This window comes from Prosopis cineraria, unplaced genomic scaffold (assembly GCF_029017545.1).
Source record: "Prosopis cineraria cultivar Desert tree isolate PC_DT_omini unplaced genomic scaffold, ASM2901754v1 PC3, whole genome shotgun sequence".
NCBI lineage: Eukaryota > Viridiplantae > Streptophyta > Magnoliopsida > Fabales > Fabaceae > Prosopis > Prosopis cineraria.
Window position 1 is genome coordinate 6,084,671 of NW_026555334.1, and position 72,089 is coordinate 6,156,759.

A 72,089-nucleotide genomic window follows, 5' to 3' on the forward strand; every position below is an offset into this window, starting at 1 on the left:
ATATGTCTATTTACACCCTTGATTTGTCTCATGCAACCTATTTTAATTGAGGGTTAAAAAAATTATTGCATACTCCTAGTTTGATACTTGTTTAAGGGGTTTAACATTTCTAAATTTCAACATCCCCAAAATAAATGTTGAGGAGGGATATTTTGCATATGAAGAATCTTGTACGCTTCTACTACAAATAACTCTAAGGATGCTAAAATATACAGTAGTCTTTGATTTAGATTTTGTTTTGAGCACCCCTTGGTAAATACTTGCAAAATCCTTACAAGAAATTATTGAACAATCCTTTTGAAAAATTCTTGTACATTGAAGGGTATGTGACACCTAATGTTAGTTATTAAAATTTGATCCTCTTTTGAACTTGTGACTCTAAGGATTTAGAAGATGCATCCTATGCATTCCATGATACAAAGATAAGCTATCTTGTAAAAGAAGTGTATTGTAGACATTTGTAGCTGCCTCAATTTAGGATGTAGAATATATAATGCTTGTTGTAAAGCCTTTCATTAGGCTATATAGTTGAGGAAAGTATCATTGAACATGCATTTTGTTGTTTCCTCTAACTATTAATGTGATATTTTGTCTATCTTGAGCTTCTTTCAAAGATTTTGTTAGAAAAGATTTTAAACGCTCAGACTTATCTGGTTTACTTTCAGAAAACCGATGTGGTTTCTCTTATTCATGTCGGTTCCTTACAGAACCAATGTGAAGGATTGATATTTTTGTAAATTTTTTATTATTAAATCTTTTAATATTGGTTGACATCAAAAGTCATTAATTTTTTTTATTTTTTAAGTATTATTACACATCAATCATACACATAATTGACGTGAAATCTAAAAAATTTTAACAAAATTTTTTTACATTGTTTTCCATGTCAATGTTTGTAACAACTGATGTAAAATATCTTTCCACAACATTTTTTTTGAAGAACCAACATTAAATGTGTTCACTTTATTTACAAATATGCCGCCACCTTTTTTTTTAACAAGGGTTTTTGTAATAATTGTTAAAAGGCGACGTTAATTACAATTTTTGTAATAGTGGTTGTTCTAATGCCTGAAAGATAAAGTTTCCTAGCCCCTCAGGCAACCTAGCAAGGTTTGCACATAGCAACCTAGCTCCTTAGGCAAGCCACAACCCATCCCTATGTGCAAACCTTTACCAAATGTTGGCAGGGAATATGGCTCTAAAGCACCCAAATGCTTTAAATGCCAATGATTTAGCCACATCACTACAAACCATCCTACTCAAAGGGTTGTCACCATCAAGAAAAGGCAAGTTTATGAAGCGCTTGAAGAAGATGAGAAAGAGACTATGTCTTATGAAAACGAGTTAGTATATGATGAAGAGGATGATGAGGAAGGGAATCTATAAAGTTGAGAGATAAAATTGACTCACAATTAAGTTTCAAGACATTTGTAATCTTTCGTGTATAGTTTAAGGACAAAAATGATCCTTAATTCTTTTAAAAATACCATATGTTTAGTAAAGAGAAATAAATAAATATATTTAAGGAGTAAAATAATTCAGAGTAATTTGGGAATATGCTTCACTGATGAATCATTATATTTTGTCTCCTTTAAAAATTATCAAAATAAAAATGTAAAAAAAATTAAGAGAATTTAATTTTGAATCATGTCAAACATAAGAAAGCGGCATAACTCCTTCCCAGAATTATTTTCCCATTTACAATTATAATTTTTTCCATTAAATAAAGTGTCAGAACTAGGTGGGGCATTTGCCAAGAGCAATAACTCCAAAGTCCTCAACCGAACCAATGAAAGGGACAAAAGTGGACCCCAAATAGTGCCCTGTGAGGTCAGACCCGTGCCTAATTGTCTTTAGTGCGCACCTAGGTTCAGAACGATGTCTATCAGCGTGTCATCAAGGTCAGTGTAATAAAAAAAAAAAAAAAGGTAAGTGCAGTAATTATTAGAAATGGCGTAAAATGACAAGGAGAAATAAATGAAATAAATAAAGTGACCAAACTTTAGTGTCTTTGGATATCAAACTTTCAGCGAACTTTTGGGATGTGAGAATTTGTCTGGATGTTTTTTGATGGGCATAATGTACTTTTTGGATGTACATTACAAGAACCCAAAGTTTTTAGGGGAAAACATCTACAATAATGTATTTTAATATATTTTTATTAATTATGGAACAATCTTAACAAAAGTGAATTGGTGATTTAGTAGCAATGACTTTAGACCATCATATATCGGTCTTAGGTTTGAATCTCTGATGCATAAAGGGGGGAATTTTATTTTTTGCTTCATCCAAGGTCAAATTACTGTATTACCCTAAAAACATCACAGATGAGAAAACGCTTGCACCAGTCTTCATTTTCTTCTTGCTTCTCTTATCTTCAGCTTCAAAGAATCTAGAGCGTTCATTGACAGATCTAGAGCGTTCATCGCCAACGACGACAATGACGATGGCAGATGTCTGTAATATTTTGGTGGGAGGGTTGAAGCCGATGATGTTAATGGTGAGGGCTCAAATAGCGTTCCCGGTCGTCAATGTGCTTTACAAGCTTTTCGTCAATGATGGCATGAACGTGAGAGTCTTTGTTGCCTATTTCTTTCTCTTCTCCATCATTTTCATGCCTCTTCTTGCTTTCATTTTGGAATGGTCAATTTCGTATTATATTTGAAAATAGGTTCAATGATGACGAAAGGTAAATAAATTGCAGGAAGAAGAGACCAAAGATGACTTGGAAGATACTGTTTCAATCATTTCTTTGTGGTTTATTTGTGCAAGTAAATCAAATTTGTGTGTTTAGGCTTTTCTGTTCATATTGGAATAACTAGCTAGCTTAAATATAATATATTTATTTGGTATATTATATGAGATAAATATATTTTTTATAAGATATATAAAATAAAAAAAACTATAAAATGATTCTTTTACCCTTAATCACAAAAAAAAAAAAAAATCTCCAGATCACCCTTCTTTCTTGATGATGGCATTCCAACAACATCACCATTGCGCAAATTGTTTAAATATGTATTTTATAATAACAAATCATGTGTGTGTGTGATGAAAATAAGTGGTATCAATAAATTTTATCAGTTTTACTATTTAAAAATTATACTTCTAAAGATAATTTTCTTATTAATTCTTTATATAATTAATTAATTAATAAATAAAAAGTTGATGCGTGCCCAAAAATATCTTCCAACTGAACCAATCATATATAGTTATTGCCTAAGGAAAAGGAGACCAAAGAGGAATAGTTGCATAATAACTTGACAAAGAATGATATTAAAAGCTATATATATATATATATATATTTAATTAATTGCAACACTAACTTTGAAGGAGTTAAATAATAGAAAATCTTAAATTTGGCAAAGCCCTTTGGCTTCAACACATAGTATAGAAAAAGAAACAGCAGAGAAGAAGAAGAAAATAAAATGGACTTAATACACTATCAAATCTAAACTCATGAGATAGCTAGTAGCTAGTCTATAATTGATAAAAAAAAAATTAGATAAGCATATATGTATAATTTTCTTAAAAATGATTGTTTTATTAAGCTCGACCTTATTTAAATGGTTAAAGGCCAAACCTTTAAGCCCTTGTTATTAACAAAAGTTAAATTTGATCATTTGTTAACCAAAAAAAGACATAAAAGAATGATCCAAATAAAGTTTATAGAAAATGACCACTACAATTTTCTTGGTCCTATTCTGTAATTTTGATATCATTTTTTTATTATTTTTTATCAACTAATGATCAAGGTTAACTTTTATGTTAGTATGAGCAATGATATTGCACTTCTTTCAAAAGTTGAGAGAAAATACTGCACCAAAAATAAGTTTAGATCCTAAACATACCTAGACCTGTAGTTTAGGAGGCCAATATATTTTTCATTTAACCCTTTTGAAAAAATAAAATCTCCTCAAATTTCCCTAATTCTTCTTATTAGTTACATGAATTAAATTTCTATTTATTAATTACACATTCGCTCAAAAAAATTTCAAACTACACCAATTTTTTATTCTATTTTTAGAAAATTTTATTGTCTTTGAAAATAAAATATATTTAAAAGTATGTTTCATGAAAATTTTGTATGACTTACTCATTAATTTCTATTTTAAAAAATATTCATATAATTTCTTATCTTCGAATGTCCAAACTCAAAATCTAATTGCAAATATAATGATAAAAAATTATTAGTTTGAATCTATATGTATGTAACATATTTATCTATCAAAAGAAGTTAGTCTTTCCTCAACAACAATTATTTGCCTTTTTTTAATAATTTTTTTTTTGCTCTAGACATGGTTTGTTTGATATTATTTTGTGACATAAATTAAATAAAGTAAATAATATTGTGATGCATATATAACTTATTATATACCTAGAGGATCATTATCACAAAACTTAAACATGGAAGCATTGGCTTTAACATTAGCAACATTTGCTCCAGTGATGGCCAACATAATTAGTTCCAACCATCACCTTTATAATGACTGTCTGTTTTCCATGAGTTTCCTTGCACTTAGAACTTTCTTTCTTTTTTTTATCACAATTTCTTATATTTCTTAGTCCAATCCTTGGTTTCTCTTTGTTCTTTTTCTCACAAATATATAACTTTGATTAATTAGGTTCTGTGATGCATGATTTATCTTATAAACATTGAACAGTTTTTAAATTTCATCTCCACAAAAGTTTCCCTCTTTTATGGTTCTTCACGTAAACCTTTTTTTCCCTCCAACCAACTCAACTTTTGTTTACAAGAAAATGTAATTTTTGGTTACTAAATGTTTAATTAATTATCAATTTAATCTTTGAACTTTGTAGAACAACTCAGTCCTTCTAGTTTCTTAACTTGAAACAATAGTTTTTTGATTTAGTACAACTCATCCCTTATATTTTCTTAACTCAATAAACTACAAGAACTAAATCAATAATTAAGAGAACATTTAAGGAGTAATTAAATTGCTACACAATAATATCACCATAAATTAACATGTAAAATTTACAAATTATGAATTATAATATGACTTATTCATGGAATTATGATAAAGAGCTTGGAAAATTTGGGTTTAAGAACAGCATCAGGAAAAGCCAAAATCATTAGAACAATAAGAGTAAGTGGGGCTATGACTTTAACATTCTTCAAAGGTTTAGAAATACACACAGTCTACTTCCACGACATGCTTATGCATCATCATAACAAACATGTGGCATCACCACCATCTTTCTCTGGTGGTAACACTGTCTTAGGTGCTCTTTGCACCATAAGAAGCCACTCTAGTTATGCTTTGTGGCTCATCATTCAGGGCTTCTTCTTTATATTTGATTGTTTTATTTCTTTTAATTTTCATTTAATTTGTCATTTTGCTGCGAATTAAACTTATTTTTTCTTGGGTTATTGCATTAATACAGACAAAGATGATTGAGAGTTACCCATGTCATTACTCAAGCACAACTTTGATAAGTGTGGCTGTAGCTATCATGTCTATTGCCTTTACTCTCTATCTCAAAAGGTAAATAACTCAATGGAAGTTGAGTTGGAATATTAGGCTTCTCACTCTAGCTTACTCGATATATATGTTATTGTTGTTCATATTAATATGAGAAGTGTTTTTTTGGATTAATCAATTTTTTAATGAGGTGAATTTTTATAATAATAATGAATATAGGAAATAGTTGTGTCTGGACTAATGGTGGTGGCAGTGGCATGGCGTATGCATATGAGAGGCCCTCTTTATGTCTCTACTTTCAATCCTTTCATGTTTGTCTTTGTGGTCTTGGTTGGTTGTTTCATGTTGGATGAGAAGCTACATCTTGAAGGCACAAACTTCTTCTTCCCAATTTTATAAGATAGTTTTTTAGTAATTTGATGTTATATAATAGAGGATGTTTTAAAAAATAATGATTCATCAATTAATCTTCTTCTAAAATAAAAATTCTTTCTTGCTTTCACTCTAATGAAAAAAAATTAGATTTCAAATTATAGTGAATTGATTTTATTGATATTTATAATTTGTAAAAAGAATCTTATAAAATAGATAGAAAGAATAAATATTTACGCTTGCCCTTCACTTGCAAGCTCACAAATACATGTCCACCACATACATTTTCTTTCTCAAACATTTACTATTGCTATTTGTTTTTAGCTAGTAGCACAAGTACACATTATATTATACAATAACTCACTTTATGATTCATAATTTTTTACTACAAATTTGTAGTGTAATTAGAGGGGCATTGATAATATGTGAATTATATAGAGTTCTATGAGGAAAAAGTAAAGAGATGGAGAAGATGAATCAACTTGTTGCATCTCAAATCCTTTAAGAAATTATAGCGAGATCTCTCACAGAAGATGAATCTATCCCTCATAACAATAACAACAACAACAATAATAGTAACAAGCACATGGGAGATCTCACTATTATTGTTGTTATGAGAAATAGATTCATCTTCTATGAGAGATTCGCTATAATTTCTCGAAGGCTCTGAGATGCAACAAGTTGATTCATCTTCTTCATCTCTTTACTTTTTCCTCATAGAACTTCATATAATCCACATATTATCAATGCCCCTCCTAGTACACTGCAAATTTGTGGTAAAAAATTATAAATCATAAAGTGAGTTATTGTATATAATGTGCTCTTGTGCTATTAGCTAAAACAAATAGCAACAATAAATGTTTGAGAAACAAAATATATGTGGTGTGCATGTGTTTGTGAGCTTGCATGTGAAGGGCAAACGTAATTATTAATTCTCTCTATCTCACGTTATAAGATATCTTTTAAATTATAAATATCAATTAAATACAATTTAAAATATAATTATTTTCATTAGAGTGAAAGCAAGAAAGAGTAATTATTTTAGAATAAGCTTAATTAATGAATCATTATTGTTAAAACATTCTATATTATATGACATCAAATTACTCCAAAAAAATCTATAAAATCAAGTGGAAGAAGTATGCAACTTTCAAGATGTAGCTTCTCATCCAACATGAAACAACCAGTCAAGGCCACAAAGACAAGCATGAAAGGATTAAAAGTAGAGACATAAAGAGGGCCTCTCATCTGTACACCATGCCATCACTACCACCATTACTCCAGTATACAACTATTCTTTATATTCATTATTATTACTAGAATTTACCTTATTAAAAACATTGATTAATCCCAAAAAAAAACTTCTCATATTAATATTAACAATAATAACATACGTTGAGTAAGCCATAATGAGAAGCCTAACATTCTGACCCAACTTCCATTAAGTCATGTCCCTTTCAAGACAGAGAGCGAAAGCAACATATATGATTACTACAAACACACTCATCAAAGCTATGCTGAGTAATGACATGGGTAATTGTCACTTATCTTTGTCTATATTGATGCAATAACCTAAAGAAATAATATGTTTAATTTGCAATAAAATGACAAACAACAAGTAAAAGAAGTAAAACGATCATATACAGAGAAAGTATACCTGAATGATGAGCTACAAATCATAATTAGAGTAGCTTCCTAGAGCGCAGGGAGCACCTAAGAAGGTGTTACCACCAGAGGAGGACTATGGTGATGCCACATGTCCATTACAATGATGCATGAGTGTGATGTGGAAGGGGCCTATGTGTATTTCTGAACCTTTGAAGAATGTTAGAATCATAGCCTCACTTATTCCTATCATTGTTCCAACGGTCTTGGCTTTTCCTAATGTTGTTCTTAAACCCAGACTCTTCAAGTTGTTCTTCATAATTCCAAAAATAACTCATATTATAATTCATAATTTGTAAATTTCATATGTTAATTTGTGGTGATATTATTGTGTAACAATTTAGTTTACTTCTTAAACATTCTCTCAATTATCAATTTAGTCCTTGTAGTTTATTGGTTTAAAAAAAATAGAGAATGAGTTGTACTGAATAAAAAAAAATTATTGTTTCGAGTTAAGAAACTATGAAGATTGAGTTGTTCTGCAAAGTTCAGGGATTGAATTGATAATTAATTAAACATCTAATGACCAAAAATTACATTTCCTCCTAAACAAAGGTTGCAAAAAAGTTGGTTGGAGCAAAAAAAAAAAAGGTTTACACAAAAACCATAAAAGAAGGAAAATTTTGTGGAGATGAAATTGAAAATGTGTTCAATGTTTACAAGACAGATCATGCATTACTGAACCTAATTACTCAAAGTTATATATTTGTGAGAAAAAAAACAAAGAGAAATTAAGGATTAGACTAAGAAATATAAGAAATTGTGATAGAATAAAAAAAGAAGAAAGTCCTAAGTATAAGGAAACTCACAGGAAACAGACAGTCATTGTAAAGGTGATGGCTAGAACAAGGTTTGCAATCACTGTAGCAAATGTTGTTAATGTTAAAGCCAATGTTTCCTCATATAAGTTTTGTGACAATGATCCTTTATGTATATAATATTGTGTATATGCAACACAATATTAATTACTTGGTTTAATTTATTTGTCATAGAATAATATCAAACAAACCATGTCTAGAGAAAAAAACATATAACAAAAAAAGGGTAAACAATTGTTGAGAAAAGATTAACTTCATTTAGTAAATAAATATGTTACATATCTATATAGAGAGAGATTCAAACTGATAATTTTTCATCATTATATTTGCAATTAGATTTTGAGTTTGGAGATTTCAAGGTAAGAAATAATATGAATATATCTAAAATAGAAATTAGTGAGTAAGACATGCAAAATTTTTGTGAAATATACTTTGAATCCATTTTATTTTCAAAGAAAATAAAATTTCCTAAAAAATAGAATAAAATATTGGTGTAGTTTAAAATTTTTGGGCGAATGTGTAATTCATAAATAGAAATTTATTTTATGTAACTAATAAAAAATAAGGGAAATTCAAGGTGATTTTATTATTTTAAAAGGGTTAAATGGATAATATATTAGCCCCCAATTAAACTATAGGTTCAGGTGAGTCCAGGACTCTAAACTTATTTTTAGTACAATGGTTGCTTTCAACTTGTAAAAAATGTGCAATATGGTCGCTGCCCATACGTTAATAGAATTTAACTTTCACTATTAGTTGATTAAAACATGATAGAAAATGAAATCAAAATTATAAAATAGGACCAAGAAAATTTTATTAGTCATTTTCTATAAACTTTGTTTGAATCATTTTCAATAATTTTTAATATTTTTGCCTTTTTTTGATCAAAAAATAGTCAAATATAATCTTTGTTAACAATAGGGGCTAAAAGCCATTTAACTAAAGGTTGAGCTTCATAAAACAATTATTTTTAAGGAAACTGTACATATATGGTTATGATTTTTTTTTTGGTCAATTATAGACTAGTTACTAACTAGCTCATGAGTTTAGACTTGAATTGAGTCCAATTAGAATCTTACAAACTCATGTGCATTGATATTATATTAAGTCTATTTTCTTTTATTTTCCTTCTTCTTCTTTGCTGTTTCTTCTTCTATCAAAGGGCATTGCCAAATTTAACGTTGTCTATTAATTAACTCCTTCATATTTAGCAGTGCAATCAATTATATATATATATATAGCCCTTGATTTCAGTCTTTGTCACGTAATTATGACACTATTCCTCTTTGGTTTCTTTTCCTTACACAATAAATATATAAGATTGGTTTGTATCGACTTTTTATCTATTCAAAAAATTAAAAATTATATGTTTTTAAAAGTATCATTTTTATATAGTAAAACTGATAAATTTTATTGACACGACTTATTTTCATCATGTGTGTGTGGTTAGTTATTATAAAACGCATATTTAAACAATTTTGGCAATGGTGATACTGCTGGAAAGCCATCAAGAAAGGAGGGTGATGTGGGGAGGGGGTTTTTTTGTGATTAAGGGTTAAAATTTTTTTATATATATTTTATAAAGATTATATTTATCTCATATAATATACCAAATAAATATATTATATTTAAGCTAGTTAATTATTCTAATATGAGCAGAAAAGTCGAAAGCACACACAAATTTGATATACTAACCCACATAAACCCCGAAGAGACGATGCTTGAAACAGTTTGTCATCTTTGGTGTCTTCTTCCTGCAGTTTGTTTACCTTTTGTGATTATTTAATGAAAAAAGAGGCACAAGTAAATATTCATTGAAACTATTTTCAGATATAATACGAAACTGACCCTTCCAAAACGATAGCAAGAAGAGCAATGAAAACGGTGGTGAAGAGAAAGCGAACTCTTAGGTTCATGCTGTCGTTGATAGCGAGCTTGTAAAGCACATCGACAGACGCGAATGCTGAACCATCACCATTAACATCACTGGCTTCAACCCCGCCCCTACATTACCGACATCTGCCATCTTCATCGTCGTTGTCAGGCAACTGCTTGCAAGAAGAATTGGTTAGGGTTTACAATGTGTGTGAGAGAGAGAAAGACAGAGAGTGAAGAATGTATGCTGTGTGTGACAAGCGTGAGGGGGAAGTTCAAGAGAGAATGGACATTGCGTGTGATATTGATGCGGAGCAAAACGGAAACAGGATATATAGAAAAGGGAAGTCTATGGCAACGCCAGTAAAAGTACAAAGTAGTCCCTGCTAAACTATTTATAAAGACAAAACTACCCCGTATCAGATAAGGGTTAGGTGGAAGGTTAAGACAACATTTATGAGAAAATAAAGAAGACAAACGCACACTGTCCAGGATTGAAAAATCTGGGATTACCAGCAGGATTCTCGTTGCCATACTCAAAGGATTATCTTTCAAATAACCATGTCAATGCAGAGTAAAATAAAAATTCAGCTTTTTTAAGGATCCTGCAGTCAAAAATGTGCTGGTTCTTTAAAGTTGAAATCGTAGTCATTTGTCCAAGTTCTACAAATGGCTAACAAGTCTCTGAATCAGTTCAAAAACCAGAAATCCTAGCGGTAGAATGAAAACGGGGAAAAAAACCAGCAAGCTGTTCATGGTTCTAATGGGAGGAGGAAAGGAAAAGAAATAGTTACCTCTTACCTGATTTCTCTTCCAGTCGCACGAAATGGGTAGGATTCGCACTCGAAGGAAGGAGACTGGACAGCAGCGGCTTCAGAATGGAAGAGAAGGGGTTTGGAAGGGAGAAGGACGAGGATTTTCGAAAGTCAGACTTTTGAGGGGGAAGTCTTGTATTTATGAGTTAATATGCCCTTGGTGTTTTCCCAAAACCACCAAAATGCCATTGACAAAAAGCAATTTGTTTCGTCTTTTGATGCTTGCGGGTAGCCCAAATTTCGAGCTCTTATGTTTGTCAATTTCATACATCGTACTCTCGGGATAAATTATTCAAAAAAGAAATAATTTATTTTACACAATTACTTACTGTTCCAAATTGGCAATGGCTAAACTAATTTATTATGTATTTATAATCCAATGTAAAAGAGGGTACCTGAGAGGAAAAGTAAGGAGAGAATGATAGTTAAGTTTAAAAAAATAAATTAATAACAGTTAAGTTTTTTATAAATTTTTTTAAAAAATAAGTTAAAAATATTAATTTAATATAAATTCAAAAATTTTAATTATAACTAAATATTTTAATATTAAATATAACTCTTATATTATAATAAAAAATTTATTTATAATTATTTGAATTAATATTTATAATTCTTCTGTTTGTCAGGACTTAATAACTGATAATTCATTCCTCCAGACTTAATTGTTATTCTTGTAAGAGTAAATTGATCTTTGTGGGGCCCCAGAATCTGAACAAGCAACAGCTTTTGGAATTGTGGTAACATAGTCGGTTTAGGTCGTCCATCACAGGCCTGGACAATATTGACCCTATTCCACTGCTGTTTTCCTTATTTGGCAAGCCAGTTTCGGCACGTTCTTTTCTTGAGTAAAGGGGAATTTCATTAACTCAATGGGGAAGTGTACGAAAACGTGATAAAAACATAAGGAAAAATAGCACATCACATCAAAGGCGTAAGAGAGTAGAAAATGATCTTAACAATAATTATGATATGGAAGAGCGTGAGTGTGTTTGATTTTCAATTCGTTAAAAATTCATTTACTGAATTTTCATTTGATAAAATTTAATTATTATAATAAAATTTATATTTAAATAAAATTTTTAAAAAATTATTTTGATATATTAAAAGCTGTTTGAATTTGATATAATTAAAAGTATATTATTACTAAAAAGATATTAATTTTTATTATATAAAACTTGGTTTGTCAAAAAATATATAAATATTATACAATCTGATAATAAACTTTATGTTTTGATAACAAAACATACGCCGATTTTAGGAAAATTTTGCATGCCAGTATAGACAAAAGGACAAATTCACACACACACACACACACACACACACACACACACACACACACACAGAACCAGAAATGTAAGTTAACATTTAATAATTCTTACTCCTTTCATTTAAAAATATAAAATATTTTTTAAAGAATTAAATATTAAAAAATATAAAATATTTTTAGTTTTTTGAAATATAATCATTGCCATTTTTTTTTAAAAATATCCCTTTTAATAGTGATTTTATATTTATTATAAAGTATTTAATAGAGATAAATATAAAAAAATAGGATTAATTTAAAAGTAGATAATTACTTTATTGAAAGATAAGATTCAATTAAAAATATTTTATATTTTTAAACAAAGAGAGCATCTATCTTTCTAACTTACAAGCTAGCCTTGTCAAATATTAATGAGGGAAAAAAGATTTCGTCATTAAATTAAATAATTAGCTTTCCAAACTTTATTATTAATATTGATATAATTTTTATAATTCATCCCGAGTATTTTAGGATGTGTTGTTTTTATATTGTTTAAAAAAAATTCAGGTTTTAAGTTAAAAATTGAAATTGACTAAAGTAATAATAATTTAGAAAAGCTTCTGGCCAATCCAACCAATCCCTGAAGCCATAAGTGCTAGGGACAACCCGAATTTCCTGTTTTGATATGCGCGAGCACTCCAAATTGCGAGCTCGTATGTTTGTCAATTTCATACATCGTACTCTCGAGATAAATTATTGAAAAAAAATAAATTATTTTAAATAATTACTTTATTGTTCCGGACTGGTGGTGGCTGAATTAATTTGTTATGTATCTACTCCGTCTGTACTTATATATAAAATATTTTTTAAAATTTATTTTATTTTTAAATATAAAAAATGATTATAATATTTTTAAATAATTAGATAATATTGTTCTTATTTTAAGAAATAATATATATATATATATATATATTTCCATTATCATGATATTATTAAGAATAAAATTAAAAAATTATTATATTTTTATATGAGTTTAATTAAATAACAAATTTTTATTATATATATAATTAAAAATATTTTATATATATATATATATATATCGGGACAGATCCGAACAAGCAACAGCGTTTGGAATTGGTTGTGGTCACGGGGGCGCCAGTTTCGTCATTTTTTGTTTCGTAAACGTAACTTTTAATCTTTTTACTTTATTCACATATTACTTTTAATTTTTATATTTAACTTTTATGTTTTATATCCTAATATTCTTATTTTTTATTATTTTTAATTTTTTTATGAATAAAGTATAAGAATTTTAAAAAATTTAAAATAATCAAAAATAAAATTTAAAAATTTAAAATATTAAAAAAATTGACATCAAAAGTAAAATACAGAGATTAAAAATTATATTTACTTTTTTTTTTTTGGAGTAAGTGGGGATTTCATTAACTCAATGGGAACTGTATAAAAACGTGATAAAAACATAAGGGAAAGTAGCACATCTGGGAAAGTACATTTCGTCACTTCCCTTATTTCCATTGTTTATTTTTCAGTAAAATTAATTTTGTAATTTTTTAACTTTTAACTTATTTATAACTTAATTTTTTAATTATAACTCATTACAATTCAATCATTCAACTATAACTTATTATGATTCAATCTCTCAATTTTTAAATTACTTATAATTTAATCTTTATTTTTTAAATTTTTTTAAAAATAATTCTTAATAAATAAGAGGGATAAAAAAATACTCACATCTTGCTCTAAAATATTTTTCTCTTACTCCTTAATATGGGATCTAAATTATTATAACAAAATTAATAAAAGTTTAGAGAGTAAATTATAAATGAATTAAAAATTAAGAGATTAAATTATAATAAATTATAATTGAGGAAGTGAATTATAAATAAATTAAAAAATTAATAATTAAGAGCTTAATTTTTAACTATCTTTTATTTCTCTTCTTGTTGTTTTACGCCGTCTCCAATTTATTGCTACACTTGCATTGATAACAAGCCGATACGTCGTCGTTCTGAATCTGGGTGCGCACTAAAGACAATTAGGCAGGCCTCTGAGGCTCTGACCCTACAGGGCTCTGTTTGGTGCCTCTGTTTAGCTGAGGACTTTCGAATTTGGAGTTATTGTTGTTGGCCAAGCCCCACCCCCGCCCAGTTCTCACACTTTATTTAATGGGATAAATTGTAATTGTAAATGGAAAAATAATTCTCAGAAGGAGTTTTTTTTTTTCTTAAAAAGGAGCAAACAAAATAAAAAGAGATTACAATCAATAATAACTACTTAAAAAGTTACTTTTATCATTAACTGTCTCTTGCCCAAGACTAAGGAGTTATGGTGCTGCATATGTCTGACATGATTCAAAAATAAATTCTCTTAATTTTTTTTATTTTGATTTAGATAATTTTCAAAGGAGATGAAAATAATGATTCATGATAATTATTTCACTCCTTAAATATATTTATTTATTTCTCTTCTTTACTAAACATATGATATTTTTAAATATTTATAGAAAAATTAAATGCCAAACGAATTTAATTGATTTCATTTACATTTACATTTTTACCCAAAAAAAATCCTATAAAATAAGACCAAGGGAATACATGATAGTTAAGACATTTTCAAATTTAGTAAATTATAAAACAACTCTTTATTTCTAAAATATGTGTAATCATTACATGAAAGAGAATTATTATAGATTTCTTTTTTAATACAACTAGTTATTCATGAGTCAAGTCAAGTAAGACTACATTAACAACAAAACTTTCTCAATGAGTATTTAATACAACTACATACTCAGGACCTAAACTTGAAACCACTAGTTAAGTTAACATAATCTCTTACTAATTGAGTTACGTGCTTATTTGTTTCATGGCTATTAGAAAGTTTGTCATATGATATTCAAAACTCCAAATTTCAAATTTTTGAGGGAGATAACATATGTAAGGAATGTTCTGATTGTGATTTTTTTTTCTTGAATTTTTAGATAAAAATGTATCTTCACTACTATAAGAAAAGTAACATTAGATGATTCTTTTTGCTTATACGACACCGTCATATATTGGTAAAATAAATATTAAAATATTATTACAAATGTCCAATATTACAATATTAGATAATTTAAAGACATGTCGAATATGTTGTCTAAAGAAGTGGTAAGAGGGAAGAATATATTGGATGGTTATTACCACAACCATCCAATAAATTGTCAAATATTAGACGGTTATAACCACAACTGTCTAATATATGGCTTATATTGGATAGTTCTTATCAATAACTGTCTAATATATTGAATTCTTTTATCATATGGAAGTTGCATATCTTACAGCCTCCCTATAACTGTACAATGCAAAAACAATAACCAGTCTAGTCTAATCCAAAATTATACTGAACTAAAAGTAATTATACTAAACTAACAATTTTGTTAAAAAAAATTGTTTGCTGTACAATTGCTTAATATAATATTAAGTAAAAAAAATTATTCTAAATTAAAATCTAAATGAGAAAAATTAAAATAAAAAATGTTCAGCTCACTTATTTTTGGTCTATAGCTAAAAATGAACTCACACCATTCCTCAATGACTTCGTTGATGTGACAGTCTCCAAATTTTTTATAGTATGAATCGGGATAATACTGCAATAATGTAACATGACAACAAAGTTAATTAATTACTTTAGCAAATTAAACTTCATAATCACATATAATTGAATTTGAATAACATACATACCCTAGCAAGAATTGTAGTCATTCTATGAGGATGATGTCTTTGAGAAACATCACCACATAATATCCACAATCCTCTCGATATACTATTTGTCATGAGCACTGCATAAAAAGATTAATAAACATGTTATTGAATTAATTAAAAAAATTAGAATTGATTGTTAAAGTAAGTAATGATAAGTACTTTTATTATCTTTCAATTAGGGTAGGCTAGATCATATGATTTATACCTTAATGGTGCAAGAAAGTTCTTTTGGGTGTGATAAAGCACCATAACCCTGATAAGAAAAAAATAAGTTAAAGTTAGAAATTCAAAATGATAAAAAATATATAAAAGTTAACTAAAATATAAATGTATATATTAAGTAATTCCATCATGTCAGGTTCATTATTTGGCTACCCACTAGTAAAATCCAAGTAGTAAAACTTTGTAGTTTTAACAACAATTGACATAATGCCCGATTAGTATCCAGTGGCTCCTAAAATAATTTGAAAGCACATGTCATGAAATTTAAAATGAAAAGATAAATTAAATTAATTAGAATACCACTGAACTCATCCTTACACATAAAGTACCAGAAATAACATTCCCACAATAAGGTTCTTTGCCTCAAAGTAATTTGCTAATGCTTAAGCGTGGCCCTGTCGCACCTCAGTGGTGATGTTGTGATGAGTAAAGATATCACGAGAATAGACAAAGTCAAACTTGCATGCAAAATCATTAAGGACAATAAAATTTTCATACAGGTATCTAAATGAAAAAATAAACAAATTATTATATTAAGTTTAAATATAGTAGAATGTCATGTAAATAATATGTTTCTCATATAAAAGTAGACCACATTTTGTCTGACAGAAACACGGTTGAAGACTTCATTGACCATTATGACCCTAATCATATTGTATTGTTCTCTGTTATACATGCTTTAGTCAAAGCTAATAAGCATCGTAGAGTTAGCAAATAATTTTGCATATGCCTCAAGCACACTTTGGTAGGTTTTTGACAATTGATATGGTACAGTTATCTCAACCTTGGATAATTAGCCTAATTGTCTAGTGATATCCTTCCCCTTAGAATGCACACCTATTATATAATTAAAGACTAATATAGGTGACATATACATAAATAGGTAATTGGCATGCACTTGCTCCATTTTGTGCTTTATCTTCTATATAGAAGCAAACCTTGGGCCATGTGACAAAGTTGCCACCTACTTCTCCAACAATGAATACATCTAAGGTAGGAATATGTAGTATAACATCTTAGTTTTTAATCTCCTGACTTACTAAGCTTAATTAGGATAATTGAGTAAATTATAGTGGTGTGGCGCCAGAGAGATCTAATAATCATATTCAATTTTGTTTCAGCCCTAATTATGGGTTCAGTATCAAGTTAGGCTACTAAGGCATCAAAAAGAGAAAAAATGAAGAGTTAATGTTGATGTGCCGTATGTTGTGGCATGGAGTGCATCCACCACGGTGCACAAACACTTCAGATACAAGAACGAGGATTTCTCTATGCCATGCACTGCGGCACATTACGTGCCAGCATTGGCGTACAACCATTTTTTGTAATTTATCAAACGCGAATTGAGAGAAAAATATAAAGGAGAAGAGAGAGAAAATGAAGAGGCATGCCAAGATCTACTAAAGTTTGTTCTTGGATGACATTGGGAGTGTTTTAAAAGCTACAAACACCTAAGGTAAGTATCATGCCTCTTAATCTCCTATTTTCTTCCATATTATGAGATTTATGGTTAGGGTTTGATAGTGAAAATATAATTTTCAATCTACATAGGTTATGGGTCTAAATTTATTGACTCAAATGGAGTTAATAGGAGTAGATTAAAGTATCTAAACCTAGATATAATGAATGTTAGTGTCTTGGGTGGTTGGGCTTCATAAATAGGCAAACATTGCATTAATATGGCTTGTTGAAAGAGTGTGATGCCATTAATGAAAGTTTAATGGCTCATTAATGTTATTGGGGACTAAAGAGAGTTAATAAATCTAATGGGTAGGCCTAAATATAAGCAATGTGGGCATTGGATGAGTTAAAAATGAAATGTGAGTTGACAATATTTTGTGATCAACATTGTTGATGAAATCCAACTTGGTAAATTATAGATTAAGCTCTTGGACATCAATTGAGCTTGAGAATTCAAGCTTGGAGGCTATAAAATTGAGGGGTAAACCTTTGACCTCTCACAGGTTTGAGATAACTAGAGAAAACCTGCTTTGGGTAGTTATATATTAATTGTGATGTAAATTTTGTGTTTATCATGCAAATTTTGACTTGTGAAATTGGGTTACATACATTGAAACTTGGTGTCTATGTAAATTGTGTGATATGCATTAAACAACCGAAAGTGATTGCAAAATGAGTTTTGAACTGATAAATGTGGTGTTTGAAAAAAATTTCTCTTTACAATACATTATGAATGAGTAATAGATGATGAATATGATAAAGAGGAATATAAGATATTCAAAGTGATGTGTTTATGTGTTATAAGTAAAAATGAGAATTTATGTTCACTTAGGTAGCACTCAATCATAAGCCTAATATGTTAACTTGAGCATCGTATATAGTATGATCAACGGGCAAGAGTTCGCTTAAGAATTAGGAGTAGAAAAAAATTCATAGGTATTTAGGCTGCCTTCTGGTGCACGAGAGTATAACTTTATCCTACAGTTTGTCGAAGAACTATCCCATAGTTTGTTGAGGGACTGTCCCATAATTTATTAAAAGACTATAACCTAGCTATCTCTACTAGTTCAACAAGGAGAATAGTTTAGGGTATGTGACACCCCAAAGATTTGAGAGTGAGAGAAGCCGTAGTCTGAAAGTGAGTATTGTGATTTTTGACTGAACCTTATGATTGGTGAGCTTGGATAGTCTAGTCACACGGATGGAGCTCTATTCAATGTTATAGCCCACAATTTCAGTCGAAGGAAATAAGGAGAGTATAAGGCTAGTTGATCATTGCCTATGTAAAACTTATGACGTGTCACATAATTGTGATGTGGCAAGTCGCATGAATAATGAGTCATGGTCACATGTCTAAATGTATTATGATAACGCACCTACTGTATGTAAGATGGAAATAGGTTAAAGGAGTAATAATAAGTTTTGATATGTGGCTAAACATGGTTTAAGAACTTGTTTTCATAGGCATGTGTTTAATTTACAATTGATATATAACAGCATATGGTAGGTTTTACCTTAATTATTGAGTGATTTGACTCACCCCTTTTCTTTAACACTTTTCAAGCTTTAGCTTTGGTGCTGAGAGAGACAAAGCTACTGAGGCCTAGGAATCTGTGTATTCCTTTAATATGCCTCTTGTTTCTACTTTTTTGTGTTATAGAACATGATTGCCAATTCTAAGTTGCATATTATTACACTTGCATTATTTTATTATTGCAAATATCTGAGTTGTATTTTAGGCCTTGAATATTTGTATATGATATATATATATATATATATTGATAAGACCAAAATACTAGTACAAATATAGAAATGATGTTTTGAATATGTTTTGATTGGTTTGGATGCAATGTAATGAAAACTACCTCCCCTTTTTGTTTTTGGTAAAAAAGGGATTGAGGAGTGATTTTGTGTTATGTGGATATTTAAGTGCATGTGATGTATTGTACTGATAGTTCTAGGTCCAATAGACATGGTTTAAGTGTTAAGAAAGGCTTTTGACACTTATTGTAGATTTTAGACAACCTTTTTGTATGAAAGTTATAAAAAGTGGTAAAAATATGTTTAGGTGTTTAACTTCCTATTGTGACTTGTTTTAGAAGTAAAACCTATGCCATTAGTTAGTTTATGAAAAAAAATTTTCGTGGAAACTTAAATCATGTCATTCGAATATCGGACAAAAAATCAGGACGTGTTGAAAGTTTCCTAATTATATTGTCAAATGATAGTAAAATTTGCTGTCATTGTGTGCCACACGCTGCGGCACATGGTGCTTGGGCTATAGCATGTGGCACAGAGAGCAACATGCTGTGGTGATACTTGGGCCACGGCGTGTGACACAGAGAGCAACATGCCGTGGTAACACTTGGGCCACGGCGTGTGGCATAAAGAGTAACATGCCGAGGTGTCCCATTCTTCCGTAACTTATATTTACTCTAATTTAACAGATTATAATTGATTTAAACTCATTTTGATTAAAAAAACTTGGGATCCTTTGATTTTAAGTTAAAACTTGGTAATCGCCTTTATGAGTTAATCCTTTGGTTACCATGAGTTTTATTGATTAATTAAGATTAGTAAAGTGAGATATTACAAGTAGCAGGTAGTTGGCATTAATAGGTTTAAGTATCAATTCTTGCAAATAGTCTATAGATAGATGTAGTAAACTGGCGAGCTTGGCCCATATGGGCTCAGCCCATATAGACTTAAGCTTATAAAAGTTAAGCCCTTAAGCCTGATTTTCCAACAATTGTCTGATTTTTAGAGCCTAACCCTTATTTAAAGGGTTAAGGCCAAGCCCATAAACCCTTGATTATTATTTTTTTATTCTTTGAATTTTTGAAAAATAAAAAAAATTAATTATAACATTTCATATATTTTTAAAATAAAAATTATAATATTAAAAAATTAAAAATAAATAATAGAAAATCAAATATTAAAATATAAACATATATTTTAAAGTTTGAATTTAATTTAAAAATAAAAATATTTTATTTTTTTAAAATTAAAATGAAAAAGGTCTGCCCAAGCTCGAGACCATTTTTCAGGGCCTATTAAGGCTAGGCTTCAAAATTTGGTTTCTTTAAAAAATGACATTTTTTTAAACCCAAACCCCTATAAAAATAAGTTTAAATGGGCAACTCATCAAACCCGACCCTTATTTCTCAACTTTAAAAATAGGTTTAAATACACGGCTTTTGCCACTTTGTATTGGCCAAGGTTGTTTGCTCACATCTTACTCTAAAATATCATACTCTTGCTTTTTGATATGTAATCTAAACTAATATGAAAAAAAAATTAATAAAAAATTTAAAAATTAAATTATAAATGAATTAAAAGTTAAGAGATTAAATTACAGTAAATCATAATTGAGTAAGTGAGTTATGAGTGAATTAAAAAATTAAAAATTAAAAGATTAATCTTTACTATCTTTTATTTCTCTTCTTGTCGCTTTACGCCATCTCCAATTATTATTACACTTGCCTTGATGACAAGCCGATACGTCGTTGTTCTGAATCTGTTTGGTGTCCGACTTTGGAATTTAGAGTTATTGTTGTTGCCCAAGCCCCAACGGCCCCGCCCAGTCCTCACACTTTATTTAATGGCATAAATTGTAATTGTAAATGGGAAAATAATTCTAAGAGGGATTTATGCTGCTGCATATGTTTGACATGATTTAAAAATGAATTCTCTTAATTTTTTTTAATTTTGATTTTGATAGTTTTCAAAGGTGATGAAAAATAATAATTCATGATAATTATTTCACTCCTTAAATATATTTATTTATTTCTCTTCTTTAATAAACATATGGTATTTTTAAATATTTATAGAAAAATTAAATGCCAGACTATTTTTAATTGATTTCATTTATATTTACATTTTTTCCAAAAAAATATCTTATAAAATAAGACCAAGGGAATATACGATGGTTAAGACATGTTCAACTTTAGTAAATTATAAAACAAGCCTTTATTGAAAAGAATTGATGAAAAGGATATTGTTAGAAAAAAAATTGATCCTAAGGACTAAATGCAATTAAAAAATCAATACTAATATTTTATTCATTAAGTAATTTGAACAAATAACTGAAATATCTCTCTGTTTAAACCAATGAAATTAAAAAAAAAATAAAGACAACTTGTTCAACACATGCACCTCAAATCAAAAACTTTAATTTGCACCCAAATCTAGAAGCCTTATATCCAAGTAAAAAATCTTGCTTTCAAGTCAGAAGCCTTGCATCTTAATCAAAAACCTTATACTCAAGCCAAGCTTGATCAATTGCATGGGTGCACCCAAGCAAAATTAGTTATTGTGATTAGTTTTATACAGCAATAGCTAAAAATAGTTGTAGGTTTTTTTTTATTATTATTCTCAGCTTCTTGGAAACCTTAAATTAATTATGCATCATAGGTCAAAGAATTTAAATTAATCTTTTTTGGGGGAAACTATTGGAAGAGATTTTTACTCGCTAATTAACGAGATGAAAGCAACAAAGTTACGTCTATTTAGTTATTTCAAGCTATTTTGGGAAAAAATGGCTTCTGTGCAATGAAAAATAATAAATAAATAACAACATAATATAATATTGCATAAAAAAATTATTGCATACAATAAAAAAATAAATATTTAATAAAAATATAACTAATGACTTAATTAATTGCATCATAATAATTATCTAGTCTTAGAGAATTTATTAATTACAAAAACTTTAAATTAATAACAATATAATATTATTTTTTTATTTATTAAAATAATATTTAACTAATAAAAAGTTAGAAAGGTGGTGTTTTTAAAGATATAAACACCACCATATGAAATAATTATATATATATATATATTAATTATTGCACATAAAAATTATTTAAACTATATTGTAATATTTTTTTAGTACGATAAAATTAAATAAAAGAGAGAGGTTGCGTTTCTTTTACTAAGAAACACCGCCTCACTTCAATATTATTATTTTATTAATTATTATTATTATTAAAATTAAATAAATTTTAAATTAATAATAGCATTATATTATTTTTTGTTAACATAATATTTAAATAATAAAAAATTAGAGAGATCTACTTTATTTATAATATATATATATATATATATTAATTTTTGTACATAAATATATTTAAACTGTATTATAATATTTTTTAATATGATAAAATTAAATAATAAAGAGATAGGTGGCGTTTCTTTGACTAAGAAACGCCACCTCTCTTCATTATATAAATTATAAATAATTTAAAAACATATACTAAAATAGTTAAATCTCTAATAAAATTATAATAAAGGACTTAATAAATTACATCATAATAATTATCTAATCTTACAAAATTTATTAATTACAAACATTAGTTATTAATAAACTTTAAATTTGTAATAATATAATATCATTTTTAATTTATTATTTTAATAATTAAATTAATAAAACATTAGAGAGGTGGCGTTTCTTTTAATTAAAAATGCCATCTATCTGTATGTAATATTATAAACAGAGGGAGAGGTGGCATTTCTTTGATGCAAAAATGCCACCTCTCTTTATTTAAACAAGTAATAATATTTTATTAATTATTAACACAAGTTTAGTAAGTTATAATAAAATAATCTTTTAAATTTATGAGAAGTATTTATTTAATAATATGAAAAATTAATTATTCATTAATTCCTTATAAGAGTTTATATCAATCACTAAAAATAATAAATAATTTTTAAAAATTTAAGATATAGACATGTGGCGTGTCCAAGGTCTGGAAATGTGCCACTTCTCTTATTTTTATTATCGATTAATAATTTATTGTAATTATTTATTTAAAAATTAATAATGTCTAGAATATATAATTTCTAATACCAAATTAATTAGATAGAAAGGTGGCATTTTCCTTGTCTTCAAATGCCACCTCCCTATTTGAAAAATTTAGAAAAGCAGACATTTGGTATTTACAAACTCCTAAAACACCACTTATCTTATTTTAATTAATTAATTAACAATTATTATGTATTATTAATGATAACTAAATAATTATGTCAAAATTATTATGTGATCTAATAAAATAATGCAGTTGGAATTAACAAATTAAATAGGTGACATTTTATTACTGAAATGCCACTAATATGTTATTCAACTGAAAGCTATGGCATTTCATTTAATAAATGTCACATACTATTATTTATTAAAATTGTAAATGAAAAAAGTAATTTAAAAGCGATGGCATTTGATAAAAAAAAAAATACCACAAGAGGTCTTTGAATTTAATATTAATGATATTTTATTTTTATTGCTACAAAAGACATGCTATTAATTTTCATTTCTGTAGTAGTGCAACTACACAAAAAATGATAAAATTCATAAATTTAAAAAAGAGTTCAAAATAAATAAATTATTTCTTTTATATTTTTTAAATGATATAGCTATGTTTTTATTTCAAAATAAATATAAATGTCCTTTCAGTTTCTGTAAAATTATATTAGCATATCTTCTATTTTATGATTATCTCTATTTGATACAAAGGGTAAATTGATAATACTTGGTTGAATTATGTTGAAATTATATAGACCTCTCAAATTTATCGAAATACAAAATATTATTTTGAAATAGAAAAAAATTAGGGAAAGGACAAATAAATTCACTTGAAATAGGAAAATGACAAAATTATCTATCATAATTACTTTGAAATGAGGTAATTACTTTGAAGCTCCTAGTGATTATCTATCATAATTTTTTTATGGGGCATGTTTTTGCAAAATTAAGGCTATGTTAGGGGCATTTTTGGACATTAAGTGATGATTTGGAAGATATTAATCAGATGCAAAGATGATTAATCATGCTAAATGGAAGAAATGCAAAAACTAGAGCAAAATCATGACCAAAGTTGTGACTTTCACTATTGAAAAATTGAATTCAATGAAGGACAAATTCCTCATTAAATGTCATTTTGCCTCACTAAAGTATGTTTTAATGAGGGATTTCATCCCTCACTAGATTCGTTGTAAAAAAAAAAAGCTTGCTAAATTTAATAAGAGTTCCCTCTTTATTTAGCTAGGACTATAATCCCTTGCTAATTTGTAGTGAGGGATGCATCCTTTATTAAATGTGCCAAAAAAGGATACATATGGCAAGGAAATAGTGAGGGATTTATCCTTGGCTTTAAAATAAGAAGAGACTACAGTCCTTGCTAAATTTTTTGATAAAATAGAGAGGGAATATTAGTCTCTCACTAAATTTAGTGAGTCTCTGTCACACCCTAACATTAAGGGTATGATTAGAATGAAATATGAGGTGAACTCATATTCCATAAGCCTTGATTAACCATAATTTAACTAAAATATTAATAGATGTAAGTTATATACATTAATAATAAAATTTGTAAATGTTTAAATGTTTTGTAGAAATTTCGACAGAGTTTTCCCTACAATTTAGACCTCCCAAAATTTTCACATCAACAAACTTGTCAACCCAACCAGTAAGGAGACTAGCTCCTTTTCAACTATTTACATAATAAAAAAATAAAATTAAGAACTAACTGTGGTATACATAAAGCAATAACTTATAATTTATAAAATACATATACAAGATTTCACAAAAAAAAAAAAATAATTACCATGTGCTTCCTCTTTCTAAAAAGTAAGAAAGACCCTCAATGGTCAGTTGGAGGCACATGGTCAATTATAATATTTGAAACCAAAAAAATTACCAGTGAGTAGCATTTAAAATAAAAAAATTAATAAAAATGAAGATAATAAATAATAAATTTACTTCAAATGACTTAGTGAAATAATGAATTATCCATAAACTAGAAATAAATAATGATTTTTTTTAATAATATAATTGTGAAATTAAACAATGCTAGTAGAATCACATGTATGTATTAAAATTTTTATTGCTCATAAAATATAAAAATTTTTAATAATAGTGCAGTTCGATAAAGTATTTTTAGGGAATTACAAAAGAAATGATAGATTTTAATTTAACTTTAAGAGGGCTTTATCAGAATGAATAATAAAAGTGGACACACAATCTACGAGGGTAAATAGTCAATTAAGTATGAACACACAGTCCAGGAGGTAAGTAACCAATCAAGCACGGTTGGAAGCTACAAAACAAGCACAGGCATGAAGCCTAAGAAAACAAATGTAAGTGCAGTGCTCATGAATACCATCGCTCCGATCCACATGAGATGGCCTTCGCACGGGGATAGCACCTCCTATAAACACCCTGCTAGTTAGATGTTCCATGGCATGCCGAGGGCTAACGAAACTATCATTAGCATCCAGCATTCTAAACTCAATTCTCTTAATTAAAATCAAGCGTGCATAGGGTTGAAAAACAATTTTAAAATTTTTATTTCAAAATATGTGATTCTTTTCATTCCCATATTCATTGTCATTTCCTTCATGCACGAGTTGATATATTAAAAGTTTGCATGTCAAACAAAAAGTTAAACAATTAAGTTGTTTTTGAAAAGTAACACCGTTTGTTGTACATTAACTTTAATTATTACTTATCAATAACATAAATCATTAGTAAAATTAAGATATCATCATTAATAAAATAATTATTAAAAAAAAAATTGTCAAGAATGTTTATATAACTAATAAAGAAATAGTATTAAAATTTAAGTAAAGGAGTTTTTATAAACAATTGTTTGAAATTCATTCAAAATGCTACCTATTCACCTGAATGATTTCCAAGGATTCTAAAACTTGTTGCTCTTAATTTTTGACCTCTATTCTAATGATGTCCTTAATATCCTGACAAGTAAGTCAAAATTTTAAAATTGTTCATATGAAAACATCTAAGCATTTAATGGGTATTAATATATATATTTAATCTAATCAAATACTAGCACCATTATAACCAGTTACATTCCAAGTACACTTGAGTTAGTCAAATCATTTAACAGCTCTCAATTTATCTTTGTACTTCCTCATGACCTATACTTATTCACAAATCATTATAAATCATATCAATCATTTTTAAGCTTCCTCTAGACTAAAAATAAGACAAGCATTCCATGTAATTCTTTCTCCTCACTTTGGTAATTTTTAAAATTTTTAATTAATAACTTAAACCAAAGCTTACATTTACTCCTTTAAACTATAATATAGAAGCTTATCAAATCATAATTCACCAAATTCTTTTCTCATACATTTTTACAATTACCTTGAGCTCATACATTTATTATTAAAAAAAATTATGAAATGAATAACCCAAAAATTCCAACAATTTTCAAACTTCTATTTATTTTTATATATATACTTATTTATTTTAATTATATTTCAACTCAACATAATCAAAAGATTTCCAGCCCCAATCAAAAGCAACACTTTAATCAGTAGCACACCAAGAATATAGAACAAGACTTCATCCACCGACTGGAAAAGGAAGAGATTTTTTTTAAATGCTAATATTGCACTTGAAGAGGGAGAGGGAGAAGAGATAATTAATGATGTACTTCAACCCAAAGTTTAGTGGTAGCGGTGACAGCTTAAAACCATTATGTGGTTGACGCTGAAGAAGAAAGAAAGAGATGAAAAAAAAGTACTCTGTTCTGTAGCTCAAATGACAAGGAAGAAGACCATCTATCGTGGCCAAAAAAGGAAAAGATTTAAGTTTACATACACATGTGCAAGATGCTTAGCTCTTGAAAAACAAAAATAAGTGAAACTAAATACACACATATACATGCACACGGAAGTCAAACCTGAACAGAAAACAAGAGATACGGTAAAGAAGAAACAAAGAATAACTTCAAGCTTTCACATGCCAAAGAAGGAAAGAGACCAAAATCCAACCAACACATATAGTTGATCTACCATACACAAACACAAACTTTTCAACAGCTGAGGAAGAAGAAAAAGAGAGAAAAACAATAAGCAAGCGTGCACACAACTTCATTTGCCACAAAAGCAGAGCAGAAATGGGGAAGAAGTTGTCAAAGAATCCAAACAACAAAGATGAACAAATGGCTCAGAACACAGGACAAACAACATCCAATGATAGGAAAAGCGAATCAGCAACTCTGCTTCACTGTGGCTGACAAACGAGAGCGACGAGGACGAGTATGTGGAATAGGAGCAACAGCAGCACGCGAATTCACGGTGACAGCGATCAAAGTATGCTGGTAAGGATTAGGGAAATAAACTGACTATATGAGGATTTAGAGAAGTGCATAATGGCAGTGGGAAAAAAAATCACGATGCTCTGTGTTGTTTTTTTTTTTTTCTGCGTGAGCAAACTAAATCAGAATAATAGAAGTAATGGGAAAAATTATAAAAAAGAGTACAAGAAAATCACAATAAAAGACACAAGAAAAGACACAACTTTTTTTTATATTTTAAAACTAAACTTCTGCTTAAAAAATTTGGACTCTAGGTCCTTGTAAAAATTTCTAACATAATTTCTTATAAACGACCCCTTTTTAATTGCTATAAAACTTATTTAAATAAAATATTCATTAATTTTTTTTTCAATTTATAATTTAGGATCATTGTACATTTTTTAACTGTAAATTTAGTGAGGGATATAATCCCTCATTAAAATGAAAATAACCCCTCACCAATTTGTAATTTTTTGACATTTTGGTTTCTTTATAGCCACATAACTAATCATTATTCAAATTTGTAATTACAATTCATAATCACAATAATATACAAAAATTCAATTATGCATTAATTATAATTATAATGTTCAAACTAGTATCACAGATTCAAACAAAATATAAAGGAGCACATAGAAAGTTCAAAATATAAATTAGCTCATTAGTATGAATAGCCACAAGAGCATGATCACCCTCATGGAAAGCAGTCAACTTTCTAGATTTCTCAGTTATGACCAAGGCTATCAAAAATCAAAACGATCAATTGGTCAGGTAGCCCAATTTAAAACTACTATCTAATTGGAAGAGAAAACTACTTGCAAACTGGCCATAAACTAAAGTAAATTGGGAGAACCAGCGATTTAAAGTACATTAGGAGAACGAGCGATTTAAGTGATCCAAATGGTTCACCATTTATTTTCTCCCCCAATTTACAAATATGATATCGTTTTAATTTTTTTAATTTTGTTAGATCACACCTGACAGGAGAAGCAAAAGGCAAAACACCAGAGAGAGAGAGGGGGGGGGGGGGAACACAAGAAAATTATGGCCAAATTCAAGGGAAAAAAAGTAAAATACTATGCCTCGGGCCCACATCTCATGCAAGTTGTCACCCAATAGCACTCCTTAACTGTTATCCCTTTCAGTTCTTTTCATTACATAGATACGAGCATGCCTCACTCTGCATCACTCAACCAATGTGGACTGTTTTCCTCAATAACATATGCGAACTAGCCAAACCTTTCAACAGGTCTGCTTTTTTTTTTCCTCCTCATCTTTGTTTATACCTTAAACTTATTTTTTCACATATGAACATCTCTTTTATCTCCATTCTTCCAGCTATTTATCTATACTTTTGTTTCATATGTATCATTTTAATTTGATTATAATTTACCTATCAAAAATGCTTAATGACCAACCTCAAAAACAAGAACACACCCTTTTCGTTTCTTTTTTAATTGATTATTTGAACTTATTTAATTACATGTAAACATTTTTTCCATCCAAATTTATCCAAATATTTATTTACATATCTTTTCAAACAAATTTATTTGTTGTTTCCTTTAAAATTATATGTGATCACCATCTCAAAAAAAAATCAACAGTGATTTTGAAACCCCCCCCCAAAAAAAAATAAGCTTCTCTATTATATTTAAATATATTAATTTAGTTAAATCCCCAGTTTGACCATTAAACCATGAACTAATATTTCAACCTGTTCAATAATTAGTCTGGTTTCCATAAAATTAGTTATGACAGCTGACTTGCGCTCACTTCCGATAAAAATTGTCTTTCGCATTCTCCAAATTAGTCATGCTCACAACGTTAGCACTATCCATCGCAGCCTTGACAGTGGCAATGTTCACCAAGTTAGCAAGCTCCGCGCCAGAAAACCAAGGCATTCCTGTCGCAATGGTCATTATTATATCAACATCATCAGCCTTCAGAACCTTTTACAAGGCACTGCAATTGCAAATAGGTGAATTTTATATTAAAACATGTCAGCTCATAGAATATAAAAGTGAAGAAAATAATAGGAGACAGCTTTACCAACAGCTCTTAGCCCAGGATCATAAAATTCTACATATGACAGAAATCCCACATGCGATTGCAATTAATGTAACAAGTTTAAACTTGTTAGAAAGATGGTGTCAGTTTTTTTGAGTGCAATCTCATACGCACAAGTATCAAAGGGATACACTTAATCATAACTTTAAGGGGGAATAAAAAGGGCATTTCAAAAGTTTGCACTGCCATAGTGCTTGACAATAAGCCATCCAACCCAAGCCAAAATAATGCTTCACTAGAAGAGAAAATCATACCTTGGACGTGTGGGATTGAAGAATCTACTGCCTTCCTTCTATGTCCGGAAGAGGAAAAACATGATGGCTCAACAACAATTCGATGTTGGTAATAGTCACTAAATAGCAGCTGAAGAAGCTGAAGATCGATTATATTGTTATGCAGACGATATAAATTGGCAAGTCGAAAAGGGGTTCCCACTGCAGTGAGTCAACTTGAGGCCAGAAGCAGTGAGTCTCCAAGAAATACTCAAATGAATTAATTTTTCAATTTCAGAAATAACATTTACTCTCTTGTTAGTGAAAGGAAAGTTAGCATTTGCTCTGAATTGGAACAATTTGTTCAGCGTCATGCATAAGTTAGATCGTGAATGAAAATTAGATTGTTAAATGAAAGAGAAGTAAAATCTGCAGCATTTCATTGTGAAAACACATGCCAAAGAATCATACATGAGTAGCATATATACTAGAATATAAAAGTAAATCTGAGTAAGCAAACCAATCTTAATAGCAGTTATGAGAAGAGTATACTTTCACAAATGATGTAACACGAACAACACATGAAAATCAAAGCATTGAACAATGAAAAGGGCAATTTATAACCAGGGCTGAAAAATTGCAGTGTTAAACTTAAAAGACGATATGCTTAAAATCAATCCCATGTATGCTATTGGAAATGGCTTTCATTTAAGAAAATATGCTTATCATAGGTTAAAGTCAGCAGGCTTACACCTTTTGAAGGGAACCCTTCAATAGTGGGGTTCATGTACATTCTCGAATTTACCGCAGAAAAAGACAAATGCTTTACTAATTAGCTGCAGGAAAAGAAAATTCAACCAAATACATTTATTATCATTTAATAAGGGAAAATTCAATAAGGGAAACAGTCTATGAAGGGATAAGACAACTAATATTTATTATCATTTAGTTACAGAAATGATAAGGAAAAAATAATTCAAAGCAATAATCCAGCATAGATTCCACAAATAACTATCGTTGCCTTGTCACATCGAGGGACCAATCTTGAAGAATCTTCATCCTCTCGCTGATCTTTTCCCTTCTAGCCTGCCAAAATAGATGTTTCACTTCATATAACTTCATTCCCCGCATCCTTTTCAAGGAAACGGTGTAGTTCAGCTCAATTATTTTTTTTTATTTTTTAAGAAAGCTATAAAATTAAATAATTCAAGAAGAAGAAACGGAAACAAAAGAAATACACTTTTCACAAGGAAAGGCAACCTGCAGATTCCATCCTGTCCATATGACCCTATTAAATATTTACATTAAATATAAATATAAAATTAAAGGCGCAAAGGTAGAAATTTAAAACTTATATAAATAAACAAGTAAAAATATCAAGAAACTTTATCAGCCTAAATTATACAGACAATAAGAAGAAAATGACAAGGTAGAGAAAATATCAAGAAACTTGCAATAGTACATGAGACAGGAAATAAATAAAAGCCAGACGAAAATAGCTTGGTTCCAAAGGGTTAAAAAGCGGGGAAGATGAGGAATGAGGAAGGAATCATACCTACAATGCTTGCGGTTTGCCTAAGAAGAAGCCTCCAGAGGATCCAGAACCCTAGAAAGATGTTAAAAACAAAGTTGAGTTACTCCAGATTACATAAACAGAATTAGGCATACATACGTATAGAAAAGAGGGGAAGGAACATGAATCGAGGTTAGAATATAACGAAAGCGAATCCTGGAAGACAAAAGCAATACGCAGTTAAAAAACAGATTAAGAGAAGAAGAATCAAGGAATTTGATGAGAGGTGGGAAACGAAGAAGGGAAAGAGTGAGAGACTACAGGAAAGCATACTGGGGCGAACTGCGTTGCCAAACGAGGAACCATGGTGACGAGCAGCGTGACCGAAGAGACAGCAAGAGAGTACAAAACACAGCGAGCGAGGAAAATGTAGATAGTTCAGAGTGACTAAGCATTGCCGAACTAGGTTTTAATTAAATAAGCTTTAGCATGTGTGGTAGATCGAAAGCCAGCAGTGCATATGTTTGAATTACCAGTCGTCTCGCTTTATATAAATGGAATGACAACCCAGCAATCAATGAACGTGCATGATCAACTTGCATAATTGCATTTACATCCCCAAGACAGAAATTTGCCCATACACTGCCCAACCAAAACCAGAAAAAAATTGACATGTAGCCCAACCACACATTATCAGACATGCACACACACACACACACCCCCCATATACCTCAAAACTCATACATATCCTGAATCTGGCCGGACTCATCCTGTAGGCTAGGAATCAAGAAGCTAAGCCCTCATGATCACATGTAACAAGCTAAGATACTTTCTCGGCTGTACATTAACCAGCAAAATTTTATGTGCAAATACAAATATTAATTAAGTGATTTATGGATGGGGTAAAAGTGAGAAAAATAATTAAGCAGCCAGGTGGTTTGTTGTCAACTTGTCATTTAGTGAGGGAGAAAGAGTTAGGTAAAATGATGACGACATGTAATAATAGAAGAGAAGAGAGAGAGTATTAATGGGTGTATTGAACTTCAACTTCAGAGTGAAGAGCTTGTACCAAAAACAAAAAGACAAAAAAAAAAAAAAGGAGGGTGAGGCTTGTCTTGGGTTTCTGTTATGGCTTAATATAGGAAACTAGGATACTTTACTTCTAAGTCTCTCTAAAGTTGAAGTTCCATACACCATACACCCTTAAATGCTCCTCCTCTTTCCTTTTATTATTACATGTCATCACCATTTCAACTAACTCTTCTTCCCTCACTAAATGACAACAAACCACCCCTCCTTAATTATTCATTACCACAAAAAACACTGGTTCTGGAACCGGTATAGAAAGAGAGAGTGGAATAAGTCTTGACTTTTTCACCAGTTTTGCAACTAGTGTAAAAAGTGGATTTTTTACACTGGTTCAATCACTGGCAGAGGGAAGTGGGACTAGTAGGAGCGATGGCCCCCCAAGTTTTAAAAATTTTCCTTGTATTATATAGGTGTCACATACTTCCAGCCCCTTCAAATTTATAAAAACTTTGTAGTATATATGTTTTTTAATTTTGGCCCCCTTTATTCTTAAATCTTGGCTCCACCCTTGGTTCAATAACCAGTGTAGAAAGTTCACTTACACCATTTGTAAAGACAACAATACAACAACAAAAAAAGAAAAATGAATAAGGCTGTCAAATGAGAGATTCCTTGCTTCCACGTTCAGCTACAGTTTTCAAATAAAAAGGCAACTGGACCTATTCCACATACAAATATATTATATCATATTGAGTTTGAACCCAAATCTCTCACCAACCATACTTTATTATTAAAATAAGAAAATTTTGGATTCAATTGTGTTGATTAACGACGTTCTTGGTCTGCAAACTGGAATCATTAATCAACAATATAAAAACCAAATGGATCATCCATCTTGATCCTAAATTAATATATATTTTAAATTCAATAACCACTATAAGATTGTTCAATCGTTTAATTATTTGTTTTGATAAATTTATTAATTTCTACAATCAAGTCAAGCTCAACCATACAAGGCATATGCAGCAGACTCAAATTGACCCCATTTGGCAGTACCAAGACACCTAGCATTAAACTTTGATTGATATATATGAGAGGGGGACCTAATCATTACAGCATGTAATAATGTTTCATATATATCAGGACTCCTTATGGCATGTCGTAATGACTCCTAAAACAATTCAAAAGCAGTAGGAAGCTTCACACATGTAAACTAATTCAGGAAACTTGTTTTGAATTATAATAAACTTGTTCTTAACAAATACTTATCTTTTGGCCAACTCTGTTTCTTTTTTCTGAAAGGAAGCCTCATCTCCTAAAAAAATTGATGAGTTATCTGCATCATTGTCCCTTCCTAAAAGTCAAACCAATAAAACAAGGTTAGAGCAATGATTATAGTGCAATGTTGTACTGCATTGAGTAAGAGCAATTACTAAGGCTATCACGTGATATGGGTGCATGGAAAGCAATCAAAGCATCGCTAAAGCAGTGTGGTATTTTAATGATTGCATTACATAAGTAAAAAACGAGGAGTCAATATTTAAATACAGTCAATGAAAAAAAAAATTAACAATGATTTCCTAAAAGCCATATTCAATGTCTGCCACAAAAACAAAACTGGATGTAGATCGAGTTATGCACAAAAACAAAAGTCATATTCAATTAAAACAAAAGTCATATTCAATTTGATATTTGAAGAGGTTAAAGAAAAAGTAGCACTGTGCACAAATTATACACAAAACGGGAACATTCAAATTCATCATTCTCGACCAATCGTTTACCAAAACACAACACAAATTTCTGCCACAAAAACAAGGATTGTGAGAGTGAATTTGACAGCAAAAACAACGATTTGAGAGAAAGTATTCAAAGACAGAGAGAAGCTTCTCGATCAAATATGAAGTCAGTTAAGGAAATCGAAAGCCAGTAGTCATTAGATTGGTTCTAAAAACAAAGACTGAGTACGCTAATAAAAGGGAAAGAGCAGATCTAAAATAAATTAAGGTTCCAAATCTGGGATGCCGAACAGCTAAGTAGCATCTATGGGTAGGAACAAAAAGAGACTGGATGCACGAACGAGATCAACAAAATGGCAGACTTACGGATCCGGATGGCAAGGCTGAGATCGACGCGGACGGACAGTGACTTCGAACCGAAACTAGTGCTCGATGGCGGCGTGGCTTCAGTTCCTCAGTAGCGTGAGGAAGCAAAGCTAGAGAAAAGAGAAGAGTGGGCAGCGCGAGGGGAGGGACACGAGGAAAAGAAAACCCTGTGTAGAAACATTTTTTTTTTTTTTACCAAAAAATGTAACCACTTTCTACACCTCGTATATGAAGACTGCAGTTCAGTTCAATTATAAAATTAAATAATTCAAGAAGAAGAAACGGAAACAAAACGAATACACTTTTCACAGGGAAAAGCAACGTGCAGATTCTATCCTATCCATATGACCCTGTTAAATATTTATATTAAATTTAAATATAAAATTAAAGGCACAAAGGTACCAATGTAAAACTTACATAAATACACAAGTAAAAATATCAAGAAACTTTATCATCCTAAATTATTCAGACAATGAGAAGAAAATGAAAAGTCAGAGAAAATATCAAGACACTTGCAATAGTACATGAGACAGAAACTAAATAAAAGCCAGACGAAAATAGCTCGATTCAGAAGGGTTAAAGACGGGGAAAAAGATGAGGAATGAGGAAGGAATCGTACCTGCAATGCTTGTAGTTTGCCTAAGAAGAAGAGCCTCTGAAGGATCCAAAATCCTAGAAAGCAAACTATTGGAGAGTTGGTCATGGTAGGATTTGAGGACGGAAGGATTCCAAAAAATCATGCCACCAGCAGACCATTGAACCATTTGTTGAATTACTTAAATATTTGGAAAATATTATATATATATATATATATATAAAAATTTAATGTTAATTACAAATTACTATTAGTCAATTTCCTACACACTAGTTGTCAATCTCTTATGTTGAAATTGTCAATTCTAATATGTCAGTTATCAAGTGGATGTTAACAACTTTAATATAAGGAAGTCATGATAACTTTAGCAGTAGTTGGTAAAAAAAAAAAAAGGACAACTTTAGCATAGGAAATTGACAACTAATCGATATGTTATGCTCAATTTGTCCATTCTTATGAGACAATTGTCAATGGAATATTAATTAACTTTAAAATAAGAATTCACAACTTTAGCGCGAAACAACTAATTTCGATAAACTTATCTGCAAGTGACAACTTCAGCTAAAATTGTCAATTCCTTATGCTAAAATTGTTAATATCCCATTTACAATTACATCTAACATATTAGAATTGACAATTTTAACATATAGGAGATTGACTACTAATATTTTGTAATTGATATTAAATTCTTACATATATATATATATAAAAAATATTTTGTGTGCATATATATTTGTCTAACAAATGGGTTCAAAAGCCTATCGTCTTCAAAATTCAAATCCTATCATGACCAACTCTCCAATAATTTAGTTGCCGGTGACCATGAGAAGATAATTTTTATTTTAAAAAAATTAGTAAATGTTCACTAAAAATTTGTCACAATCAGAGTCCATGAGAATTTAGAATCATTTGTACATTTTATGGAATTTTTAAAATTAGAATCTCCATGCAGGACCCTTGTAGATGGCATCACTTTAAGGATGTCCATCAAGTTCTTGTGGGGTCATTTCTGATGGCACCGACTCATCATCCTCATTTCCTTCTTCTTCCCCCACAGCACCACGCATTCGCCACAGACCACACACTATCAGCAAAGCTCCAATCACACTGTGCAATATTTTGAAACCCTAATCAGTCACTAATCATATACGCATATACCATAACTTAATGTTGTTGATATTTGAAACACGCCTATACACAATGGAGGACTAGGATTCAGAAGCACATTAAGCAGGCAGAGAACTGCTTGCAACAACAACATCCTCAGCTAAGTTCTGAGACAGCAGATCATCAGCAACCCAGCAGCAGCCACGTGTCCAACACCATGGCTGATTCTCAGCGAATGGACACTCACTCTCCGTCCTCCTTTAATCAAGCTACTCTCATGGACAGCCCTTTCCAACGCATCCATTTTCCACCGTGCTCCATCAGTCCTCCATTTAATTTGCACCAGTCACGAGACTAACTATTGGAGTACGGAGGATCTCTGGTCTGATATGCAAATACTCAACGGGGATTAATTAAACTAATTATTATTATTATACATAATAAAATATATATTAAAAAAGTATGTCTTTCGTCTCAGCATGTTTGATTAGGCTTATATATGTAATGTGCATGCGTAGTTGGATAATATATATACATAATATATGATAAATCATATATATTAAAAAAGTATCTCTTTCGTTTGGTGTTTTGCCTTGCTACCCCACACACACACATTTTAAGAACTACGTCGATCGGCATGGGTTGTGTAATAGGAACTTGTATTATCTGCATATTGTCTTCTTTTTATATAGCAAATCAGATGATGCGAGTTTGAAAGCCATTCATCGTGAACTGGTTTGTATATTCTCCGTGGCAGGTGTGGTCTTAATATAGCAAATCTTTTCAACATTTCAATGATTATCTTTGTCTTACATGTACGTAGACCAGCTTTGTTCATGATTTGCTGCAAGCTATACTGCGAAATGTCGACGACGTACCACCACTCAACCAAATTAAACAAAGATTTATGAAACAATTCTTTGTGATGACCTGCAGAAATTGGGGTTTAGATCATGAGGACGGATAAAGGAAAAGAAAAGTATGTGGCTAGGAAACACTCGCGGGGAGATACTTCATGAATCATGCATTTTGTTTTTTTCTGAGGCTGGAAATACTTGGAGAATGAATAATGAGAGTTCGTAAAAGAGAAATAAAAACGTGGGAGATACGTTTGAATTACTAGTCCTTTGTTTTCATATAAATGGAATGACAAACCAGCACTGCACGGCCGTGCATGATCAACTTGCATTTACATCCCCAAGACAGAAATTTGCCCATGCACAGCCTAACCAAAACCACAAGAAAGTTCGTTGACATTTAGTGAGGGGGAAGAGTTTGGTGAAGATTGAAATGGTGTCGACATGTAATGATAAAATCATAAAAGAGAAGAGGGGGAGTGTACCAAACTTCAACTTTGGAGTGAAGAGCTTATACAGACCAAGAAGGAAGAGGCTTGTCTTGGGGTTCTGTTATGGCTTAATATAGGAAATTGGGACACTTGCTTTTAAGTCTCTCTAAAGTTGAAACTCCGTACTCCCTTCAATGCTCCCCAATTACTTTGCTCACAGATCTAGCACCCGTTTATCTCTATCCATGTGGTTTGTTTGTCCTTGGCTCTCTCTCTCCTCTATCTCTAAAGACCAACACTAATGATGGTCGATAGAAATATATGAGACGTACAGTACAGACATATTCATGATATCATTATATGTAATTATCTTGTTTTCTTATCTCTATCTACGCTCACATAAAACGGCATATTTTCTTTTGCAGAATTCGAACTTTTGTTTAGAGTAGATTACAATATAATCTCCATGTTAAAAAATATAAAATACTTTTTAAAGGGTTGAATATTAAAAAATGTAAGACATTTTTAATTTTTTAAGATGCAATCATTATCATTTTTTAAAAGTGTCCCTATTAAATAAATTACTTTATATATTTGTTTTAGAATCAAACACCTTGTTAAGTAGGCGCAAATATGAAAAAATATGATTATTTTGAAGATAAGTAATTACTTTATTGGGACGTAAGATCTGATTAAAGATGTATTATATTTTTAAATAGAGAGAGTATAACTTTCCTTTCATTTTACTAAAATTACAATTTTTTTTCAAAACTTACACTTTAGTCTAATTTCAAACACTATTAGAAATGTTCTGTTAAATATTTTAAAATATTTAATTTTTATTTGTAATTATGTTAAAAAATTCAAATAATTAAGTAAATATATAATTTAAAAATATTGTGTTAAACTTTATAAAATTTTAAGAAAAATAAATAAATATAATTATATTGATCTCTTATTATATTAAAAATCTCTTACTCTATATTATTTGGCAAAGTTAGACTCAAATAATTAGTTAAATATCAGAATCAAAGGAAACATTAAAACTCATTAATTTTATCTAAAAATTTAAAATGTTGTCAGCTGTACTCCTATTAAATATACATATTTTTATAACATATTTTGTCTCTATAAAGTGTTTTTAACACTGGTTCTTTGTTTGTATAAGTTCTTCACTCTAATATCTTTCTACAATTGTTATAGCCACTGGTTTTGTTGAATCTTGAATGTGAATGGACTGAATTTCTCTGTTGGCCAAGAAAAATTAATATCCTTCTAAAATACAACTAATGAGAACATTCGTTAAAAGAAAAAAAAACTAGTGTTCTGCATAGGCGGATAGAGATTATTATCTTATATCTGGATGAGATGGAGTATAGTTATTGTATCAGATTTTTTTAATTTTCCAATATACCCATATGATATATTTTAGTAATAATTACTCTTTTAATAATACACACACACATATATATGGCATTTTTCGCTGAATTATACACCCAAAAAAAATTAATTAATTGTCTTTAAGTTGTCACCATCTTTCCATGTCTACCATTATTTAATAGGATATCTTATTTAAAGGTGAAAGGGTTGAGTGATTTTTTTATTAAGCATATTTTTAAAAAAATTATTAATCACACATTAAAAATTTAAAAATATCTTACATTTTTGAACATTTGATCTTACTAAAAAATATACCTTGTAAATGGATGGAATAATAAGTAGTATAAAGCAATTACTGTTCTATTAAATTCTTAAAAGGACAGATAAATAGCCAAAAGCAACGGATGGGACACAAGGTCAATGTTCTACGCCAATAGTTCCTCCTTTGAAGGATAAATGCCATCAAGTCAAAGTTATACAATACTAGTGCTACTTAAATGTTCACAATGCTACCGAATGCAATACATATCCAATATCTCGATATTTTTATTTTAAAAAATATAGAATATGACGCGTTTTCAATACGTGTGTATATATGTATTGATAAAACATTATAATATTAAAAAAATATAATTTTAATCTAGAAAATATCCAAATTAGCATATATATATAGTCATTTATAGTAATATCAATTCCCTTCTAATAGGTATAGTATTAATATATTCTCTTTCTCGACTATCATCTACAAAAAAGATAGTTTTTATAGTTAGTTTATCAAGAGATAAATTTGTTGCTTTCAAAATTCCAACACCATCAAGGCATTGATGCTATTCATCTCCACTAATGTCTTTAAATTTTAATTTTGTAATCTTTAAAAAAATTTCGTTTTTTAAAAATTTTCTTAAAGTACTCATAATCTAAAAGTATTAAATACGTATCAAAAATTTTATTTTTTTAAGTTAAAAAATAACGTCCCAATACTTTACAGATACATATAAAAAAAAATCAACAAGTATTGGTATTGAATAAGATATAAATACATAAGGTAATTTAAAGTATCAATGCACTATAGATTATAAAAAAAGCGAATGATGTATTGATGTTTGATTTAAATGCTTTCATAACCATGAGTTTTTCCCCCAATGAACAAAGAGTAAATGGTAACAAAATAAATAATATTTTAATAGACTAATTGTATTTTTAAAAATAAAAATGTTAATGCAATACTCCTCCACCCGTCTCTTTTTGATTGAATGGGGTCAGGAGTCAGCTCTCTTCTCTTGTATGTTTGAGCTACAAACTTTTCTTCATTCCTCCGGAGAAATGGGTCCTATATACGTTTACTGTGCGCCCTAATGGTGTTAATGACGTGGGAGCAATGCTGTTCATTATTTCTGTCTTACATGTACATGGCGCAGCTTAGTTCATGATTTGCTCCAAGCTATACTGCGAAATGTGGACGGGCAAAGGAAAAGATAAATATGTGGCTAAGAAACGCTACTGGGGAGATACTTTATGAGTCGTGCCGAACGTTATTTTATGTCACTGATGGAGCCACGTACGTGTCACGTGAGAAAAATTGTATACATAGCAAAGAAAATTTACAACCTTATATTTCATATTTTTATAGTATTGTGCACTTTTTAGATTTAATAAAAAAAATTGAAGGTTTAAATTTGAACTCTATATCCATCTTTTCAACATATTTTTAACAAAATTAATTTCAATATATTTTTCTTAAATAAATATATGATAATTTTATTTGCTATTATATTTTCTGCCTAATATAAATAATTTTAAATAATTAAATATTATTTTTAACTTATTAACTTTTAAATAATGTTATTCTGCACTCCTTATTCAGGTGCTGCTCCTTCAGAAAATTTCTGAGGGTGGAAATACTTGGAGAATGAATAATGAGAGACCGTAAAAGAGAAATAAAAACGTGGGACATACGTCTGAATTACTAGCCCTCTCTTTTCATGTAAAAGGAATGCCAACCTAGCAATGGATGTGCCTGCATGATCAACTTGCCTAGTTGCATTTACATCCCCAGGACAAAGAAATTTTCCCATACACTGCCTAACCAAAACCATAAGAAAATTGACACGTAGCCCAACCACACATTATCAGCCATGCAGACACACACACACACATCATATACCTAAAAACTCATAACCATCCTGAAGCTGGCCGGGCTCGATCTTTAGGCTAGGAATCAAGAAGCTAAGCCCTCATGATCACATGTAACAAGCTAAGATATTTTCTCTGCTGTGCGTTAACCAGCAGAATGTCACATGTAAGTAAATTTATTAATTAAGTGATTTGTGGATGGGTTACAAGTGAGAAAAATAATTAAGCAGGGGTGGTTTGTTGTCTTTGGTGAGAGGAAAGGAGTTAGGTGAAATGGTGATTGACAACATGTATTGATAAAAGAGAAGAGGGAGAGCATTAAATCTCAACTTTGGATAGACTTGAAAGCAAAGTGTCCCAGTTTTCTACATAATATATTAAGCCATAACAGAACCCCAAGACAAGCCTCTTCGTCCTTTTATATAGGAAATAGGGACACTTTGCTTTCAAGTCTCTCCAAAGTTGAGATTCAATGCTCTCCCTCTTTTCCTTCATTATTACATGTCATCATTATTTCACCTGACTTTTCTCCCCTCACTAGATGACAACAAACCACCCCTACTTAATTATTTTTCTTACTTTTACCTAATGCCCATAATTCTAATGCATCGGGTTCAATTCGGATGATTTATTTGGATTGATTTTAAAGTGTCTTATTTTATATAACAAGTCCATATAACTAAATCCAGCTTTAACACCTTTAAACTCATTTAAGTTAGCTCAAATACTTGGAGCTTTTTAAAAATAGAGTTCTTAATTATGCACGAAATGTTACAAATGACCCTAAACTTAATTATGAGTTAATTCTGCCTCTCAACTTTCAAAGATTCCCTCCCCATCATCCTGCCATTTTCTCATTGTTAGTTGATTGTTAGTGGGCTCCACATTATATTTTTAATATTTTTATTATAAAATATTTGAGTTAAAGGTATCTACTGACCTTTTGAATAGAAATTGAGAGGTAAAAATGACACTTAACCTGATACACAAATTTAAAAAAAATAGTAGGACCCACGAATGTTATGTGTTTCTAACGTCAATGTGATGACGAGAAAAACTTTTAAAATTGAGAGATAGAATTGACTCATAATTAAATTTAAGATTATTTGTGACTTTTTATGTACATTTTAAAGATAAAAATAACCCTTAACCCTTATAAATATTTTCTTATCTTTTTTGGAACCAATTTTAATTTTTAAGTAACTTTGTTAAACATAGAACATTATTTTGACTTTAGAAAATAAAAGAAATAATAACTTATCAACTTTGTACTTAAAGAACTCTGTTATCGTTTTGCTGGATTATGTATGATTTATTCATGAATGTTTTTGTTTCTTGTAAATCAATGTTTTAGTTGTTTAAATATTGATCTTATCATAGTTTTATAAAAATATTTTATATATTTTAATTAAATTATATTATTTTAAGTATGATCAAATTAATCTCAATTTAGTCATTGTTAGACCACTACCTTAAAATCATTTCCCCCCATTGATTTAAAGCTTTCAATATCTTTTGGATAAATTATATTTTTTAGTTTTAAGAATATTAAAAAAATATCATCATTATATTATATAAAATAAAATCAATCTATTTAATTTTGAGTAGAATATTATTTTTAAAATTTTTTATTTAATTTTTTATATTATTTTATCTCTATATATAAGAGGTATTTATTTTAATTTATTTTTAATTTTTAATTAAATTTGATGTGGTTGATAACCATATAATTATTTAAACAGAACACGAAAGAGACAGCTTTTGGACTTTTCGGGGCACACTGCCCCAGCCGTGTAGTTTGACGGAGCATCTTTTTTATCACACTTTATTTTCATTCTCATGAGAGGGGTAAATAAGTTATACTTGTATTATTATAGTCAAGTGATTTTCTCACTCTCACACTCTTTTTCTTCTTTTTGGTGAATTCTCAACATCAGAGCTGCACATCTTTTTACAGTCTGCCACGCTTAGACCGTCTTCTTCCGAGACGATTTATGCATGAATCAAAGGACCATCAATCAGTTTCTAAAGCATGCTGGAGGGACAAACAGAAAGCTTGTCCGATTTATTTATTACATTCACCAAACAAGCTTGGAATCATTCAATGTTTTAGAGAGACTTAAAAGTTGAGTGTCCCAGTTTCATCTATTAAGTCATAAGCCCATAACAGAACCCCAAGACAAGCCTCTCCCGTCACCCTCTTCATTCTTTGTCTGTGTAAGTTCTTCACTCTAAAGTTGATGTAGGCTAGGAATCGCGGTGATCTCGGCGACGGTGATCTGGACAATGCACTCAGATTCTCAGCCTCTCCTCCCTCATAGTGTTCGTGATTAAGGTGCTTGCTCTCTAACTCCATCAACTCGCGATTCAAGTCTCTGCTTCAGCTTTCAGGTGCCTCTAGTTCTCTGTCTCTCTGATTCTGGTTTACATTTGGCAAATAGGTGACCCCCTGAATTGAATTTAAATCAGCTCGCTCTACCCCCTTGATTTTACATCTGAAAAGTTGATTTTGTTTTACATCCTTGAATTTGATCTATCTAGCTGATTCTGATTCTGGTTTAGTATTTTCATCATTTCATTATTGTTTTATAAAAATTAAAATCTCCTCTTTCTTCCTTAATAAAAAGACAAACCGCAAATCTCACTCACAGATGATTTGAATTATGTTTGGAAGCTCCCTGTTCCTCAGAGTTAAAACCTTCCTCTGGTTAATGCTAAAGGGATGGCTTCTTGCCAACTCTGAGAACTTCCGTAGAAAGATGACCCAAGACCAACAATGCTCCATTTATCATGATCTAGCAGAAGATATCAACCATGTTTTTAAGGATTGCTCATTTGCTGCCTCTGTGTGGAAAAACGTGCCGCCTAACGATCTATGCACTGAATTTGCAAGGAAAAGGTGGAGTCCTGGTTAGTCAATCTCCTCAGATCTGCCAGGCTTGACATCTCTTCGAAAGTGGGATCTAGCATCATATGCTGGAAATCATGGGAAGCAAGAATCCATCGTAATGAATCTTTGTTGATGCAGCTCACATTGTTGACTCTTTTCTTGAGAGCATTGGAAACTTAGTTGACCATACTCTTCAAGCTTTTGTTACTTTTAAGTCTTTGATATAACTTTTTTCTTGCTTTTTGTTATTTTATCTGATGTACAGTTCATTAATTTTTGCAAGCAGAGTTGTGTGGGCCCCATGGACTAGGTAGTAGACACATATTTTATAATGACGATCCTCAGCACATGCTATCTCATGTTACTCTCAACGATCAACTTCCAAAGGGGGTCTTCTCATTGCTGAAGTTGTCGCTGTTTCTAACACTGCTCGAGTGTAATTATTTTTAATTTCGTTAATTCTTCACGTTAATTTTTGTCAATAAGTTTCACAATAAAATGTGTTACGTTTCTCATTATTATTATTTTTTGTTGCATTTTCAAAATTAAGGTGTCATAGAACACCAGGGACATGGACGAACAAGCAAGTCGAATCATGGAAAGCAATTGTGGATACTGTTCATGACAAAGGTGGTATCTTCTTTTGTCAGATTTGGCACGGTGGAAGGATTTCAAGTTCAGGTACTTTCTCAGCTTCACTGTTACAAAATACTCTTTTCACACTGGTTAAAGGACCAAGTTTAGATGCTCATCATCACTGCCATGACTATTAGCAATGAGATTCTGATGATTCAAATTTAAAATATTATTAAATATTTTTATTTTGTATTTATTAAAATAAAATTTATAAAAATGATAAAATAATTTTAATAAATTTTTTATTTTTAATAAAGTTTAGATTTAATTTGAAGTGTCCAATAGATTAAATATGAATTGTTTAGAGTGCATCTGGATAATCAATATATAGTAATTAAAAAATTTTAATATTAAATTAAACCTTTCAAATTAAATCTAAATCATTGTAAAAATAAAAAATTTATTAAAATTATTTTATAATTTTTATAAATTTTTATTTTAATAACTATAATATATAGTAATACTTAAAATCTGAACTATCCATAACCTAGATTAAAATCTGAATGCAGCACCCAAACTAGGTCCCTAGTTAAAGCATCACTTTCTGCAATTCAAAGCATGATAATTTTGACATGTTTCAATAGATTATTATGGCTCTTAAGATTTAAAAGCGCATATCCTATGTATTTATATTAAGAAATGATAATTATATCCTAATAGTTGTTAACTAGTATGTAACTTTTCAATTTTGCCATTATTTGTAATGAATTATCATAATAAATTGCTCTCTACTCTTTAGGAAGTTAAACAATAATAAATATCTCTCTGTAATTGCACAATTAAAAGTATTCTTTTTATTTATTACCCAAATAACTTTTAGTTTATCATCAACTTAACTTTTAAAAAAATGTATTCAAACATAATTTTTGTTACAATAAATAACTTCTATTACTAGATTGATGAGGGTTTTATTAAATTAATTTTTGTCAAACTACAAACCAAACCTTGAGTCTATCAAAATACATAGAGTAGTTTACTTAGTTAAATTAATATTTAATGGATTAGTTAAATTTGAAACTATATTAATATCATGATATGATAATACTAATATGACCGATAATTGCTTTTATTTGGTCTATTTAATTTCATACCACTTTTGGTGTGTGTATATATATATATATATATTTTTTTAATATGTCATAATTCTTTTTGGCTCTATAACCACTTTTGCACTTACTTTCAATAAATTGATATCCATTTGCTTGAATGGCTTCTAGCCATATTTTAACCATTGCTCATGATTTTAATAACCACGGAAAAAATATCACTATTTTGATATACGTAACAAAACATTGTTGCTTTTAAATTCTTGATTTGGGCATTGGCCATATGTGATATGATCATAACAAAATAAATATGTTCAATAGTCTTCAGGACTTCCATAATGTAAGTACGCTAGTTACTTTGCTGAACTATTATTTTTCCATGTGGCTAAGAAGAATCAACAAATGATCAACAACAAACTTCTTAGGGTTCATGCTTTATGTTGATTAGGTAGAGCATCGTGCTAATACGTATTATAAAAAATAAGAAGAATGTAAGAGATTGAGATGAGAGAAATGAAAAAGATAAGAAAGAATTAGGAATAGAAAATATAATAGAGATAGATTCTCATTCACTTTAAGCTTACCATCACTTGGTACATCCCTACTATTATAGGCCGCAAGTCCTTAAATTTCATTACAAGATTTATATACAAAGAATAAATCTACATAATTATAGAATATATAACATATGTATAAATCATGGAAAACTACCAAGAAGTTATTCATGTTGTAGGTTATCTAGCTTTAATTGGAGAATTCTAAAGAACAACTCTTGAAAGGTTATAGATATCTATACTTAAAATTACAATGCTTATAGCACTTCTATGATTAAAGCCCTAAGAACTCGCTTCAAGAAATGGATAATCAATATAACCAACAACAGGATCAGAAGTGTGAAATATCCTTCTATTGTATTTGTTAAGAGGAGCATCAAGTTCAAACCTCTCTAGCAAATTAGGATTCCCCAAGAACAACTATCCATAGGTGACAAGATTTATACTATCCTCTGCCGCCACGATTTTTCCATCTTTTCAATCATAACCTCATATGATGATATGTGTGTTGCTGAAGGCCCTTCTCTTTGGCACAAGACTATGTTGGCTCTCAACTTTTTCTCCAATAGTCTTCATTCTTGGCTCTACCATGTGGCAATACAAAATACCATATTGGTTTAGGAAATTTTTCATGTGTAGGCCAAGTTCTTGAGGATTGGAGTCTTCACATTCACAATAATTTAAAAAAGGAGATAATTTGATTCCAAAACTCTCTGCTCTTATGTCACTAATAATTGCTTTAACGACTTTCAATAGAAATCGACAACAATTCTCTATTGATTCACTATATTTATTTATTTGATCATTGACCTTATTTTTTTATAAATTGGTCAAGAAGGTAATTGTGGGCCCTATGTATCTCAACCCCATCAAAATCTATGCTTTCACTACAAGCATGACTATCTTGATGAAATAAAAAAAATAAGGTTAATGATCGAACAAATAAAATGATGGATCATTAGAGAATCGTTGCCAATTTCCATTGAAAGTCATTAAAGCAATTACTATTAAAGTAGGAGCAGAGAGTTTTGAAATCAAATTATCTCCTTTTTCAAATTATTATGAATGTGAAGACTCTAATCCTCAAGAACTTGGCCTACACATGAAAAATTTTCTAAACTAATATGATATTTTGTATTGCCACATGGTAGAACCAAGAATGAAGACTATTGAAGAAAGTTGAGAGCCAACATAGTCTTGTGCCAAAGAGAAGGGCCTTTAACAGCATGCATATCGTCGCAAGAGGTTATGATCAAAAAGATGGCAACATCATAGTGGCAGAGGATAGTGCGAATCTTGTTGCTTGTGGATGGTTGTTCTTGAAGAATCCTAATTTGCTAAAGAGATTTGAACTTGATGCTCTTCTTAACAAATATAATAGAGAGACATTTCACACTTCTGATCTTGTTGTTGGTTATATTGATTACCTCTTTCTTGAAGCAAGTTCTTAGGGCTTTAATTGTAGAAGTACTATAAATATTGTAATTCTAAGTGTGGATGTCCATAACCTTTCAAGAGTTGTTCTTTAAAATTCTCTAATTAAAACTAGATAACTTATAACATGAAAAGCCTCTTGGTAGTTTTCCATAATTTATACATATATTATATATTCTACAATTATATAGATTTATTCTTTGTATGTAAATTTTGTAATGAAATTTAAGGACTTGTGGCCTATAAATAGTGGGCATGTTTAGAAGAGGATTTTAGGTTGAATTATATTAATTCCTCCAAGTCAAAAATCCTGGAAGCAAGTTTATGTTGCTCACAAGTGTGAACAAGTCTATACTTTAGCCTATACAAGCTGAGTATTACTTATAGGCAAAATAAGGGCAAGTCTAGACTTCAAGAGAGTTTATAAAGTGCTTGTGGTAGAGTTGATTTCATGTCGGAAACAATTTCTGTCACAAATAGTGTTCAAGACAAAAATTCCATAACAAATCAAGGTCAATTTCCATTGCAAATTGCTTGTTTTCTAGAAGTGCATTTTCAACACTAATAGTAGATTGTTAGATTTTTCTTTTGATTTGAACGTTAACAACCTAAAAATATTGCGTTAATAGAAAATATAGGATGCTAGTTTCTCCTTTACAAAAAAATTTCAAAGTAAAATTGCTCTTTAACTCTGGTCAAAATTTTTAACTAAAGATCAATATTGGTCAAACATTAATTTAAGGCAAAATTGCATCATTTTACTTTCAGGTTGATATTGCACTAATAAAAAGTTAAGAGTAGTAGTTGCATTAGGTGAAAAACTTTCAAAGTAAATTTGTCATTTCAAAAAGTGTATAAGTGTATAGACATGTATCCTTTGATTATAATCATTCTCTGAACTTTAGTGAACAAATTCATCATAGTACAACATAAAAGAAAGAATATGATCAAGACATAGAGAAGAACACACACAAATACATATGGAGTTCCACTATTCATAAATTGTAAATAAATATGACTCGCCACTTACTTTCCACAACATATAGGGCCTACATCTAGTTTTAATTACTTTTTTATTTAGTCATATGCATCACAAGTACATGTGAAGTTGCATTATTCATAAATTACAAAAGAATATGACTCACCACATACTTTTCGCAGCTAGTTTTTCTTTTTCTTGTTCTTTTTTTTAGGTTCCCCAATATATCTTAGCTTCAACAGCCTACATGATAGAAGGAAAAAGGTCTAACCATGACACGAGAACATATACCATGGGATGAAACCTTGGAAGGGTTAAAGATGGTTTCTTTTGCCATGGAAGTGCATACATAAAGTGTAATATGTTCTATGAATAATGTTTGAATGGACCATCTTTCACGAGAATTGGCTTCATCTGACATTTGTCCATGTCATGTTTATGCACTTCCATCTCTCCCTTTGCTAATTTGTTCATTTTACCAATAATCTTGGCTTCGTTCCTCCTAGCACTTTAGTAGCATGAAGTTTTCCATCTCTTTCTTCTACTAAAATAACTAAGGGCTTTTGAGTTATAGGTTACCATGCATACCCCTCCCCTCTTGTTAAGAGAGGATGATGTATAACTTGTTCGACTCTTTCTAGACTAACTTTTTCTTTGTGAATTACACATAATTTTGGTATGAGAAAGGGACTTTTGCATTTTCCTTTAGAAAAAAAACTTTGTGAAAATTATGTGTAGAGGAGATACCGTTGAGATGTATAGACTTAAGAACAACTTTCCTTACAGAGACTAGTTAAATGGTGAATTGCATAACTTGGATGCAATGTGATGATGACTATATAAACTAAGTGAGGATTTGAGCCTAGTGATATAATTTTCTCTTCATGTGGGTGCCATTTATCCCTTGCCTAATCTAGAACTTGGCATGTATCTTATTTAAAATCAAATTTTAAATTCATTTTCTTAATATAGAGATAATCAAGGCATTCATTTTCTACTTTTGGCAACACATGTCCTAAAAGCCATCCTTGCGTGATATTTTATCCTTTGTGTAGCCCATTTGAGCCTATACAATATTTCTTTCTCACCTATTACCCCATAGAAAATTCAAATATCTTTCCCTAATTAACTTTTTATTTAGGGTACTTTTAATTTCTGAGAGCATTCAATTTGGGTTAGGGCAAATTGTGTGCACTCCTTTAATTGTTGAGGCTGCCAAGTCAATCTCATGGTTAGATTTCTTTTTTTGGAAGGTTCAAGATTTGAAAAGTGAAAAAGAAGAAGAAAAGAAATGGTCAAAAGAAAAGAAAAGAATTTGAAAAAAAAGGAAAAGAAAATAGAAGGCAAGAAAGCCGAAAGAAAGATGAACAAAAATTCTAAGAAAAAGGATAGAAAGAGCTTCCTTTAGTTCCTTATTTGTTCATGTTATTTGATTCTAGTAAGGCCTTCTGTTGGGGTGTACACTTGCTTGACTCCATAATTTCTTCTTATTACTCTTAGTTATATTGAGTATCTACTTTAAGTGTTGAATATTCTTCTTCTTTTATTACCCTTTATTTTTTACCCTAAGCCTATGTTACAACCAAATAAAGGTCCTTGTGATCTATATTGACATTTGAATTTTTGAGTGGTGGAGACCTTAGATTATTGTCAAGCTTATGAAAAAGGAATTGGATAATTTGGATACAAAGAGTAATCACTATCCCTTAAACACTGAGTGATGAGAGTAAACATCATATCTGGTGAGAGAAATCATTATGGCATTATACTATTGTTAGACTTTTTACCATGGCACTAGTTAACATGAGGTAGAGACATGATTTGGTCAGTAATATATGGATCAATTTGTTTATCCTCTGTACCAGTGACATAGGCTTGGTCTCTTATGATTGTCTTCTTGGTCTCTTATGATTGTCTTCTTTGAGATTTATGATTGTCTCCTCTAATACAACATCATTTTTGTACTTTGATTGAAGTCAATCTTCGTAATTACTTGGCCAAATGCCTTATTAGATTTCTCTTGATTTATGCATTTGTATTTGGGACACTTTCCCATTTCAATCTTTTGCTACATATAATAGTGGATGGAGACCTTTTCCAATCTTATCACTTCATATTCAACTCATTACATCCAACTCCATCCATTGTATAAGAAGGAGGGACCTAAAGTGGATCAAACTTTTTCCAATTCTATTACCCCATATCATTCCTTCAAGCAATTTTCTTGTTTAACATAATATTCCCTTTATTGTCTTTCATTTCCTTTTGAGCTCAATTGGCTTCCAAGTAATGCATGAACATTAACATTGCTAAATGAAGGAAAAGTGAATTTCACTTATACAAGTATGGAAGATATCAAAGCTTAACCCAAAAAAAAAAATTAAATTCTTGTGCTAGGAGGATTATATTAGGACAAGTAAACTCCCTTTAAGAAAAACCCAAAGAAAGCCAAGAAAAAATAATTTTGAATATTTTAAATAGGCTTATTCTTTAAAAGCTCATTATTGTATCTAGAGTAAATAATATGAAAGCATTTTCTCTAATTGCAAGAATTTGTAGAAATTTTATTATCATGTTTCAAGTTGTATGCATCAATGCACTACCTCATGGGGAGATGCACTTCGAATGCACTATGCATCAAGCCTTTTCATTCAATGCATCAAAGTAAGCTTCCATAGGCTGGGCCAAATAGGAAATTAAGTCCAATCTTGTAAATTTCAAGTCACATTTCACCTCCATTATCATCATCATAATTGCCATCACTGTCACCATTTTAGCACTTGATAACTCCATCACTAGTCACATTGCACTGCATGGATGACTTAACCTTTTTCAAAGTCCAGTAACGCTTGTAACCCATTTTAAAGCTCTGTAATGACAGGTACTTTTTACAAAGCTCTAGAATGGCAGATACCTTTAGAGCATAGTAATGACTACCATCCTTTTCAAATTTTTCATGATCAAAAAATATTAGGAAATGATTAGAAATCATAATGATGATGGATAAATAAAAAATAAAAGAGAATTATGATTTGGGAGACTGTGTCAATATGGAGAGAGCCCTTAGCTTATGTCTATAAAAGAGGGAGTTTTGAGAAGACAAAAGGAGAAGTTCACTTGGTAAAGGTAGAGAACTATTTTCTCTCAACTTTTCTTATTTGGAAGGGGTAGAGTTGTTCTAATACAATGGAGATTTATTATTTCTTCCTTACCTTATTCGACGCACTATTATGAATAACAAATTCTAATATTTTGTTAATTCATAGAAATGACATCCATACATTTTCTTCTTTTTTTATGGCCTAATTGCTGATATTTCCAAATACCCAGAGGAAAATTAAGGTTCTCATATGATCACACATGTGATCATCAAAATTAATGGCTGAAGGGTGGAATAACGATTATTCAAATGGTCTTATCTCCTTATTTATATGTGCATAAATAATACCAGGTTTAGTTCTTTTTTTATTGCTACCAAGCTTCGATATCAATATTATATATAAATCATTGATTCCTTTATGAATATCAATGTTGATTGAAAAAAATAATAATATGAATATCAATATCATAAGGGGAGAATGATAGAGAATTCCCCAAGGACCAACTAATTTAAGTTAGGTCCCAAGTGCTAAATTCTAAGAATTGGCAACTCAATCTTTCAATTTTGTAACTTTGTTGTGATAAATTTATAACTTGTATTCCAAATTTTAACAAGAAAAATAATTTTTTTTAATTGAGTTGTAAATTTTTGAAATTTGTCGCTTGAAACCTAACTTGAATTAGTTGATCCTTTTAGGACCTCTTTATCATTTTCCCTATCATAAGTAGGCTATAACCACCACCCCCACCCTGATCTAAAAAAGAAATCATGAATAGACTTTCCTTTGGTCCATGTAACTTTTTTTTATTACTTTATAATATTTCTCCATATATTTTATTAGTCTCTACTTATGAAACTTTGCTAAAGAAATGGGTACAATCCTTGCAAAAAAAAACTTTTATATTATGTTTGTATGCAAGTGGATTTGAATTTTGATTTGGATGAAGAGAGGGGATTCCAATTGCAAGAGTTTGAGGAGCTAAGGTTGGATGCCTATGATTATTCATCTAGATTTTATAAGGAGAAGACTAAGCTTATTCATGACAAGATGATTTTGAGAAAGGAATTTCATGAAGGCGATTTGGTGTTAGTCTACAAAACAAAGTTCATTTACAAACCAAGAAAGCTAAAATCTAAGTGGGTTAGCTCATATTTGATCACCAAAGTATTTCCCTGTAGTGTGCTAAATTTGCTTGAGGAATCTAGTGGGAAGGAGTTTCAAATCAATGGTCATTTGTGCAAGGTCTATCAAGGCTTTATTCCAACTCAAGGAGGAGTTGAAGGACCCACCATGACTAGGTTGTTTCTCTCCACTCTTACTTTATACCTTTTCCATTTTATTGTTATCATGATTTGAATTGTTGGATTGGATGAATTGTAAGTATAGGGAGAATTGAATTTAGGTTGTAGGTTTATGTAGTTTTTGCTTTTAATTTGTTGATTTTTTTGGCATGTGTTCTTTTTTTAAAAAAAATCCTTTCTCCCACTTTTTCATCACTTCTTTCATAATTTCTTTGGCATTTATCTTTAGTCTAGGTTGCATTAGGGATAATGCAATGGCTAAGTGTTTATTGTTTCTTTTTACTTTAAAAAAAACTTTACAAAAATTGTTTTACTTTTTCTTTTTGGTTTGAAGTTGCACTACTTAGGTGTCTTTGGTCTAGAGTATTGATTCTTGAAATGAGATTATCAACTTGCATTGTGTTTGATGAAGTGATTTAGTTCTTATCTTGCATGAATTAATTTTGATAGCATAACCCTTGTTGGAAGGACCTTTGACCCTAATTGATTTTTTTCTATTGTGCATGTATCCACTTATGCTATTTCACTCTCTAGAACTTGTCTCTATTCTTTTTCAAGGCTACACTTGCTTTTTGCATTGTGAAAAATGATTAAGGCATTCATCAAAATTGCTAGTTAGCTAAAAGGCCAACCCTAATTGTGATTTTATGCCTTGCTAGCCTTGTTGAGCCTTCTAGTTCATATTCTTTCATTCATTCATGTTCACACCCCCTCACTTTCATAAGAATGTATATTAATTCATAATATTGCTTTGTTGGATAAATTGGCATATCTTGATTTTAAGTGGTGAATATTTATTTGTTCATTTGCTAATTGTTTTGTAGGTTACAAGGATGGAAAAAAATTATAGTGCAATTATTTGAAAGAAATGAAGGAAAAAGAAAAGAAGAAAAAGAAAGAACTGAAAAAGAGAGAATGAATTAAAAAAATAAAGAAAGAAAAGATTAGGAGTTGTTGAATAAATCCCTTGCTACCCTATTGATGTATATTGTTTGAATGATTTTCACTACTTGAAACTTGTTCATGTTTTTGAATCCCACATTGATTTGATTGATATACACATCTATTCCTTTTCATATGCATTCTTACTCTCCCATTTCCCTTACCAACATTACAAACAAAATAAAAGTCCTTTTGATTCATAAGTACATTTTGCTATAAGTGGTCTAGATTTAGAATTTTGACAAGCCTATGGTTGGGGGATTAGATAAGTGAATTTGAGTGAAAATTAACCCAAAACACTAGTGAGATAAGTGTAGACACTTTACCTTGTGTGGCTATTTATGTTTGATTCATTCTTGCTAAGTGCTTGCATCATGGAATTATTCTCTTTGTATTTTGATAATCAATTGGTTAGTTGGTTGATGAAGAATCATTAGCACTTAAGTTTGCACTTTTACCTCCTTGTTTTCCAATTTTTTTCCCTTGATCTTCTCTTGATTCAACTTCTAAAATGATTTTTCCCTGGAGTGCAAAGGTTAAATATATGGGAATTGATAATTCATATATTTCATACACTTTTACCTCTCTTATCTTAGCTTTTTAGCACTTGTTTTGATATAATTTAAAATAAATGAGTAACATTTGTGGTAAAAGGGGAAAAAAATATTTTTAGGGAATCTTTTGGGATTTATTTTATATTTTTTCATATTTTATTGAATATTATTTTTAATTTTCTAAAATTCATTTTTTATTGATTTTATTATTATTTTTTGTGTAGGTGGTTATTTGGAGAAGAGAAGAAGCAATTTCCTATCTTATCTTTTATTTTTAGTTGACTTTTCCTAATTTTACTTTCCCATTTTTTTCTCCCTTTTCTTTCCACAGATATCTCTATTTGGAAAGAATAATAAGTAATATTGCTTCCCTTTGATTTAACAAAATCACGTGATATGCAATCTTGAGACATACACAATCAAAGTGAATCACGAGAAGGGAGGAGGAATTGATGGATTGACACGCGTGGTTTCTTGATGGAATATTTGGTCTTTTTTATTTTTGTTTTTTTTTTCAATCGTTTTCTTTCTTCCTTTTTCTCAATCGGCACAAGGGAGCATCATCAATTAATTTTCTTTCATCATCTTCACTCAATTGCTGGACTGAAAAATAGGAGGGTTGTTTTGTGGCTAAGGTCCATCGGTTCTAATGAGCTTGTGGAGATGCTTGAGTCCTAAGGTCTATAAAGGGAAGAAATTTTTTCTACTTAAGTTTCTCTATTTCAATATTACTTAGTTTTAATTTAATTGTTAATTGAAAATTATAACGATGTATATGACCTATTGGATATTCATTTGAGATAGTTAAACTTATAATTTGATTGTTGGACTTGGAAATATTTTTGCTGGAATTTCTGGAATTCACGGTGGAATTATTTACTTGCCTTGATTTTTGAATATTCTCTTGGTTTACCTTGTATGGTCACTTTGTATGCCATTGGATAGATTGAATTCATGTTTTAAACTAGGTTTAGAACTTGAATAGATACTGTTTTGGGCTGGCACCATGTCCAATTAATCAAACTTAACTTTGACAAAGCATTTAATATCACTTGGGTGCCAAATCAATCACTAGAAGTCTAGTTACTAGTTTGCAATTGAGTTACTTGTTTTAGGCTTGCCTTAAATGAAATTTTGACCATTGAAAGTGTAATTGAACTCATCCCAATCATTTTGACAAGAATAGCATTTTACAAGTCTCCAAAGAACTCTTCATTCATTCTTGAAGCACTTATTTACTCTTTTATTTTCATTAAAATTGAAAAATCATAAACACTAGTTAGGTTTTAATTCTTTGCACTAGGTTAACAAAATCAATCAATTTGGTACTATTTATACACTTCAAATTTATTTCAAATCAATTTTCAATCTAATTCATTGGGGATTCAACCTAAGTGATCACTAACTATATTAGTGTTTACTTAGTATTTTTTATGCAATACGATTATTGCATTTCACTAACTTTCACTTAGACTAGACTACCAACATTGATTGGGACTAGTTGGCCAACTTTGATTGGACTAGACTACAAGCAATAACCAAGACCAAAATGTTAGTGCAAACTAGGGTCGGATCACCAGCATTGATCGGGACCTGATGGTCAATGTTGATAGGGATTGAAATGCTAGAACCAATAGCGACGGGATCGAGCAATTAACTTTGATTGAGATCAAATAGCCAATGCCAATTAGGATTGGATCACTAATGTTGATTAGATTGAATGTAATACTTTGACTAAGACTTACCTTTCAGCATAGAGCTAGACAATTGACTTCATCGAGGTCCGAACTATTAGTGTTGATCAAGGTTAAGAATTTTGAATTTCAATTAACTTTCAACCACCCTCCATTGCCACCTTATGTCGGTTTGTCATCATCATCATTTAATGTCAGTCTAACATTGTCATCAGGTATCAGTCTTCTACTATAATATAGTACTAATCTGTTGCATCTAACCAGTGTTGGTTAGTCGTCGTTGTCTCCATCCAAGACCAATATGTGATCACCATCCTTGATTTTTCCACCCTCATCATCCAATGACAAATGTTAATAGGGAATAGTTTGGTGCTGTCATCCATGTCCAACATTCAGCCCTCACACTGATATAATCATCTTGTGCTAATCTATAGGCATTATTTCGAATTGAATGGCCAATGTTGACTGGGACCAAACTATTGTTACTGATCAAGATTGGGCCACTGATGTCATGTAGGTTTGAACAGTCGGAGTCGATTAAGATTAGGCTACCACCCTTGATCTGAACTAGACTACTGACTTTGAAAAGGACCGATCTGCCAATGTCCTTCTTGATGCCTTTAAATTCAAATATAAAATATAAAATACAAAATTTTATTTAAGATCCAAACAAAGGATTTTAATATTATAATTTAAATTTTTCATATCATCCAAACAAAGAACTTAAAATATATGAATTTTAAATGTGAGATTTCAAATATGATATTTCAAGTCCAAATTCCCAATCCAAATCCACCCATTTAAACGCAACCTTAAGTTATTATCATATTTTAAATGCATCATACTAAAATGATCAAGCCATAGATAAGGGCACACAAATAAATCTATATGAAGTTCTACTTTTCACAAATCATGATTAACATGATTCACCACATACTTTGTGCAACGGCCAATAGTCAAGACCATAATATCCAACGGCCTATTTGGTTTCTATTCTTATTTTTTGTTTTTAAAAATTATTTTATAATATATTTTTTAGAGTTATTTTAAAGAAAAAATAAAATAAAATAAAATATGTTTGGTTAAGTTAATTTTAAAAAACAGCTTTAGAATTAAAAAAAATAGACTAATAGTAATCACTTGAACTTGTTTCTTTTGTTTTTTTTGAAAAACAAAAATACGAAGACAATTTTGAAAATAATTAAATCAAAAATGATAATCTAAAAAAGTTTTAAAATTTTGGCATCAGAGCCAAAAGAGGAAGTGGGAATGTACAGATAGAATGTAAGGTAAGATTTACTATATTAAGTCTTATGTTAATGTATTAATATTATTTCATCTCTAAGTTTGATAGTACGTATCACTTTTAAAGTGATCTTATGATTAGAATATTTACAAATTATTCATGATTATTGCAAGGTTATGGCATTATCTTAAGGAACAGGGCGTAAGTCCAAACTTCAGTAGAAACTCACATAGATAAATATTTTATAGGTATTAATCATTTTGAAATTGTTGGGTAGGACAAAGTGTTAGGAATATTGTTAATATCTTGACATTTGGTTTGATTTTTAAATCTTGACTAATATTCTTTCTTTATATTTCTATAGAACTAGAAGGTAATGATATCATAAAAGAGGAAGTCTTCTACAAAGATGTTTAGAAACCTTTCCTTTTCTTGTAGAACTTCTATCTCTGGCTCCTCCTCCCTTTATGAAAGAGGATCATCCTCTTCAAACAATATTTTTAAAGAAGAAATCCATTTCTTAGAAATTAACTAAGATATTGACAACTAGAAAATTCTAAAAGTTAATAAAAATGCCTGTTATAAACCATAAGGAAAATTCTTCTACAAATCTAATTATATTATCATATCCATTGATGTAATTCCTGTTAACCCTTTAAAGGAAGAATTCTTTCTTCTATCAAATGAGTCCATTAAACACCACTAACAAAATTATAAATTTTAACACATTGGAAATGTCCAAGTTGCTATTAAACCACTAGTTAGGGAAGAATTAAATGTTTCTTGTCTCCTTTGCCTTAGAGATACCTAATATAAGTTATTTTCTGACTCATTGATAGGTATTGTAGAAGCTAGCATGCATGTAGCACCAATCTATTTCAACATCTATCCAAATAGGAACATCAGTCTCATAGATGAAAACATTATGGTTGTTTTAAAATTAAACATAAAACTACATGGTTTTCGTATGAAACTAGGATCTGTCCCTATAGCTTTGCTTTATAAGAACCAATATAAAGTTATGAACTCTTGAAGTTCTAGAGTCTTAATACTAAAGCAAGATGATTATACCACTGTATTCCTAACAAATAGAGCCAAATCAAATGTCATCCTTCTTAAAGTCATTCAATGGCATGAGGTTAACCTGCTTAAAGAATGGGTTATGGAAAATTTAACCCCTATTATGCCACAACCAACTCCTAATATTGGGAGTATATTAGGCAAACACCTACAGGAATTGTAGCATTAATGTTTGATAGAGGGAATTCATTTAGTGAAACTTCTTTTAAGACATAATCAAGAACCCTTAATGATTTTAGAATTGTGCCTTCTAAATTACCAAGGCACTTAACCTCTTCAATACCCTCGACCATGCCTTCAACAATACACTTACAAGGCCTAGATACATCATCCAACATCCCAAGGCAAACCTATCAAAGAGATGAGGAAGATCAAAGGTCTACGCTATCTCCAACATTTTCAAATAAGCCTTATAAAACTAGTGTTATTATAACTAACTTTCAAATGCATAAAAAATACTTACAAAAATATTTTTATTTAGATAAAAATGAGCTTTCCAAGATTTGGTTCTTTGAGCATTTCAACTGGGTAAAAAGGAAAAAAAAATTCTTATAGCTTCCTTGAAATGTTGCAAGTAAATGTTCTATTTTTTTTTGAATGGTTTGAAGCTTATACTTTAGACAATAAATTGGGATATTCATTTGCAAAATTAATCAATGTAACCAAATCATGGCGTACTCCAAAAAGAGATATAATAGATTCAAAGCTTCCTCCTTAAAGAACTCTCCAACTCCTAAATCTTCATGATGATAAAAGAAACCCTCTTTTGGTATCCCCTTTCAAATGGAAACATACTGATGAGCAAATTAGTTCTAAGGATATTCAAAATCTTATGAAATAAAATAGCTATAATAATAAATACTTCCAAACATTAGGAGAACACCTTACCTACAATTTTATTGAATCTCCTTCTACCTTTTCAGTAAAACCTAATATTGAGGTCCCATTATCCAAACCTTTCCATGTACTACCAAAATTAGAAATGAATTTTAGGCTTTACCCTGAAACAACCTTATGAGAAAAATAAAATAAAAACTTAAGAAACAAGTTGTCCTAGAAAGTCCTACCCAAACCTCTAAATCATCAGCACCAAGAAATTTAACCATTAATACTATATCAGAACAAGAAGAAACCTCTTCATTAAAACCAGATCAAAGTCTTGAGATAAACCAAACCTCTTTTAATTGGAGAACATCTTCAAAATATTATTACCCAATAGCCACAGCCCCTGATGTCTTATTAGAAGAACATCAGGATCAAACTTTTAAACATTTTAGTGCCAATAATAATTATGAATGGAATATAGATGGCCAAACTGAATATAATATTCTCAACACCCTCCAACATATGACCATGGTAAGTAATACTTACCAAACATCCTACAACTAAACTGAAAAAGCCATAGTTAACCTCTTTGTTGTAGGATTTTTTAGGCAACTTAAAGGATGGTAGGATAATTATGTCTTTTAGGAAGAAAAAGACCAAATTTTTGGAGCTGTTAAAATAGAAACTGATGGGACCCCTATTACCCATAATGGAGAACCTATCCTTAATGCTATGAACACATTAATGTTTACCATACTTCAACATTTCATTGGTGATCCTTCCTTATGTAAAGATAGATCCGTTAAACTGCTTTCAAACCTTAAATGTAGAACTCTTGTCGACTTTATATGGTATAGAGGTACCTTCTTAACAAGAGTATACATTTGTGAGGATAGCCTAGAACCATTCTGAAAAGAAAAATTCCTAGATAGTCTTCCAAAATCCTTAAGAGACAAGGTTAGGGAGAAAAATAGAAACCAAGCCAACGGAACCATTCCTTATGAACATTTAAGTTATGGCCAACTAATAGCTTATATTCAAATAGTTTCCTTAAAAATTTATCAAGATGATAAGATTAATTATCAATTAGAAAAAAAAAAGTGCCCAAACTTAAAAGAGATTTAGGCTCTTTTGTTAACCATTTGGGTTTTTATCTTGTAAGAAACATAAACCTAAATCTAAAACCCCTCAAAAGGATTATCATAGATCTCTAAGAAAAACCTCTTACCAAAAGCATAAACCAAATGCACCAATTCAAAAACTTAAACAAGAATTCAAATCTAGACACCCTTTTGATCTCTTGAAAAAACAAATTACATGTTACAAATGTGGTAAACTAGGTCACATGTCAAAATATTGTAAGTTAAGAAAGAAAATTAGAGCCTTAGATATTGAGGAAAAAATATTTGATCAACTTAATAATCTTATGATAGAAACATTTGATGAACAAAGTAGTGAGTAATCTTCTGAAGATCTCAATCAAATAAAAAATGATGACCTTTCTTCTTCCAAAGAAGAAATTAATGTCATTGCAAAAGAACAAGATTTCTTATTTGAAGTCATTAATGCCCTTTCAAATTTTGAAGAAAAAAGACTTTAGCTTAATAACCTTAAAGAGATGTTAGGAGAAAACCCCTCTTATTCAAACCCTGAAACTCCTCCTAGTATAGTTAATAAATATACATTAACTAAAACCTTAAAAAGATTTAAACAGGTCCCAAAACCAGCCACAATATAAGACTTTTAACATGACGTAAATAACCTTAAAATAGAAATCAAAGATCTTAAAATACAACAAGAAAAACACAGCTTAGCCTTAGAAGAAATAAAATTATCTAATATCCAAGAACCAAAGTTTGAAAATCAACATAAAAATGAAGAAGAGAAAGAATAAAATAATAGGAATGAAGAACTCTCTAAACCTTTTCTTAATTTAATTTAATTTCAAGATTAAAAATCTAAAATTTTTACGTCAAAATTAAAATTATTATCAACCAAGAATTTGTTCTTGAATAAATAGCTCTATTTGATATAGGAGCATAATCAAATTGTATCCAAAAGGATCTTGTTCCAACCAAATATTTTGAAAAAACCACTAAAAGGTTAAGCACAGCTAATGGGTTTAGGCTCCTTGTATTGTGTAAAACAACCATTGTCATTGTAGATCAAGGGTTTCAAATCCATACTCTATTCTTTTTGGTAAAGAATATAAGAAATAAAATCATTTTAGGAACTCCTTTTATTAGGAAACTTTTCCCTTTCTCTATTTCCTATGATGGAATAACCATTCAACATTTAGGGAAACCAATCCTCTTTGAATTCATCTCTAAACTAGTGATTAAAGAAGTTAATCCTATTCTTATTAAGGAAAAACAAATTAATTTCTTACGGAAGGAAATTTCCTTCAAAAATATAGAGACCCAAGTAGCCAAGCTAGAAGTCTAGTGAAAGGTCTAAATTTTCTAACCCATACTCAACAATCCATATGTTCTAATCTCCTTAATGCTTTTTGGAAGAGAAAGAAGCATTCAGTTAGTCTACCTTTTGAAAAATATTTTTGTGAAACCAAAATTCCAATAAAAGTTATACAATCCAAATGAACCAAGAACTTCTTAAATTTTGTCAAAAAGAAATTCAAGAACTCCTTACCAAAAAATTTAATTAGAAAGAGTTGTAGTCCTGGGTCCTGTGCTAGCTTCTATGTAAACAAAAATGCATAAATAGATAGGAGCTCCAAGGTTAGTAATTAACTACAAGCCCCTCAACCAAGCACTCTAATGAGTAGATACTGTATTCCTAACAAAAAAAAATCTTCTTAACTACCTTTATTCGGCAAAAATATTTTCCAAATTTGATATGAAATTTGGATTTTGGCAAATTCAAATTGATGAAAATAATAGATATAAAACTGCATTCACAATTTCCTTTTGCCAATATGAATGGAATGTAATGCTATTTGGTTTAAAAGATGCCCCCTCTAAATTTTAGAGAATCATGAATGAAATTTTTAACCCATACACTAAATTCATCATTGCTTACATTGATGATGTTCTAGTTTACTCCCAGTTAATTGATCAGCATTTCAAACATATCCACATATTTGTCAATATTGTCAAAAGAAATGGCCTTTCTATTACAAAGACAAAAATTAATGTTTTTCAAACCAAAATAAGATTCTTAAACCATAATATCTACTAGGGAATGATTAATCTCATTGATTGAGCCATCTAATTTGCTGATAAACCCAAATCAGATCATTGATAAAACCTAACTCTGAAGGTTCTTAGGATGTTTAAATTATGTAGGGGATTTTCTCCCACAGTTAAATAACCTTATTAAATCTCTCCATGATTGCCTTAAGAAAAGTCCTCTAGTATGGACAAATAACCACACTCATATTGTCAGACAAATTAACTCACAAGTTAAAGAGCTCCTGTGCCTAGCTCTCCCCAACCCATATGCATTAAAAGTAGTAAAAACTGATGCCCATGATATAAGATATGGAGGAATCCTTAAATAGATACTTGATAGGAAAGAAAGCATTATTTCTTTTACGTCAAAGCATTAGAATCCAACCCAGCAAAATTATTCAACTGTAAAAAAAAGATTTAGCTATTGTTGTATACATCACAAAGTATCAAAGTGATTTATTAAACTAAAAGTTTTTGGTCAGAGTTGATTGCAAATCGGCCAAAGATGTTTTGCAAAAAGATGTTAAAACTATTGCATCAAAATAAATTTTTGCTAGATGGCAGGCTTTATTAGGTGTTTTTGATCTTGAAATTGAATATATTTGAGAATCTATAAACTCTCTTCCAGACTATCTTGCTAGAGAATTTTTTATAGGGAAGGTAGAAATGCCTCTAAGGAAAGGAAAAGAGAAAATGGAGAAAATTGATTTAGTAGTACTATTGTCAAGAAGGTCATTAATCCAAAATCTAAATGAGTCATCAATTCAACCATTAACCAAAAAAGTAGGGTCATCTACCCTGAAGAACCCCAAGCAAGAAATATCAACCTCTTCCAAATTAACCCTTAAACTAACCTCTTCAAAATTAACCACCCAAACAACAACCCCAGAATTATATGCCTTTCCTATTGAAACTATTCAAGCCATAGCATTACAAGGATTAACCCATCTACCCAAACAAATATGGGTAGATAATGCTGAGGAAGAAGATTCAGACTTGATAACCCTTTCGCAACTCATTGAAAACCTAAAAAATAAAGAGGTTACTATTTCCAATCTAAGAAACAAGCAGGTGGCCGAATTACCCAAATCTAAACAAAAACTTAAAACCAGCTATATCCCATAGCTTGATAAAGCTGTAGAAATTTTCCAAATTGAACTAGAATTTTTCCCAAAAAAATCCAAACCATGTAACCTCTCAAATCTTTCCTCTAGGGTTCCACTACAAGCCCTCAGCTTTAAATAAAACCCAATAATTCTATGAGCTTATCTTAGTGGACACATAATCCATATCCTTGAGACATAACCCACATAAGAAAGATAGGGTGACTAGTAACAACACATGGACCCACTTTACTTTGCAAATATTAAAAGTGCTTACTCCTGCTAACTAGGGTCAAAAATCTAGTAAACCAAAGAAATTCTCAGTCAGATTTGATCAAATGAGATATGATTATTAAGATTATGTTGGTGCCTAGTATAACACATTTTGATATCAGAACAAATATTGGCATCATACATGGTTCCTTTATTTCAAAAAGGACTGCTATCCCAATAAGTTTCCCTAGTAGTTTATAAAATAGTGGGATTATTTTAGATTTATTGAGGAAATTCTACCTCCAGCTATTAAACAAGGATTTTCTATAGATAGAGAGGAAGTCTCTTTGTAATTCTAGCCCTAGTTTAGCCTCTTTGGTTGATAATAATTTCAATTTTGATGTAAAACTTTTGGAGTTTTAATGTTGAAGTTAAATTAAGAAAGGGTTCAGAGAGTTCTTCATTCTCATTATTTTGTTCTTGCTTTATCACACTTCAATACTAAGGGTATGATCAGCATGAAATATAAGGAGAATTTATATTTCATAAGCCTTAATAACTAGAAATTACACTAAAATATTGATATATGTAAGTTATATATATAATAACAAAGTTCATAAAATCTTACGTGTTCTGTGAAGTAATGGAAATAGAAGTTTGGAAGTTGTTGGAATTTCTTGGTCATTCATTTCATAATTTTAGTAAATGATAAATGCATACCCATAAGGTATTTATAAAATTTTGTGAGAAGAATTTGACAAATCACGGCTTGTTAAGCTTCCATGAGTATATGCAAGTTTTGGTTCAAGTTGTTAATTAAAATTTAAATACCAAAGTGGGGAAGAGAATTATTAGGATACTGGTTTCATTTTGTTAATCCAGAGGAAGCTTTAAAATGATTGATATGGTTTATAATAATTTATAAATAAGTATGAGTCATAAGAAGGTACGATTAAATATATTGAGAATTATCAAATGATTGGATTAATTCAAGTGTACTTGTAGTGTAATTGGATATAGTATTTGTAACATCTCGAAATTTTAAGACTCGAATTTATAAAAATAAAATAAAATAAAATATCTATAATTAAATTAAAATTTAGAATAATTTGATAGAGGTTCAGAGTTTGAATTTTCTAAGCAAAAGTTTAGTTTCATTTGATTTTTAACTATGGAAAAAATTACCAAAGTTGACCCGGACTTTTGTGCAATAATAAAAAATGTTGGGCCATTTCTTGTAATTTTTCCCAAAATTTTAGATCAGCTTTTATAAAGGAAAAGAGACGCAGAAATGTAGAGAAAGGAAAGAAGAACAAAATGCAGAGAGAGAGAGAGAGAGAGAGAGAGGAAGAAGAGAATAGAAAGGGAGGGAGTTAGGTTTGGATCTAGGAGTCTTTGCGACCGTTGAGAGCTCGGCTACACGATAGGTAAACTCCCTACTTCAATCCTCTTCTCTTTTTCTTAATTTTCTTCAATTTTTGGAAGAGGAGATTATTTTGATTTCAAAGGCTTTATTCTTGTAAGCTTTTGTTTCTTTGGATTCTAGGGAGCATGTTTTGAGTTTTTATATAGTGATCTAATATTTTGAGTGGATAATTAGATGAAAAGAGGTGTTTTGGGCACAAAATAAATCCTGAGAAATTGGGTTTTTGCTCTTCAATGGTTTAAGCTTATTAATTTAGTTATAATTTTGTTATTTGAGCCTAATAAAATTTAAATTAAGGTTTGATTTTCATTATATCGGCTAATGGTGAAAGTTGGTGGCACTAAGTAAAGATTTTTAATTGATTAAAAATTTTATATAAATTAGAAATTTAGCCTAGTGATGGCTAATAAATGGTTTTGGTGGTTAAGTGATACTATGTGAATGGTTGGTTAAATATATGGACCATTGGGATGGATTATGGCTCATAGACCCCAGTTGTATGGTATGAGTTATAGTCTTCATTGATGCTATTTGTCATGATAAGTGATGTGGATCACTTATATGTTGTAGAAAATTGTTGGTGGAACTTATTGAGAAGTAAGGAACAAGCCGAGCCCTATTTTACACAAGGGGAACCCTTTTGGTACTAAAGGGTTAAGGTAACAGAGGAATTTATATTTTTTATTACTTTGTTTTAGCTATTTTTGAATAAATATTACTAGTTATCATGCATTACATGTTTTCAAAGATTAAATGTGCTTTATAAGGGGTTATGGGGTACTACTTTGATTATAGTGCAAATATGTTTTCTAATTGTTTAATAACAATGTTTTTATGAAAATGAGATTTATAAATATTATACTACTTTAAAGTGTTGAATGGTCAATACTCAGGAAAGGTAGACAAGAGTAAAAGGCATGATCTCGGTGGGAGTTCACCAATGAGAAGGTGTGGATTTTTGATATTATATGGCACACTGTCAGTACTCAGTGTTGTCTTACGTATTGTGGGCTCAGTGCACTAAAGTGGTTAGTGTATTGAGTGTTCGACATCTCTCAGTGGGGGAGGGAATCCAACATATGAAGTGTGAGGTTGAGTGCCTAGGCCAAGGTAGCCCTCACATGGAAAGTAAGTTGGGTTGGCTTTGGGAGGGAGTTAGCTTTAACTGCTTAGGATTCACGTCGAAGGGGCATAGGAGGTTCGGTGGATTAGATCATGCCTTAGATTATGTTTTGTGCCTGTGGAGGTACAAGTAGGTATAAGGTTTACCTGCGAGTTAAAGAGTACCAGGGGGCATTCTGTTGGTCATGAAAGGCCATACCGGCCTAGGTCATGCATTCATGCATTTTAAATGGCTAAATTATATACTATGTTGAATTTATTATTCGTTTATTTGATTATGGCTTACTTTGTAATAATCAATGTAGATTTCACTGTTACTGAGACTGTGGTTGTCTCACCCCTTTCTTTTCAATATTCTAGGTCCAGGCGAAGGATCCAGTGGTGGACGGGGAAAGGAGCAAAGCTAGGGGTTTGCTTGTGATTTGTAAAGAACTGCAACCCCTTTCTTTTGAGCAAATATATTGTAATGTATTTAAGATTAGAATGCCAGTAGGATATGATTATGTATGTGTGTGTGAATATGTGTGGATTGTGTGCTTGTGTATGAATTTTTGTCTGTTTGCAGACTTGTGGCTAGGAAACTTGGTTATGGTGTGTGGTTTTGATGGATTTACTTAGTAGACCAAGTTTCTATTACAAGCAGATCTTTATTTTGATATATATGTGATTTTATAAGCAAATGCAAAGTGGTTGTATTGCAAATGGTGTGCTATAGGCAAACATACACCTTGGATAGAGAGAGTGGGTGCGTGGGCCCCACAAAGAGCTCTGAGCCAAGTAAAAATGTTTAGTATATGTATTTATATAAATACATGGTATTTGGATTGATTTGTGACCACTCTTGTATGATTTGTGCATTTTGGGAGTCTAGGGTCCATTTTGGGAAATGGCACCCGGGTGGTCAAATTTTGATGTATAGAGGTTTTCCATCATTTGAATGTTCTATCAGGTGTTTTTAATCTTATTTGACGTGTCCAAAGTATTCCCACAAGTTTGTGACCATTAGGATGAGATTTGGACAATTTTGAAAATGATTTTTATCAAAAAGCTGTACTTTTACATCCGGGTGTCCAAATCTTAATCCGACCGTTGGATTTCTCTAAAATTTGGGTCACAAGTAAAACCTTTTATAAGCTTCGTGTAGGCTTTGAAATCACATCGATCGGATATCGGACGGAGAAACGACGCATTTCGGAATTTGGTCTGGAGGTGCTGTCATGACAACATTAAATTGCTGTCATGACAGCTACAGTATTGATGTTGTAACCTGCATAAAATTCAATTCATCTGTTGGATCTTTTCAAAATTTAGTATGCTAATAGTATTCTTTAAAAGTAACATGTGGGCTTTGGAATCACTCCGATCGGAGATCAGATGATGAAATGGTGCACTCCGGAAGTTGGTTCCGAAGTGCTGTCATGACAGCAAAAATAACCAATTTTTTAACATGTCTAATTCTCAATCCAAACGTTGGATTTTTTTAAAATTTGGTATACTTATAGTACCCTTTGAATGTGACGTGTGAGCTTTAAAATCACTTCAATCGGAGGTCGAATGACGAAACGGTGCCTCCCGGAAGTTGGCCCAGGAGGGCTGTCATGACAGCAATTTAATGCTGTCATGATAGCATCTTTTTATTTCACTTTCGTCTAGCTTGCTTCCGCATGCTATAGGTAGAACCTATAAATTTTTTTTAAAGGCTTTAAATGGTTTGTTTCCTAAGTTGGTTTTAGGATTAATTCCTTAACCACACTTAGTTTATTTGAATTGTGTGATTTTTGGATAACACTCGGGACAAGTGTTACAGTATTATTAGCATTGACTAGATTAAATAGTGATACCCATTAAGTACTTAAAAAATTATTTAATAAATGATTTAAATTTTGATTTACTTGTCAGGATATTGAGGACATCATTAGAGTACAAGTCAAAAAGTTAAGAGAAGTAAGTTTTAGAATCTTTGGGAAACACTCAGGTGAGTGGGTAGCATTCCAAATGAATTTCAAGCAATTGTTTATAAAAAAAATTCTTTACTTATATTGTAATACTATTTCTTTATTAGTTATGTAAACACTCTTTTCAATTCTATTTTTTATAATTATTTTATTAATGATGATATCTTGATTTTTCTAACGATTTATGCTATTAATAAGTAATAATTAAAGTTGATATATGATAAACGGTGTTGCTTTTCAAAAACACCTCAATTGTTTAACTTTATATTAGATATGCAAACTTTTAATACAATAACTCGTATATGGAGAGGACATGACAATGAATATAGGAATGGAATATGACTGCCAAATCATATATTTTGAAAGTGAAAACTTTGAAATTGTTTTCAACTCTTTATGCACACTTGATTTTAATTAGGGGTATTGAGTTTAAAACGTTGAATGCTAATGACAGTTTCGTTAACTTTTGGCATGCCATAGTTTACCTAGCTAGCAGGGTGCTTATAGGAGGTGCTAGCTCCGTGTGAAGGCCAATGCACGTGGATCAGAGGGATGATATTTGTGAGTGCTATACTTACGCTTGATTTGTGGCTTTTGTCGCGCTTGTTTCATGGCTTCTAGCTGCGCTTGATTGGTTATTTATCCTCATGGACTGTATGTTCATACTTGTTATTCGTTCTGATAAAGTGCTCTTAGAACAAAATTAAAATTTATTATTTTTGTATTAGTTCTTTGAAAGGATCTTATCTAGTTGTTCTAGTAATTGAGACAATTATATTCTATGAGCTGTACAGTTCTTGACAAATATACATCATTTTATTAGTATTGTTTAATTTTAGAATTGTATTATTGAAAAAGAATTGCTCTTGATTTTTAATTCAATTATATGTTTCAATATTGTATGACATTGTTTTAGACTAATTCTATTTGTTTTATTTTTTATAATTTTTATGTATAATTTTAATGGAATGCTACTCATCAAAAAATTTTTTGATCTCAGATATTATAATTGACCCTGCATCTCCAGCTAACCATTGAGGATCCTTCTTGTTTTTTTTGGAAGAAGGACGCACATGGTGATTACTCTTTTTAATAAAACCTTGTATTGTATTTTGAAAATTATAAGTTTTTATTTTACATATACCATGGTTGGGTCCTAGTCTTGTTTGGTTATTATGTAAATTATTGAAATGCTTGTCTGGTTGGTAGGTTCTATTATTGTTGTAGAAATTTTAGGAGGCCCAAGTTACAAGGAAAACACTGCCAAAATTTCTACAAAACACGTAAGATTTTATGAACTCTGTTATTATATATATAACTTACATATATCAATATTTTAGCTTAATTTTTGGTTATTAAGGCTTATGGAATATGAATTCTCCTCATATTTCATGTCGGTTATACTCTTAGTATCGGGGTGTGACACTCTTCTTCATTTTGATGTTGATTTTCAAAGTTTTGGTCTTCGATATTAGATAATTTTATTTCTTCTAAGGCTAAATTGTGTTTTTATTATTGTATTTTAAGATATTTGATTTCTATTTTAAGGTTATTTACTTCATGTTAGAGGTCTTGTATTGTGGTTGGTTTTTAGACTTGTTTAAATCTTTTTAAAGTTCCTGTTAAAGTATATTTAAGGATTTTGGAAGACCAGTTAGGAATTTTTCTTTCCAAAATGGTTCTTGGCTATCTGCACGAGTGTATACTCTTATTAAAAAGGTGCCTCTATACCATCTGAAGTCAGCAAGAGTCCTACATTTAAGGTTTGAAAGTAGTTCAACAGATCTATCTTTGCATAAGGAAGGATCACTAATGAAATGTTGAACTATACTAAATATTAATATGTTCATAGCATCAAGGATAGGTTTTACATTATGGGTAATGGGGGTCTTATTAGTTTCTACTTTAACAGCTCCAAAAATTTTGTCTTTTTCTTCTTGAGAGATATAATTATCCCACCATCCTTTAAGTTGCCTAGAAAATCTTACAACAAGGAGGTTAACTATGGCTTCTTTAGTATAGTTGTAGGTTGTTTGAGGATGAAGCCTTAAATTCTTTTCTAATTTTTGGTGGTACTTGGAAAGGCTTGAATAATGGGATCTCAATATTAGGTTTTGATGAAGAATTAGAAGGAGATTTAATGGAATTGTGGGTAAGGTGTTCTTCTAGTGTTTGGAGGTATTTATTAGTGTAATTATTTTGTTCCATAAGATTTTGAGTATCCTTAAAATAATTTGCTCATCAGCATGTTTCCATTTGAAAGGGAATGCCAAAAGAAGGGTTCTTTTGTCATCATCAAGATTTGGCAGTTGGAAAGTTCTTTGAGGAGGAAGTTCTTAATCTATTATATCTCCTTTTAAAGTATGCCATGATTTGGTTACATTGAGTGATTTTGCAAGTGGAGATTCCAATTTATTGTCTAAAGCGTAAGCTTCAAACCATTCAAAAAATAGAATATTCACTTGCAACATTTCAAGGAAGCTATACAATTTTTCTTGGATTTGTTTTTCTTTTCACTCCTTTGAATTGCTCAGAGAACCAAGTCCTAACAAGCTCATTTTCATCTGAATAAAAATATTTTTGTAAAGATTTTTTATCAATTTGAAAGTCAGTTGCAATAATACTAATTTCATAAGGCTCATTTGAAAAAGTTAGAGATAATGTAGGCCTTTGATCTTCCTCATCTCTTTGATAGTTTGGCCTTAAGATATTGGATGATGTATCTAGGCCTCATAGGTGTATTGTTGAAGGCATGGCCGGGGGTACTGAAGAGGTTGAGTGCCTTGGTAATTCAGAAGGCACAGTTCTAAAATCATTAAAGGTTCTTGATCCTATCCTAAAAGAAGTTTCACTAAATGAATTCCTTCTGTCAAATACTAATCCTATAGTTCTTGTAGGTGATTGCCTAACACTCCCAGTATTAGGAGTTAGTTGTGGCATAGTAAGGGTTTTATTTTTCATAATCCATTCTTCTGGTAGGTTAACCTCATGCTATTGAATGACTTTAGAAAGGATGACATTTGATTTGGCTCTATCTACTAGGAACATAGTGGTATAACCATCTTCCTTTGGTATTAAGACTCCAGAACTTGAAGAGTTTATAACTTTGTTCATCTTCCTTTGGTATTAAGACTCTAGAACTTGAAGAGTTTATAAATTTATATTGGATCTTATAGAGCAAAGCTACAGGATAGATCCTGATTTCATACGAAAACCATATATAGTTTTACATTTAATTTTAAAACATCCATAATGTTTTCATCTATGAGATTGATGGTCCTATTTGGATAGCTGTTGAAATATATTGGTCCTACATGTAGGCCAACTTCTATAGTACCTAACAATGAGTCAGAGAATAACTCATGTCGGGTATCTCTAAGGCAAAGGAGACAAGAAACGTTTAATTCTTTCGTAACTAGTGGTTTAATGGCAACTGGGACACATTCAATGTGTAAAAATTTATAATTTTTTCAGTGGTGTTTAATGGACTCATTTAATAGAAGAAAGAATTCTTCCTTTGAAGGATTAACAAGAATTACATTTGCAATTTTCAAAAATAGAAAACAAACGCACTCTAGCTCCCCCCTTCCTAATT

The 72,089-nt window shown here is 30.4% G+C and overlaps 2 long non-coding RNA genes and 2 pseudogenes across 4 annotated transcripts; 3 read left to right on the forward strand and 1 right to left on the reverse strand.

The window, feature by feature from the left end:
• The first annotated feature begins 1,192 nt into the window (after window positions 1-1,192).
• LOC129304750 (WAT1-related protein At1g68170-like) lies at window positions 1,193-5,846 on the forward strand (annotated as a pseudogene).
• A 23,555-nt stretch (window positions 5,847-29,401) lies between these two features.
• On the reverse strand, window positions 29,402-34,902 carry LOC129305942 (uncharacterized). Of its 3 annotated transcripts, none has more exons than XR_008592066.1 (4): window positions 34,700-34,902; window positions 31,611-33,951; window positions 30,098-31,343; window positions 29,402-29,679 (listed from the first exon to the last, which is right to left on the reverse strand). It is a non-coding gene; the product is annotated as an uncharacterized LOC129305942 (long non-coding RNA). The 3 variants fall into 3 exon arrangements; XR_008592064.1 differs by having other exon boundaries at window positions 29,402-29,738; XR_008592065.1 differs by lacking the exon at window positions 29,402-29,679 and having other exon boundaries at window positions 30,908-31,141; window positions 34,700-34,894.
• An 8,367-nt stretch (window positions 34,903-43,269) lies between these two features.
• On the forward strand, window positions 43,270-44,828 carry LOC129306771 (uncharacterized). Its single transcript, XR_008592256.1, has 3 exons — window positions 43,270-43,593; window positions 44,379-44,528; window positions 44,643-44,828. It is a non-coding gene; the product is annotated as an uncharacterized LOC129306771 (long non-coding RNA).
• Window positions 44,829-47,251: 2,423 nt separating this feature from the next.
• On the forward strand, window positions 47,252-47,779 carry LOC129306768 (12-oxophytodienoate reductase 1-like; annotated as a pseudogene).
• The last annotated feature ends 24,310 nt before the right edge of the window (window positions 47,780-72,089 follow it).